Raw genomic sequence first — 72089 nt, 5'->3', positions numbered from 1 at the left:
CCTTAGGTATACACTTCTTTCCCTTATTTCATTGAACGAGGGTCTCGTACTGGCAGACTTGGTGTGTTTAGGTTGTATAAAAGAGACAATTATTCAGCTGCCCGCTCATAATAAGTTCACGTGCTGTGTGACGCCAAACATGCACATAAGAGTGTTTTCACACTCGTCGTTTGGCTTATAGATGGCGCTGACTGTCACTCCTATTTCTAAATCCACATATAAACCCAAAAAAGTGGATGAAGGGAAGGCCGCTGTGGTAGCTCAGTTGTTAGAGCATCGAACGCGTTATTCGAAGGTCGTAGGTTCGATTCCTGCTCACGGCTGGTTATTTTTTCATCCACTTTTCTTTCTTCTTCTTTACATTTCAATGGTTCTAATAACATCCGTACATTCCTTGGCATTACTGTCTGTTAGATCTCATTATTATTGTGTTAAAACACGGAAAAACGAGCCCTTAGGTATACACTTCTTTCCCTTATTTCATTGAACGAGGGTCTCGTACTGGCAGACTTGGTGTGTTTAGGTAGTATAAGAGAGACAATTAATCAGCTGCCCGCTCATAATAGGTTCACGTGCTACTTGACGCCAAACATGCACATAACAGTGTTTTCACACTCGTCGTTTGGCTTATATAAGGCGCTGACTGTCACTCCTATTTCTAAATTCACATATAAACCCAAAAAAGTGAATAGAGGGACGGCCGCTGTGGTAGCTCAATGGTTAGAGCATCCACTGCGTTATTCCAAGGTCGTAGGTTCGACTCCTGCTCACGGCTGGTTACTTTTTCATCCACTTTTCTTTCTTCTTATTTAAATTTCATTGGTTCTAATAACTTCCCTGTACCTTCCTTGGCAATACTGTCTGTTAGATCTCATTATTATTGTGTTAAAACACGGAAAAACGAGCCCTTAGGTATACACTTCTTTCCCTTATTTCATTGAACGAGGGTCTCGTACTGGCAGACATGGTGTGTTTAGGTTGTATAAGAGAGACAATAATTCAGCTGCCCGCTCATAATAAGTTCACGTGCTACTTGACGCCAAACATGCGCATAACAGTGTTTTCACACTCGTCGTTTGGCTTATAGATGGCGCTAACTTTCACTCCTACTTCTAAATTCACATATAAACCAGAAAAAGTGAATGGAGGGACGGCAGCTGTGGTAGCCCAATGATTAGAGCATCGAACGCGTTATTGGAAGGTCGTAGGTTCGATTCTGGCTCACGGCTGGTTATTTTTTCATCCACTTTTCTTTCTTCTTATTTACATTTCATTGGTTCTAATAACATCTGTAAATTCCTTGGCATTACTGTCTGTTAGATCTCATTAATATTGTGTTAAAACACGGAAAAACGAGCCCTTAGGTATACACTTCTTTCCCTTATTTCATTGAACGAGGGTCTCGTACTGGCAGACTTGGTGTGTTTAGGTAGTATGAGAGAGACAATTAATCAGCTGCCCGCTCATAATAGGTTCACGTGCTACTTGACGCCAAACATGCGCATAACAGTGTTTTCACACTCGTCGTTTGGCTTATAGATGGCGCTGACTGTCACTTCTAATTCTAAATTCATATATAAACCCAAAAAATTGGATGGAGGGAAGGTCGCTGTGGTAGCTCAGTGGTTAGAGCATCGAACGCGTTATTTGAAGGTCGTAGGTTCGATTCCTGCTCACGGCTGGTTATTTTTTCATCCACTTTTCTTTCTTCTTTACATTTCATTGGTTCTAATAACTTTCCCTGTACATTCCTTGGCATTACTGTGTGTTAGATCTCATTATATTTTGTTAAAACACGGAAAAACGAGCCCTTAGGTATACACTTCTTTCCCTTATTTCATTGAACGAGGGTCTCGTACTGGCAGACTTGGTGTGTTTAGGTTGTATAAGAGAGACAATTAATCAGCTGCCCGCTCATAATAAGTTCACGTGCTACTTGACGCCGAACATGCGCATAAGAGTGTTTTCCCACTCGTCGTTTGGCTTATATATGGCGCTGACTGTCACTCCTATTTCTAAATTCACATATAAACCCAAAAAAGTGAATGGAGGGACGGCCGCTGTGGTATCTCAATGGTTAGAGCATCCAACGCGTTATTCGAAGGTCGTAGGTTCGATTCCTGCTCACGGCTGGTTATTTTTTTATTTTTCATTTACTTTTCTTTCTTGTTATTTACATGTCATTGGTTCTAATAACTTCCCCTGTACATTCCTTGGCATTACTGTCTGTTAGATTTCATTTAATTGTGTTAAAACACGGAAAAACGAGCCCTTAGGTATACACTTCTTTCCCTTTTTTCATTGAACGAGGGTCTCGTACTGGCAGACTTGGTGTGTTTAGGTTGTATAAGAGAGACAATTATTCAGCTGCCCGCTCATAATAAGTTCACGTGCTACTTGACGCCGAACATGCGCATAAGAGTGTTTTCACACTCGTCGTTTGGCTTATAGATGGCGCTGACTGTCACTCCTATTTCTAAATTCACATATAAACATAAAAAAGTGAATGGAGGGATGGCCGCTGTGGTAGCTCAGTGGTTAGAGCATCGAACGCGTTATTCGAAGGTCGTAGGTTCGATTCTGGCTCACGGCTGGTTATTTTTTCATCCACTTTTCTTTCTTCTTATTTACATTTCATTGGTTCTAATAACTTCCTCTATACATTTCTTGGCATTACTATCTGTTAGATCTCGTTAACATTGTGTTAAAACACGGAAAAACGAGCCCTTAGGTATACACTTCTTTCCCTTATTTCATTGAACGAGGGTCTCGTACTGGCAGACTTGGTGTGCTTAGGTTGTATAAGAGAGACAATTATTCAGGTGCCCGCTCATAATAAGTTCACGTGCTACGTGACGCCAAACATGCGCATTAGAGTGTTCTCACCCTCGTCATTTGGCTTATAGATGGCACCTACTGTCACTCCTACTTCTAAATTCACATATAAATCTAAAAAAGTGGATGGAGGGAAGGCCGCTGTGGTAGCTCATTGGTTAGAGCATCGAACGCGTTATTCGAAAGTCGTAGATTCGATTCTGGCTCACGCCTGGTTATAATTTCATCCACTTTTCTTTCTTCTTATTTACATTTCATTGGTTCTAATAACTTCTGTACATTCCTTGGCATTACTGTCTGTTAGATCTCATTAACATTGTGTTAAAACACGGAAAAACGAGCCCTTAGGTATACACTTCTTTCCCTTATTTCATTGAACGAGGGTCTCGTACTGGCAGACTTGGTGTGTTTAGGTTGTATAAGAGAGACAATTATTCAGCTGCCCACTCATAATAAGTTCACGTGCTACTTGACGCCACACATGCGCATAACAGTGTTTTCACATTCGTCGTTTGGCTTATAGATGGTGCTGACTGTTACTCCTATTTCTAAATCCACATATAAACCCAAAAAAGTGGATGGAGTGAAGGCCGGTGTGGTAGCTCAATGATTAGAGCATCGAACGCGTTATTCGAAGGTCGTAGGTTCGATTCCTGCTCACGGCTGGTTATTTTTTCATCCACTTTTCTTTCTTCTTCTTTACATGTCATTGGTTCTAATAACTTCCCCTGTACATTCCTTGGCAATACTGTCTCTTAGATCTCATTAATATTGTGCTAAAACACGGAAAAACGAGCCCTTAGGTATACACTTCTTTCCCTTATTTCATTGAATGAGGGTCTCGTACTGGCAGACTTGGTGTGTTTAGGTTGTATAAGAGAGACAATAAATCAGCTGCCCGCTCATAATAAGTTCACGTGCTACTTGACGTCAAACATGCGCATAACAGTGTTGTCACACTCGTCGTTTGGCTTATAGATGGCGCTGACTGTCACTCCTACTTCTAAATTCACATATAAACCCAAAAAAGTGGATGGAGTGAAGGCCGCTGTGGTAGCTCAGTGGTTAGAGCATCGAACGCATTATTCGAAAGTCGTAGGTTAGATTCCTGCTCACGGCTGGTTATTTTTTTATCCACTTTTCTTTCTTCTTCTTTACATTTCATTGGTTCTAATAACTTCCCCTGTATATTCCTTGGCATTACTGTCTCTTATATTTCATTAATATTGTGTTAAAACACGGAAAAACGAGCCCTTAGCTATACACTTCTTTCCCCTATTTCATTGAACGAGGGTCTCGTACTGGCACACTTGGTGTGTTTAGGTTGTATAAGAAAGACAATTAATCAGCTGCCCGCTCATAATAAGTTCACGTGCTACTTGACGCCAAACATGCGCATAACAGTGTTTTTACACTCGTCGTTTGGCTTATAGATGGCGCTTACTGTCACTCCTACTTTTAAATTCACATATAAAACCAAAAAAGTGCATGGAGGGAAGGCCGCTGTGGTAGCTCAATGGTTAGAGCATCGAACGCGTTATTCGAAGGTCGTAGGTTCAATTCTGGCTCACGGCTGGTTAATTTTTCATCCACTTTTCTTTCTTCTTATTTACATTTCATTGGCTCTAATAAATTCTCCTGTACATTCCTTGGCATTACTGTCTGTTAGATCTCATTAAAATTGTGTTGAAACATGGAAAAACGAGCCCTTAGGTATACACTTCTTTCCCCTATTTCATTGAACGAGGGTCTCGTACTGGCAGACTTGGTGTGTTAAGGTTGTATGAGAGAGACAATTATTCAGCTGCCCACTCATAATAAGTTCACGTGCTACTTGACGCCACACATGCGCATAACAGTGTTTTCACACTCGTCGTTTGGTTTATAGATGGCACTGACTGTCACTCCTACTTCTAAATTCACATATAAACCCAAAAAAGTGAATAGAGGGAAGGCCGCTGAGGTAGCTCAGTGGTTAAGCATCGAACGCGTTATTCGAAGGTCGTAGGTTCGATTCCTGCTCACGGCTGGTTATTTTTTCATCCACTTTTCTTTCTTCTTTACATTTCATTGGTTCTAATAACTTCCCCTGTACATTCCTTGGCATTACGTTATGTTAGATTTCATTATTATTGTGTTAAAACACGGAAAAACGAGCCCTTAGGTATACACTTCTTTCCCTTATTTCATTGAACGAAGGGTCTCGTACTGGCAGACTTGGTGTGCTTAGGTTGTATAAGAGAGACAATTAATCAGCTGCCCGCTCATAATAAGTTCACGTGCTACGTGACGCCAAATATGCGCATTAGAGTGTTCTCACACTCGTCATTTGGCTTATAGATGGAACCTACTGTCACTCCTACTTCTAAATTCACTAATAAATCCAAAAAAGTGGATGGAGGGAAGGCCGCTGTGGTAGCTCATTGGTTAGAGCATCGAACGCGTTATTCGAAGGTCGTAGGTTCGATTCTGGCTCACGGCTGGTTATATTTTCATCCACTTTTCTTTCTTCTTATTTACATTTCATTGGTTCTAATAACTTCTGTACATTCCTTGGCATTACTGTTTGTTAGATCTCATTATTATTGAGTTAAAACACGGAAAAACGAGCCCTTAGGTATACACTTCTTTTCACTATTTCATTGAACAAGGGTCTCGTACTGGCAGACTTGGTGTGTTTAGGTTGTATAAGAGAGACAATAAATCAGCTGCCCGCTCATAATAAGTTCACGTGCTACTTGACGCCAAACATGCGCATAACAGTGTTTACACACTCGTCGTTTGGCCTATGATGGCGCTGACTGTCACTCCTACTTCTAAATTCACATATAAACCCAAAAAAGTGGATGGAGTGAAGGCCGCTGTGGTAGCTCAGTGGTTAGAGCATCGAACGCGTTATTCGAAGGTCGTAGGTTAGATTCCTGCTCACGGCTGGTTATTTTTTTATCCACTTTTTTTTCTTCTTCTTTACATTTCATTGGTTCTAATAACTTCCCCTGTACATTCCTTGGCATTACTGTCTCTTAGATTTCATTAATATTGTGCTAAAACACGGAAAAACGAGCCCTTAGCTATACACTTCTTTCCCCTATTTCATTGAACGAGGATCTCGTACTGGCAGACTTGGTGTGTTTAGGTTGTATAAGAAAGACAATTAATCAGCTGCCCGCTCATAATAAGTTCACGTGCTACTTGACGCCAAACATGCGCATGACAGTGTTTTCACACTTGTCGTTTGGCTTATAGATGGCGCTTACTGTCACTCCTACTTCTAAATTACATATAAAACCAAAAAAGTGCATGGATGGAAGGCCGCTGTGGTAGCTCAATGGTTAGAGCATCGAACGCGTTATTCGAAGGTCGTAGGTTGAGTTCTGGCTCACGGCTGGTTAATTTTTCATCCACTTTTCTTTCTTCTTATTTACATTTCATTGGCTCTAATAAATTCTCCTGTACATTCCTTGGCATTACTGTCTGTTAGATCTCAATAAAATTGTGTTGAAACATGGAAAAACTAGCCCTTAGGTATACACTTCTTTCCCTTATTTCATTGAACGAGGGTCTCGTACTGGCAGACTTGGTGTGTTTAGGTTGTATAAGAGAGACAATTATTCAGCTGCCCGCTCATAATAAGTTCACGTGCTACGTGACGCCAAACATGCGCATAAGAGTGTTTTCACACTCGTCGTTTGGCTTATAGATGGCGCTGACTGTCACTTCTATTTCTAAATTCACATATAAACCCAAAAAAGTGGATGGAGGGAAGGCCGCTGTGGTATCTCAGTGGTAAGACCATCGAACGCGTTATTCGAAGGTCGTAGGTTCGATTCCTGCTCACGGCTGGTTACTTTTTCATCCACTTTTCTTTCTTCTTATTTATATTTCATTGGTTCTAATAACTTCCCCTGTACATTCCTTGGCATTACTGTCTGTTAGATCTCATTAATATTGTGTTAAAACACGGAAAACGAGCCCTTAGGTATACACTTCTTTCCCTTATTTCATTGAACGAGGGTCTCGTACTGGCAGACTTGGTGTGTTTAGGTTGTATAAAAGAGACAATTAATCAGCTGCCCGCTCATAATAGGTTCACGTGCTATGTGACGCCAAACATGCGCATAAGAGTGTTTTCACACTCGTCGTTTGGCTTATAGATGGCGCTGACTGTGACTCCTTCTTCAAAATTCACATATAAACCAAAAAAGTATATGTAGGGAAGGCCGCTGTGGTAGCTCAGTGGTTAGAGCATCGAACGCGTTATTCGAAGGTCGTAGGTTCGATTCCTGCTCACGGCTGGTTATCTTTTTATTTTTCATCCACTTTTCTTTTTTGTTATTTACATTTAATTGCTTCTAATAACTTCCCCTGTATATTCCCTGGCATTACTGTCTGTTAGATCTCATTATATTGTGTTAAAACACGGAAAAACGAGCCCTTAGGTATACACTTCTTTCCCTTATTTCATTCAACGAGGGTCTCGTACTGGCAGACTTGGTGTGTTTAGGTTGTATAAGAGAGACAATCAATCAGCGGCCCGCTCATAATAAGTTCACATGCTACGTGATGCCAAACATGCACATAAGAGTGTTTTCACACTCGTCGTTTGGCTTATAGATGGCGCTGACTGTCACTCCTATTTCTAAATCCACATATAAACCCAAAAAAGTGGATGAAGGGAAGGCCGCTGTGGTAGCTCAGTTGTTAGAGCATCGAACGCGTTATTCGAAGGTCGTAGGTTCGATTCCTGCTCACGGCTGGTTATTTTTTCATCCACTTTTTTTTCTTCTTCTTTACATTTCAATGGTTCTAATAACTTCCCCTGTACATTCCTTGGCATTACTGTCTCTTAGATCTCATTAATATTGTGTTAAAACACGGAAAAACGAGACATTAGGTATACACTTCTTTCCCTTATTTCATTGAACGAGGGTCTCGTACTGGCAGACTTGGTGTGTTTAGCTTGTATAAGAGAGGCAATTAATCAGCTGCCCGCTCATAATAAGTTGTTCATTTGCTACGTGACGCCAGACATGCGCATAGGAGTGTTTGTTTCACACTCGTCATTTGGCTTATAGATGGCGCTGACTGTCACTCCTTTTTCTAAACTCACATATAAACCCAAAAAAGTGGATGAAGGGAAGGCCGCTGTGGTAGCTCAGTTGTTAGAGCATCGAACGCGTTATTCGAAGGTCGTAGGTTCGATTCCTGCTCACGGCTGGTTACTTTTTCATCCACGTTTCTTTCTTCTTATTCACATTTCATTGGTTCTAATAACTTCCCTGTACATTCCTTGGCATTACTGTCTGTTAGATCTCAATAAAATTGTGTTGAAACATGGAAAAACTAGCCCTTAGGTATACACTTCTTTCCCTTATTTCATTGAACGAGGGTCTCGTACTGGCAGACTTGGTGTGTTTAGGTTGTATAAGAGAGACAATTATTCAGCTGCCCGCTCATAATAAGTTGACGTGCTACGTGACGCCAAACATGCGCATAAGAGTGTTTTCACACTCGTCGTTTGGCTTATAGATGGCGCTGACTGTCACTTCTACTTCTAAATTCACATATAAATCTAAAAAAGTGGATGGAGGGAAGGCCGCTGTGGTAGCTCATTGGTTAGAGCATCGAACGCGTTATTCGAAAGTCGTAGATTCGATTCTGGCTCACGCCTGGTTATAATTTCATCCACTTTTCTTTCTTCTTATTTACATTTCATTGGTTCTAATAACTTCTGTACATTCCTTGGCATTACTGTCTGTTAGATCTCATTAACATTGTGTTAAAACACGGAAAAACGAGCCCTTAGGTATACACTTCTTTCCCTTATTTCATTGAACGAGGGTCTCGTACTGGCAGACTTGGTGTGTTTAGGTTGTATAAGAGAGACAATTATTCAGCTGCCCACTCATAATAAGTTCACGTGCTACTTGACGCCACACATGCGCATAACAGTGTTTTCACATTCGTCGTTTGGCTTATAGATGGTGCTGACTGTTACTCCTATTTCTAAATCCACATATAAACCCAAAAAAGTGGATGGAGTGAAGGCCGGTGTGGTAGCTCAATGATTAGAGCATCGAACGCGTTATTCGAAGGTCGTAGGTTCGATTCCTGCTCACGGCTGGTTATTTTTTCATCCACTTTTCTTTCTTCTTCTTTACATGTCATTGGTTCTAATAACTTCCCCTGTACATTCCTTGGCAATACTGTCTCTTAGATCTCATTAATATTGTGCTAAAACACGGAAAAACGAGCCCTTAGGTATACACTTCTTTCCCTTATTTCATTGAATGAGGGTCTCGTACTGGCAGACTTGGTGTGTTTAGGTTGTATAAGAGAGACAATAAATCAGCTGCCCGCTCATAATAAGTTCACGTGCTACTTGACGTCAAACATGCGCATAACAGTGTTGTCACACTCGTCGTTTGGCTTATAGATGGCGCTGACTGTCACTCCTACTTCTAAATTCACATATAAACCCAAAAAAGTGGATGGAGTGAAGGCCGCTGTGGTAGCTCAGTGGTTAGAGCATCGAACGCATTATTCGAAAGTCGTAGGTTAGATTCCTGCTCACGGCTGGTTATTTTTTTATCCACTTTTCTTTCTTCTTCTTTACATTTCATTGGTTCTAATAACTTCCCCTGTATATTCCTTGGCATTACTGTCTCTTATATTTCATTAATATTGTGTTAAAACACGGAAAAACGAGCCCTTAGCTATACACTTCTTTCCCCTATTTCATTGAACGAGGGTCTCGTACTGGCACACTTGGTGTGTTTAGGTTGTATAAGAAAGACAATTAATCAGCTGCCCGCTCATAATAAGTTCACGTGCTACTTGACGCCAAACATGCGCATAACAGTGTTTTTACACTCGTCGTTTGGCTTATAGATGGCGCTTACTGTCACTCCTACTTTTAAATTCACATATAAAACCAAAAAAGTGCATGGAGGGAAGGCCGCTGTGGTAGCTCAATGGTTAGAGCATCGAACGCGTTATTCGAAGGTCGTAGGTTCAATTCTGGCTCACGGCTGGTTAATTTTTCATCCACTTTTCTTTCTTCTTATTTACATTTCATTGGCTCTAATAAATTCTCCTGTACATTCCTTGGCATTACTGTCTGTTAGATCTCATTAAAATTGTGTTGAAACATGGAAAAACGAGCCCTTAGGTATACACTTCTTTCCCCTATTTCATTGAACGAGGGTCTCGTACTGGCAGACTTGGTGTGTTAAGGTTGTATGAGAGAGACAATTATTCAGCTGCCCACTCATAATAAGTTCACGTGCTACTTGACGCCACACATGCGCATAACAGTGTTTTCACACTCGTCGTTTGGTTTATAGATGGCACTGACTGTCACTCCTACTTCTAAATTCACATATAAACCCAAAAAAGTGAATAGAGGGAAGGCCGCTGAGGTAGCTCAGTGGTTAAGCATCGAACGCGTTATTCGAAGGTCGTAGGTTCGATTCCTGCTCACGGCTGGTTATTTTTTCATCCACTTTTCTTTCTTCTTTACATTTCATTGGTTCTAATAACTTCCCCTGTACATTCCTTGGCATTACGTTATGTTAGATTTCATTATTATTGTGTTAAAACACGGAAAAACGAGCCCTTAGGTATACACTTCTTTCCCTTATTTCATTGAACGAAGGGTCTCGTACTGGCAGACTTGGTGTGCTTAGGTTGTATAAGAGAGACAATTAATCAGCTGCCCGCTCATAATAAGTTCACGTGCTACGTGACGCCAAATATGCGCATTAGAGTGTTCTCACACTCGTCATTTGGCTTATAGATGGAACCTACTGTCACTCCTACTTCTAAATTCACTAATAAATCCAAAAAAGTGGATGGAGGGAAGGCCGCTGTGGTAGCTCATTGGTTAGAGCATCGAACGCGTTATTCGAAGGTCGTAGGTTCGATTCTGGCTCACGGCTGGTTATATTTTCATCCACTTTTCTTTCTTCTTATTTACATTTCATTGGTTCTAATAACTTCTGTACATTCCTTGGCATTACTGTTTGTTAGATCTCATTATTATTGAGTTAAAACACGGAAAAACGAGCCCTTAGGTATACACTTCTTTTCACTATTTCATTGAACAAGGGTCTCGTACTGGCAGACTTGGTGTGTTTAGGTTGTATAAGAGAGACAATAAATCAGCTGCCCGCTCATAATAAGTTCACGTGCTACTTGACGCCAAACATGCGCATAACAGTGTTTACACACTCGTCGTTTGGCCTATGATGGCGCTGACTGTCACTCCTACTTCTAAATTCACATATAAACCCAAAAAAGTGGATGGAGTGAAGGCCGCTGTGGTAGCTCAGTGGTTAGAGCATCGAACGCGTTATTCGAAGGTCGTAGGTTAGATTCCTGCTCACGGCTGGTTATTTTTTTATCCACTTTTCTTTCTTCTTCTTTACATTTCATTGGTTCTAATAACTTCCCCTGTACATTCCTTGGCATTACTGTCTCTTAGATTTCATTAATATTGTGCTAAAACACGGAAAAACGAGCCCTTAGCTATACACTTCTTTCCCCTATTTCATTGAACGAGGATCTCGTACTGGCAGACTTGGTGTGTTTAGGTTGTATAAGAAAGACAATTAATCAGCTGCCCGCTCATAATAAGTTCACGTGCTACTTGACGCCAAACATGCGCATGACAGTGTTTTCACACTTGTCGTTTGGCTTATAGATGGCGCTTACTGTCACTCCTACTTCTAAATTACATATAAAACCAAAAAAGTGCATGGATGGAAGGCCGCTGTGGTAGCTCAATGGTTAGAGCATCGAACGCGTTATTCGAAGGTCGTAGGTTGAGTTCTGGCTCACGGCTGGTTAATTTTTCATCCACTTTTCTTTCTTCTTATTTACATTTCATTGGCTCTAATAAATTCTCCTGTACATTCCTTGGCATTACTGTCTGTTAGATCTCAATAAAATTGTGTTGAAACATGGAAAAACTAGCCCTTAGGTATACACTTCTTTCCCTTATTTCATTGAACGAGGGTCTCGTACTGGCAGACTTGGTGTGTTTAGGTTGTATAAGAGAGACAATTATTCAGCTGCCCGCTCATAATAAGTTCACGTGCTACGTGACGCCAAACATGCGCATAAGAGTGTTTTCACACTCGTCGTTTGGCTTATAGATGGCGCTGACTGTCACTTCTATTTCTAAATTCACATATAAACCCAAAAAAGTGGATGGAGGGAAGGCCGCTGTGGTATCTCAGTGGTAAGAGCATCGAACGCGTTATTCGAAGGTCGTAGGTTCGATTCTTGCTCACGGCTGGTTACTTTTTCATCCACTTTTCTTTCTTCTTATTTATATTTCATTGGTTCTAATAACTTCCCCTGTACATTCCTTGGCATTACTGTCTGTTAGATCTCATTAATATTGTGTTAAAACACGGAAAACGAGCCCTTAGGTATACACTTCTTTCCCTTATTTCATTGAACGAGGGTCTCGTACTGGCAGACTTGGTGTGTTTAGGTTGTATAAAAGAGACAATTAATCAGCTGCCCGCTCATAATAGGTTCACGTGCTATGTGACGCCAAACATGCGCATAAGAGTGTTTTCACACTCGTCGTTTGGCTTATAGATGGCGCTGACTGTCACTCCTTCTTCTAAATTCACATATAAACCAAAAAAGTAGATGTAGGGAAGGCCGCTGTGGTAGCTCAGTGGTTAGAGCATCGAACGCGTTATTCGAAGGTCGTAGGTTCGATTCCTGCTCACGGCTGGTTATCTTTTTATTTTTCATCCACTTTTCTTTTTTGTTATTTACATTTAATTGCTTCTAATAACTTCCCCTGTATATTCCCTGGCATTACTGTCTGTTAGATCTCATTATATTGTGTTAAAACACGGAAAAACGAGCCCTTAGGTATACACTTCTTTCCCTTATTTCATTCAACGAGGGTCTCGTACTGGCAGACTTGGTGTGTTTAGGTTGTATAAGAGAGACAATCAATCAGCGGCCCGCTCATAATAAGTTCACATGCTACGTGATGCCAAACATGCACATAAGAGTGTTTTCACACTCGTCGTTTGGCTTATAGATGGCGCTGACTGTCACTCCTATTTCTAAATCCACATATAAACCCAAAAAAGTGGATGAAGGGAAGGCCGCTGTGGTAGCTCAGTTGTTAGAGCATCGAACGCGTTATTCGAAGGTCGTAGGTTCGATTCCTGCTCACGGCTGGTTATTTTTTCATCCACTTTTTTTTCTTCTTCTTTACATTTCAATGGTTCTAATAACTTCCCCTGTACATTCCTTGGCATTACTGTCTCTTAGATCTCATTAATATTGTGTTAAAACACGGAAAAACGAGACATTAGGTATACACTTCTTTCCCTTATTTCATTGAACGAGGGTCTCGTACTGGCAGACTTGGTGTGTTTAGCTTGTATAAGAGAGGCAATTAATCAGCTGCCCGCTCATAATAAGTTGTTCATTTGCTACGTGACGCCAGACATGCGCATAGGAGTGTTTGTTTCACACTCGTCATTTGGCTTATAGATGGCGCTGACTGTCACTCCTTTTTCTAAACTCACATATAAACCCAAAAAAGTGGATGAAGGGAAGGCCGCTGTGGTAGCTCAGTTGTTAGAGCATCGAACGCGTTATTCGAAGGTCGTAGGTTCGATTCCTGCTCACGGCTGGTTACTTTTTCATCCACGTTTCTTTCTTCTTATTCACATTTCATTGGTTCTAATAACTTCCCTGTACATTCCTTGGCATTACTGTCTGTTAGATCTCAATAAAATTGTGTTGAAACATGGAAAAACTAGCCCTTAGGTATACACTTCTTTCCCTTATTTCATTGAACGAGGGTCTCGTACTGGCAGACTTGGTGTGTTTAGGTTGTATAAGAGAGACAATTATTCAGCTGCCCGCTCATAATAAGTTCACGTGCTACGTGACGCCAAACATGCGCATAAGAGTGTTTTCACACTCGTCGTTTGGCTTATAGATGGCGCTGACTGTCACTTCTATTTCTAAATTCACATATAAACCCAAAAAAGTGGATGGAGGGAAGGCCGCTGTGGTAGCTCAGTGGTAAGAGCATCGAACGCGTTATTCGAAGGTCGTAGGTTCTTTTCGTGCTCACGGCTGGTTATTTTTTCATCCACTTTCTTCTTCTTTACATTTCATTGGTTCTAATAACTTCCCCTGTACATTCCTTGGCATTACTGTCTGTTAGATCTCATTAATATTGTGTTAAAACACGGAAAAACGAGACATTAGGTATACACTTCTTTCCCTTATTTCATTGAACGAGGGTCTCGTACTGGCAGACTTGGTGTGTTTAGCTTGTATAAGAGAGGCAATTAATCAGCTGCCCGCTCATAATAAGTTGTTCATTTGCTACGTGACGCCAGACATGCGCATAAGAGTGTTTGTTTCACACTCGTCATTTGGCTTATAGATGGCGCTGACTGTCACTCCTACTTAAAAATTCACATAAAAACCCAAAAAAGTGGATGGAGGGAAGGCCGCTGTGGTAGCTCAGTTGTTAGAGCATCGAACGCGTTATTCGAAGGTCGTAGGTTCGATTCGTGCTCACGGCTGGTTACTTTTTCATCCACTTTTCGTTCTTCTTATTTACATTTCATTGGTTCTAATAACATTCCTGTACCTTCCTTGGCAATACTGTCTGTTAGATCTCATTATTATTGTGTTAAAACACGGAAAAACGAGCCCTTAGGTATACACTTCTTTCCCTTATTTCATTGAACGAGGGTCTCGTACTGGCAGACATGGTGTGTTTAGGTTGTATAAGAGAGACAATAATTCAGCTGCCCGCTCATAATAAGTTCACGTGCTACTTGACGCCAAACATGCGCATAACAGTGTTTTCACACTCGTCGTTTGGCTTATAGATGGCGCTAACTTTCACTCCTACTTCTAAATTCACATATAAACCAGAAAAAGTGAATGGAGGGACGGCAGCTGTGGTAGCCCAATGATTAGAGCATCGAACGCGTTATTGGAAGGTCGTAGGTTCGATTCTGGCTCACGGCTGGTTATTTTTTCATCCACTTTTCTTTCTTCTTATTTACATTTCATTGGTTCTAATAACATCTGTAAATTCCTTGGCATTACTGTCTGTTAGATCTCATTAATATTGTGTTAAAACACGGAAAAACGAGCCCTTAGGTATACACTTCTTTCCCTTATTTCATTGAACGAGGGTCTCGTACTGGCAGACTTGGTGTGTTTACGTAGTATGAGAGAGACAATTAATCAGCTGCCTGCTCATAATAGGTTCACGTGCTACTTGACGCCAAACATGCGCATAACAGTGTTTTCACACTCGTCGTTTGGCTTATAGATGGCGCTGACTGTCACTTCTAATTCTAAATTCATATATAAACCCAAAAAATTGGATGGAGGGAAGGTCGCTGTGGTAGCTCAGTGGTTAGAGCATCGAACGCGTTATTTGAAGGTCGTAGGTTCGATTCCTGCTCACGGCTGGTTATTTTTTCATCCACTTTTCTTTCTTCTTTACACTTCATTGGTTCTAATAACTTCCCCTGTACATTCCTTGGCATTACTGTGTGTTAGATCTCATATTTTGTTAAAACACGGAAAAACGAGCCCTTAGGTATACACTTCTTTCCCTTATTTCATTGAACGAGGGTCTCGTACTGGCAGACTTGGTGTGTTTAGGTTGTATAAGAGAGACAATTAATCAGCTGCCCGCTCATAATAAGTTCACGTGCTACTTGACGCCGAACATGCGCATAAGAGTGTTTTCCCACTCGTCGTTTGGCTTATATATGGCGCTGACTGTCACTCCTATTTCTAAATTCACATATAAACCCAAAAAAGTGAATGGAGGGACGGCCGCTGTGGTATCTCAATGGTTAGAGCATCCAACGCGTTATTCGAAGGTCGTAGGTTCGATTCCTGCTCACGGCTGGTTATTTTTTTATTTTTATTTACTTTTCTTTCTTGTTATTTACATGTCATTGGTTCTAATAACTTCCCCTGTACATTCCTTGGCATTACTGTCTGTTAGATTTCATTTAATTGTGTTAAAACACGGAAAAACGAGCCCTTAGGTATACACTTCTTTCCCTTTTTTCATTGAACGAGGGTCTCGTACTGGCAGACTTGGTGTGTTTAGGTTGTATAAGAGAGACAATTATTCAGCTGCCCGCTCATAATAAGTTCACGTGCTACTTGACGCCGAACATGCGCATAAGAGTGTTTTCACACTCGTCGTTTGGCTTATAGATGGCGCTGACTGTCACTCCTATTTCTAAATTCACATATAAACATAAAAAAGTGAATGGAGGGATGGCCGCTGTGGTAGCTCAGTGGTTAGAGCATCGAACGCGTTATTCGAAGGTCGTAGGTTCGATTCTGGCTCACGGCTGGTTATTTTTTCATCCACTTTTCTTTCTTCTTATTTACATTTCATTGGTTCTAATAACTTCCCCTGTACATTTCTTGGCATTACTATCTGTTAGATCTCGTTAACATTGTGTTAAAACACGGAAAAACGAGCCCTTAGGTATACACTTCTTTCCCTTATTTCATTGAACGAGGGTCTCGTACTGGCAGACTTGGTGTGCTTAGGTTGTATAAGAGAGACAATTATTCAGGTGCCCGCTCATAATAAGTTCACGTGCTACGTGACGCCAAACATGCGCATTAGAGTGTTCTCACCCTCGTCATTTGGCTTATAGATGGCACCTACTGTCACTCCTACTTCTAAATTCACATATAAATCTAAAAAAGTGGATGGAGGGAAGGCCGCTGTGGTAGCTCATTGGTTAGAGCATCGAACGCGTTATTCGAAAGTCGTAGATTCGATTCTGGCTCACGCCTGGTTATAATTTCATCCACTTTTCTTTCTTCTTATTTACATTTCATTGGTTCTAATAACTTCCCCTGTACATTCCTTGGCAATACTGTCTCTTAGATCTCATTAATATTGTGCTAAAACACGGAAAAACGAGCCCTTAGGTATACACTTCTTTCCCTTATTTCATTGAATGAGGGTCTCGTACTGGCAGACTTGGTGTGTTTAGGTTGTATAAGAGAGACAATAAATCAGCTGCCCGCTCATAATAAGTTCACGTGCTACTTGACGCCAAACATGCGCATAACAGTGTTTTCACACTCGTCGTTTGGCTTATAGATGGCGCTGACTGTCACTCCTACTTCTAAATTCACATATAAACCCAAAAAAGTGGATGGAGTGAAGGCCGCTGTGGTAGCTCAGTGGTTAGAGCATCGAACGCATTATTCGAAAGTCGTAGGTTAGATTCCTGCTCACGGCTGGTTATTTTTTTATCCACTTTTCTTTCTTCTTCTTTACATTTCATTGGTTCCAATAACTTCCCCTGTATATTCCTTGGCATTACTGTCTCTTATATTTCATTAATATTGTGTTAAAACACGGAAAAACGAGCCCTTAGCTATACACTTCTTTCCCCTATTTCATTGAACGAGGGTCTCGTACTGGCACACTTGGTGTGTTTAGGTTGTATAAGAAAGACAATTAATCAGCTGCCCGCTCTTAATAAGTTCACGTGCTACTTGACGCCAAACATGCGCATAACAGTGTTTTCACACTCGTCGTTTGGCTTATAGATGGCGCTTACTGTCACTCCTACTTTTAAATTCACATATAAAACCAAAAAAGTGCATGGAGGGAAGGCCGCTGTGGTAGCTCAATGGTTAGAGCATCGAACGCGTTATTCGAAGGTCGTAGGTTCAATTCTGGCTCACGGCTGGTTAATTTTTCATCCACTTTTCTTTCTTCTTATTTACATTTCATTGGCTCTAATAAATTCTCCTGTACATTCCTTGGCATTACTGTCTGTTAGATCTCATTAAAATTGTGTTGAAACATGGAAAAACGAGCCCTTAGGTATACACTTCTTTCCCCTATTTCATTGAACGAGGGTCTCGTACTGGCAGACTTGGTGTGTTAAGGTTGTATAAGAGAGACAATTATTCAGCTGCCCACTCATAATAAGTTCACGTGCTACTTGACGCCACACATGCGCATAACAGTGTTTTCACACTCGTCATTTGGTTTATAGATGGCACTGACTGTCACTCCTACTTCTAAATTCACATATAAACCCAAAAAAGTGAATAGAGGGAAGGCCGCTGTGGTAGCTCAGTGGTTAAGCATCGAACGCGTTATTCGAAGGTCGTAGGTTCAATTCCTGCTCACGGCTGGTTATTTTTTCATCCACTTTTCTTTCTTCTTTACATTTCATTGGTTCTAATAACTTCCCCTGTACATTCCTTGGCATTACGTTATGTTAGATTTCATTATTATTGTGTTAAAACACGGAAAAACGAGCCCTTAGGTATACACTTCTTTCCCTTATTTCATTGAACGAAGGGTCTCGTACTGGCAGACTTGGTGTGCTTAGGTTGTATAAGAGAGACAATTAATCAGCTGCCCGCTCATAATAAGTTCACGTGCTACGTGACGCCAAACATGCGCATTAGAGTGTTCTCACACTCGTCATTTGGCTTATAGATGGAACCTACTGTCACTCCTACTTCTAAATTCACTAATAAATCCAAAAAAGTGGATGGAGGGAAGGCCGCTGTGGTAGCTCATTGGTTAGAGCATCGAACGCGTTATTCGAAGGTCGTAGGTTCGATTCTGGCTCACGGCTGGTTATATTTTCATCCACTTTTCTTTCTTCTTATTTACATTTCATTGGTTCTAATAACTTCTGTACATTCCTTGGCATTACTGTTTGTTAGATCTCATTATTATTGAGTTAAAACACGGAAAAACGAGCCCTTAGGTATACACTTCTTTTCACTATTTCATTGAACAAGGGTCTCGTACTGGCAGACTTGGTGTGTTTAGGTTGTATAAGAGAGACAATAAATCAGCTGCCCGCTCATAATAAGTTCACGTGCTACTTGACGCCAAACATGCGCATAACAGTGTTTACACACTCGTCGTTTGGCCTATGATGGCGCTGACTGTCACTCCTACTTCTAAATTCACATATAAACCCAAAAAAGTGGATGGAGTGAAGGCCGCTGTGGTAGCTCAGTGGTTAGAGCATCGAACGCGTTATTCGAAGGTCGTAGGTTAGATTCCTGCTCACGGCTGGTTATTTTTTTATCCACTTTTCTTTCTTCTTCTTTACATTTCATTGGTTCTAATAACTTCCCCTGTACATTCCTTGGCATTACTGTCTCTTAGATTTCATTAATATTGTGCTAAAACACGGAAAAACGAGCCCTTAGCTATACACTTCTTTCCCCTATTTCATTGAACGAGGATCTCGTACTGGCAGACTTGGTGTGTTTAGGTTGTATAAGAAAGACAATTAATCAGCTGCCCGCTCATAATAAGTTCACGTGCTACTTGACGCCAAACATGCGCATGACAGTGTTTTCACACTTGTCGTTTGGCTTATAGATGGCGCTTACTGTCACTCCTACTTCTAAATTACATATAAAACCAAAAAAGTGCATGGATGGAAGGCCGCTGTGGTAGCTCAATGGTTAGAGCATCGAACGCGTTATTCGAAGGTCGTAGGTTGAGTTCTGGCTCACGGCTGGTTAATTTTTCATCCACTTTTCTTTCTTCTTATTTACATTTCATTGGCTCTAATAAATTCTCCTGTACATTCCTTGGCATTACTGTCTGTTAGATCTCAATAAAATTGTGTTGAAACATGGAAAAACTAGCCCTTAGGTATACACTTCTTTCCCTTATTTCATTGAACGAGGGTCTCGTACTGGCAGACTTGGTGTGTTTAGGTTGTATAAGAGAGACAATTATTCAGCTGCCCGCTCATAATAAGTTCACGTGCTACGTGACGCCAAACATGCGCATAAGAGTGTTTTCACACTCGTCGTTTGGCTTATAGATGGCGCTGACTGTCACTTCTATTTCTAAATTCACATATAAACCCAAAAAAGTGGATGGAGGGAAGGCCGCTGTGGTATCTCAGTGGTAAGAGCATCGAACGCGTTATTCGAAGGTCGTAGGTTAGATTCCTGCTCACGGCTGGTTATTTTTTTATCCACTTTTCTTTCTTCTTCTTTACATTTCATTGGTTCTAATAACTTCCCCTGTACATTCCTTGGCATTACTGTCTCTTAGATTTCATTAATATTGTGCTAAAACACGGAAAAACGAGCCCTTAGCTATACACTTCTTTCCCCTATTTCATTGAACGAGGATCTCGTACTGGCAGACTTGGTGTGTTTAGGTTGTATAAGAAAGACAATTAATCAGCTGCCCGCTCATAATAAGTTCACGTGCTACTTGACGCCAAACATGCGCATGACAGTGTTTTCACACTTGTCGTTTGGCTTATAGATGGCGCTTACTGTCACTCCTACTTCTAAATTACATATAAAACCAAAAAAGTGCATGGATGGAAGGCCGCTGTGGTAGCTCAATGGTTAGAGCATCGAACGCGTTATTCGAAGGTCGTAGGTTGAGTTCTGGCTCACGGCTGGTTAATTTTTCATCCACTTTTCTTTCTTCTTATTTACATTTCATTGGCTCTAATAAATTCTCCTGTACATTCCTTGGCATTACTGTCTGTTAGATCTCAATAAAATTGTGTTGAAACATGGAAAAACTAGCCCTTAGGTATACACTTCTTTCCCTTATTTCATTGAACGAGGGTCTCGTACTGGCAGACTTGGTGTGTTTAGGTTGTATAAGAGAGACAATTATTCAGCTGCCCGCTCATAATAAGTTCACGTGCTACGTGACGCCAAACATGCGCATAAGAGTGTTTTCACACTCGTCGTTTGGCTTATAGATGGCGCTGACTGTCACTTCTATTTCTAAATTCACATATAAACCCAAAAAAGTGGATGGAGGGAAGGCCGCTGTGGTATCTCAGTGGTAAGAGCATCGAACGCGTTATTCGAAGGTCGTAGGTTCGATTCCTGCTCACGGCTGGTTACTTTTTCATCCACTTTTCTTTCTTCTTATTTATATTTCATTGGTTCTAATAACTTTCCCTGTACATTCCTTGGCATTACTGTCTGTTAGATCTCATTAATATTGTGTTAAAACACGGAAAACGAGCCCTTAGGTATACACTTCTTTCCCTTATTTCATTGAACGAGGGTCTCGTACTGGCAGACTTGGTGTGTTTAGGTTGTATAAAAGAGACAATTAATCAGCTGCCCGCTCATAATAGGTTCACGTGCTATGTGACGCCAAACATGCGCATAAGAGTGTTTTCACACTCGTCGTTTGGCTTATAGATGGCGCTGACTGTCACTCCTTCTTCTAAATTCACATATAAACCAAAAAAGTAGATGTAGGGAAGGCCGCTGTGGTAGCTCAGTGGTTAGAGCATCGAACGCGTTATTCGAAGGGCGTAGGTTCGATTCCTGCTCACGGCTGGTTATCTTTTTATTTTTCATCCACATTTCTTTTTTGTTATTTACATTTAATTGCTTCTAATAACTTCCCCTGTATATTCCCTGGCATTACTGTCTGTTAGATCTCATTATATTGTGTTAAAACACGGAAAAACGAGCCCTTAGGTATACACTTCTTTCCCTTATTTCATTCAACGAGGGTCTCGTACTGGCAGACTTGGTGTGTTTAGGTTGTATAAGAGAGACAATCAATCAGCGGCCCGCTCATAATAAGTTCACATGCTACGTGATGCCAAACATGCACATAAGAGTGTTTTCACACTCGTCGTTTGGCTTATAGATGGCGCTGACTGTCACTCCTATTTCTAAATCCACATATAAACCCAAAAAAGTGGATGAAGGGAAGGCCGCTGTGGTAGCTCAGTTGTTAGAGCATCGAACGCGTTATTCGAAGGTCGTAGGTTCGATTCCTGCTCACGGCTGGTTATTTTTTCATCCACTTTTTTTTCTTCTTCTTTACATTTCAATGGTTCTAATAACTTCCCCTGTACATTCCTTGGCATTACTGTCTCTTAGATCTCATTAATATTGTGTTAAAACACGGAAAAACGAGACATTAGGTATACACTTCTTTCCCTTATTTCATTGAACGAGGGTCTCGTACTGGCAGACTTGGTGTGTTTAGCTTGTATAAGAGAGGCAATTAATCAGCTGCCCGCTCATAATAAGTTGTTCATTTGCTACGTGACGCCAGACATGCGCATAGGAGTGTTTGTTTCACACTCGTCGTTTGGCTTATAGATGGCGCTGACTGTCACTCCTTTTTCTAAACTCACATATAAACCCAAAAAAGTGGATGAAGGGAAGGCCGCTGTGGTAGCTCAGTTGTTAGAGCATCGAACGCGTTATTCGAAGGTCGTAGGTTCGATTCCTGCTCACGGCTGGTTACTTTTTCATCCACGTTTCTTTCTTCTTATTTACATTTCATTGGTTCTAATAACTTCCCTGTACATTCCTTGGCATTACTGTCTGTTAGATCTCAATAAAATTGTGTTGAAACATGGAAAAACTAGCCCTTAGGTATACACTTCTTTCCCTTATTTCATTGAACGAGTGTCTCGTACTGGCAGACTTGGTGTGTTTAGGTTGTATAAGAGAGACAATTATTCAGCTGCCCGCTCATAATAAGTTCACGTGCTACGTGACGCCAAACATGCGCATAAGAGTGTTTTCACACTCGTCGTTTGGCTTATAGATGGCGCTGACTGTCACTTCTATTTCTAAATTCACATATAAACCCAAAAAAGTGGATGGAGGGAAGGCCGCTGTGGTAGCTCAGTGGTAAGAGCATCGAACGCGTTATTCGAAGGTCGTAGGTTCTTTTCGTGCTCACGGATGGTTATTTTTTCATCCACTTTCTTCTTCTTTACATTTCATTGGTTCTAATAACTTCCCCTGTACATTCCTTGGCATTACTGTCTGTTAGATCTCATTAATATTGTGTTAAAACACGGAAAAACGAGACATTAGGTATACACTTCTTTTCCTTATTTCATTGAACGAGGGTCTCGTACTGGCAGACTTGGTGTGTTTAGCTTGTATAAGAGAGGCAATTAATCAGCTGCCCGCTCATAATAAGTTGTTCATTTGCTACGTGACGCCAGACATGCGCATAGGAGTGTTTGTTTCACACTCGTCGTTTGGCTTATAGATGGCGCTGACTGTCACTCCTTTTTCTAAATTCACATATAAACCCAAAAAAGTGGATGAAGGGAAGGCCGCTGTGGTAGCTCAGTTGTTAGAGCATCGAACGCGTTATTCGAAGGTCGTAGGTTCGATTCCTGCTCACGGCTGGTTACTTTTTCATCCACTTTTCTTTCTTCTTATTTACATTTCATTGGTTCTAATAACTTCCCTGTACATTCCTTGGCATTACTGTCTGTTAGATCTCATTATTATGGTGTTAAAACACGGAAAAACGAGCCATTAGGTATACACTTCTTTCCCTTATTTCATTGAACGAGGGTCTCGTACTGGCAGACTTGGTGTGTTTAGGTTGTATAAGAGAGACAATAATTCAGCTGCCCGCTCATAATAAGTTCACGTGCTACTTGACGCCAAACATGCGCATAACAGTGTTTTCACACTCGTCGTTTGGCTTATAGATGGCGCTAACTTTCACTCCTACTTCTAAATTCACATATAAACCAGAAAAAGTGAATGGAGGGACGGCAGCTGTGGTAGCCCAATCATTAGAGCATCGAACGCGTTATTCGAAGGTCGTAGGTTCGATTCTGGCTCACGGCTGGTTATTTTTTCATCCACTTTTCTTTCTTCTTATTTACATTTCATTGGTTCTAATAACATCTGTACATTCCCTGGCATTACTGTCTGTTAGATCTCATTATTATTGTGTTAAAACACGGAAAAACGAGCCCTTAGGTATACACTTCTTTCCCTTATTTCATTGAACGAGGGTCTCGTACTGGCAGACTTGGTGTGTTTAGGTAGTATAAGAGAGACAATTAATCAGCTGCCCGCTCATAATAGGTTCACGTGCTACTTGACGCCTAACATGCGCATAACAGTGTTTTCACACTCGTCGTTTGGCTTATAGATGGCGCTGACTGTCACTTCTATTTCTAAATTCACATATAAACCCAAAAAAGTGGATGGAGGGAAGGCCGCTGTGGTAGCTCAATGGTTAGAGCATCGAACGCGTTATTCGAAGGTCGTAGGTTGAGTTCTGGCTCACGGCTGGTTAATTTTTCATCCACTTTTCTTTCTTCTTATTTACATTTCATTGGCTCTAATAAATTCTCCTGTACATTCCTTGGCATTACTGTCTGTTAGATCTCAATAAAATTGTGTTGAAACATGGAAAAACTAGCCCTTAGGTATACACTTCTTTCCCTTATTTCATTGAACGAGGGTCTCGTACTGGCAGACTTGGTGTGTTTAGGTTGTATAAGAGAGACAATAATTCAGCTGCCCGCTCATAATAAGTTCACGTGCTACTTGACGCCAAACATGCGCATAACAGTGTTTTCACACTCGTCGTTTGGCTTATAGATGGCGCTAACTTTCACTCCTACTTCTAAATTCACATATAAACCAGAAAAAGTGAATGGAGGGACGGCAGCTGTGGTAGCCCAATCATTAGAGCATCGAACGCATTATTCGAAGGTCGTAGGTTAGATTCCTGCTCACGGCTGGTTATTTTTTTATCCACTTTTCTTTCTTCTTCTTTACATTTCATTGGTTCTAATAACTTCCCCTGTACATTCCTTGGCATTACTGTCTCTTAGATTTCATTAATATTGTGCTAAAACACGGAAAAACGAGCCCTTAGCTATACACTTCTTTCCCCTATTTCATTGAACGAGGATCTCGTACTGGCAGACTTGGTGTGTTTAGGTTGTATAAGAAAGACAATTAATCAGCTGCCCGCTCATAATAAGTTCACGTGCTACTTGACGCCAAACATGCGCATGACAGTGTTTTCACACTTGTCGTTTGGCTTATAGATGGCGCTTACTGTCACTCCTACTTCTAAATTACATATAAAACCAAAAAAGTGCATGGATGGAAGGCCGCTGTGGTAGCTCAATGGTTAGAGCATCGAACGCGTTATTCGAAGGTCGTAGGTTGAGTTCTGGCTCACGGCTGGTTAATTTTTCATCCACTTTTCTTTCTTCTTATTTACATTTCATTGGCTCTAATAAATTCTCCTGTACATTCCTTGGCATTACTGTCTGTTAGATCTCAATAAAATTGTGTTGAAACATGGAAAAACTAGCCCTTAGGTATACACTTCTTTCCCTTATTTCATTGAACGAGGGTCTCGTACTGGCAGACTTGGTGTGTTTAGGTTGTATAAGAGAGACAATTATTCAGCTGCCCGCTCATAATAAGTTCACGTGCTACGTGACGCCAAACATGCGCATAAGAGTGTTTTCACACTCGTCGTTTGGCTTATAGATGGCGCTGACTGTCACTTCTATTTCTAAATTCACATATAAACCCAAAAAAGTGGATGGAGGGAAGGCCGCTGTGGTATCTCAGTGGTAAGAGCATCGAACGCGTTATTCGAAGGTCGTAGGTTCGATTCCTGCTCACGGCTGGTTACTTTTTCATCCACTTTTCTTTCTTCTTATTTATATTTCATTGGTTCTAATAACTTTCCCTGTACATTCCTTGGCATTACTGTCTGTTAGATCTCATTAATATTGTGTTAAAACACGGAAAACGAGCCCTTAGGTATACACTTCTTTCCCTTATTTCATTGAACGAGGGTCTCGTACTGGCAGACTTGGTGTGTTTAGGTTGTATAAAAGAGACAATTAATCAGCTGCCCGCTCATAATAGGTTCACGTGCTATGTGACGCCAAACATGCGCATAAGAGTGTTTTCACACTCGTCGTTTGGCTTATAGATGGCGCTGACTGTCACTCCTTTTTCTAAATTCACATATAAACCCAAAAAAGTGGATGGAGGGAAGGCCGCTGTGGTAGCTCAGTTCTTAGAGCATCGAACGCGTTATTCGAAGGTCGTAGGTTCGATTCCTGCTCACGGCTGGTTACTTTTTCATCCACTTTTCTTTCTTCTTATTTACAATTCATTGGTTCTAATAACTTCGCTGTACATTCCTTGGCATTACTGTCTGTTAGATCTCATTATTATTGTGTTAAAACACGGAAAAACGAGCCCTTATATATACACTTCTTTTCCTTATTTCATTGAACGAGGGTCTCGTACTGGCAGACTTGGTGTGTTTAGGTTGTATAAAAAAGACAATTAATCAGCTGCCCGCTCATAATAAGTTCACGTGCTATGTGACGCCAAACATGCGCATAAGAGTGTTTTCACACTCGTCGTTTGGCTTATAGATGGCGCTGGCTGTCACTCCTTTCTTCTAAATTCACATATAAACCAAAAAAGTAGATGTAGGGAAGGCCGCTGTGGTAGCTCAGTGGTTAGAGCATCGAACGCGTTATTCGAAGGTCGTAGGCTCGATTCCTGCTCACGGCTGGTTATCTTTTTATTTTTCATCCACTTTTCTTTTTTGTTATTTACATTTAATTGCTTCTAATAACTTCCCCTGTACATTCCCTGGCATTACTGTCTGTTAGATCTCATTATATTGTGTTAAAACACGGAAAATCGAGCCCTTAGGTATACACTTCTTTCCCTTATTTCATTCAACGAGGGTCTCGTACTGGCAGACTTGGTGTGTTTAGGTTGTATAAGAGAGACAATCAATCAGCGGCCCGCTCATAATAAGTTCACATGCTACGTGATGCCAAACATGCACATAAGAGTGTTTTCACACTCGTCGTTTGGCTTATAGATGGCGCTGACTGTCACTCCTATTTCTAAATCCACATATAAACCCAAAAAAGTGGATGAAGGGAAGGCCGCTGTGGTAGCTCAGTTGTTAGAGCATCGAACGCGTTATTCGAAGGTCGTAGGTTCGATTCCTGCTCACGGCTGGTTATTTTTTCATCCACTTTTCTTTCTTCTTCTTAACATTTCATTGGTTCTAATAACTTCCCCTGTACATTCCTTGGCATTACTGTCTCTTAGATCTCATTAATATTGTGTTAAAACACGGAAAAACAAGACATTAGGTATACACTTCTTTCCCTTATTTCATTGAACGAGGGTCTCGTACTGGCAGACTTGGTGTGTTTAGCTTGTATAAGAGAGGCAATTAATCAGCTGCCCGCTCATAATAAGTTGTTCATTTGCTACGTGACGCCAGACATGCGCATAAGAGTGTTTGTTTCACACTCGTCGTTTGGCTTATAGATGGCGCTGACTGTCACTCCTACTTCAAAATTCACATATAAACCCAAAAAAGTGGATGGAGGGAAGGCCGCTGTGGTAGCTCAGTTGTTAGAGCATCGAACGCGTTATTCGAAGGTCGTATGTTCGATTCCTGCTCACGACTGGTTACTTTTTCATCCACTTTTCTTTCTTCCTATTTACATTTCATTGGTTCTAATAACTTCCCCTGTACATTCCTTGGCATTACTGTCTCTTAGATCTCATTAATATTGTGTTAAAACACGGAAAAACGAGACATTAGGTATACACTTCTTTCCCTTATTTCATTGAACGAGGGTCTCGTACTGGCAGACTTGGTGTATTTAGCTTGTATAAGAGAGACAATTATTCAGCTGCCCGCTCATAATAAGTTCACGTGCTACGTGACGCCAAACATGCGCATAAGAGTGTTTTCACACTCGTCGTTTGGCTTATAGATGGCGCTGACTGTCACTTCTATTTCTAAATTCACATATAAACCCAAAAAAGTGGATGGAGGGAAGGCCGCTGTGGTAGCTCAGTGGTAAGAGCATCGAACGCGTTATTCGAAGGTCGTAGGTTCTTTTCGTGCTCACGGCTGGTTATTTTTTCATCCACTTTCTTCTTCTTTACATTTCATTGGTTCTAATAACTTCCCCTGTACATTCCTTGGCATTACTGTCTGTTAGATCTCATTAATATTGTGTTAAAACACGGAAAAACGAGACATTAGGTATACACTTCTTTCCCTTATTTCATTGAACGAGGGTCTCGTACTGGCAGACTTGGTGTGTTTAGCTTGTATAAGAGAGGCAATTAATCAGCTGCCCGCTCATAATAAGTTGTTCATTTGCTACGTGACGCCAGACATGCGCATAAGAGTGTTTGTTTCACACTCGTCGTTTGGCTTATAGATGGCGCTGACTGTCACTCCTACTTAAAAATTCACATAAAAACCCAAAAAAGTGGATGGATGGAAGGCCGCTGTGGTAGCTCAGTTGCTAGAGCATCGAACGCGTTATTCGAAGGTCGTAATTTCGATTCGTGCTCACGGCTGGTTACTTTTTCTTCCACTTTTCTTTCTTCTTATTTACATTTCATTGGTTCTAATAACTTCCCCTTTACATTTCTTGGCATTACTGTCTCTTAGATCTCATTATTATTGTGTTAAAACACGGAAAAACGAGACTTTAAGTATACACTTCTTTCCCTTATTTCATTGAACGAGGGTCTCGTACTGGCAGACTTGGTGTGTTTAGGTTGTATAAAAGAGACAATTAATCAGCTGCCCGCTCATAATAGGTTCACGTGCTATGTGACGCCAAACATGCGCATAAGAGTGTTTTCACACTCGTCGTTTGGCTTATAGATGGCGCTGACTGTCACTCCTTTTTCTAAATTCACATATAAACCCAAAAAAGTGGATGGAGGGAAGGCCGCTGTGGTAGCTCAGTTCTTAGAGCATCGAACGCGTTATTCGAAGGTCGTAGGTTCGATTCCTGCTCACGGCTGGTTACTTTTTCATCCACTTTTCTTTCTTCTTATTTACAATTCATTGGTTCTAATAACTTCGCTGTACATTCCTTGGCATTACTGTCTGTTAGATCTCATTATTATTGTGTTAAAACACGGAAAAACGAGCCCTTATATATACACTTCTTTTCCTTATTTCATTGAACGAGGGTCTCGTACTGGCAGACTTGGTGTGTTTAGGTTGTATAAAAAAGACAATTAATCAGCTGCCCGCTCATAATAAGTTCACGTGCTATGTGACGCCAAACATGCGCATAAGAGTGTTTTCACACTCGTCGTTTGGCTTATAGATGGCGCTGGCTGTCACTCCTTTCTTCTAAATTCACATATAAACCAAAAAAGTAGATGTAGGGAAGGCCGCTGTGGTAGCTCAGTTGTTAGAGCATCGAACGCGTTATTCGAAGGTCGTAGGTTCGATTCCTGCTCACGGCTGGTTATTTTTTCATCCACTTTTCTTTCTTCCTATTTACATTTCATTGGTTCTAATAACTTCCCCTGTACATTCCTTGGCATTACTGTCTCTTAGATCTCATTAATATTGTGTTAAAACACGGAAAAACGAGACATTAGGTATACACTTCTTTCCCTTATTTCATTGAACGAGGGTCTCGTACTGGCAGACTTGGTGTATTTAGCTTGTATAAGAGAGACAATTATTCAGCTGCCCGCTCATAATAAGTTCACGTGCTACGTGACGCCAAACATGCGCATAAGAGTGTTTTCACACTCGTCGTTTGGCTTATAGATGGCGCTGACTGTCACTTCTATTTCTAAATTCACATATAAACCCAAAAAAGTGGATGGAGGGAAGGCCGCTGTGGTAGCTCAGTGGTAAGAGCATCGAACGCGTTATTCGAAGGTCGTAGGTTCTTTTCGTGCTCACGGCTGGTTATTTTTTCATCCACTTTCTTCTTCTTTACATTTCATTGGTTCTAATAACTTCCCCTGTACATTCCTTGGCATTACTGTCTGTTAGATCTCATTAATATTGTGTTAAAACACGGAAAAACGAGACATTAGGTATACACTTCTTTCCCTTATTTCATTGAACGAGGGTCTCGTACTGGCAGACTTGGTGTGTTTAGCTTGTATAAGAGAGGCAATTAATCAGCTGCCCGCTCATAATAAGTTGTTCATTTGCTACGTGACGCCAGACATGCGCATAAGAGTGTTTGTTTCACACTCGTCGTTTGGCTTATAGATGGCGCTGACTGTCACTCCTACTTAAAAATTCACATAAAAACCCAAAAAAGTGGATGGATGGAAGGCCGCTGTGGTAGCTCAGTTGCTAGAGCATCGAACGCGTTATTCGAAGGTCGTAATTTCGATTCGTGCTCACGGCTGGTTACTTTTTCATCCACTTTTCTTTCTTCTTATTTACATTTCATTGGTTCTAATAACTTCCCCTTTACATTTCTTGGCATTACTGTCTCTTAGATCTCATTATTATTGTGTTAAAACACGGAAAAACGAGACTTTAAGTATACACTTCTTTCCCTTATTTCATTGAACGAGAGTCTCGTACTGGCAGACTTGGTGTGTTTAGCTTGTATAAGAGAGGCAAATAATCAGCTGCCCGCTCATAATAAGTTGTTCATTTGCTACGTGACGCCAGACATGCGCATAGGAGTGTTTGTTTCACACTCGTCGTTTGGCTTATAGATGGCGCTGACTGTCACTCCTTTTTCTAAATTCACATATAAACCCAAAAAAGTGGATGGAGGGAAGGCCGCTGTGGTAGCTCAGTTGTTAGAGCATCGAACGCGTTATTCGAAGGTCGTAGGTTCGATTCCTGCTCACGGCTGGTTACTTTTTCATCCACTTTTCTTTCTTCTTATTTATATTTCATTGGTTCTAATAACTTCCCCTGTACATTCCTTGGCATTACTGTCTGTTAGATCTCATTAATATTGTGTTAAAACACGGAAAACGAGCCCTTAGGTATACACTTCTTTCCCTTATTTCATTGAACGAGGGTCTCGTACTGGCCGACTTGGTGTGTTTAGGTTGTATAAAAGAGACAATTAATCAGCTGCCCGCTCATAATAAGTTCACGTGCTATGTGACGCCAAACATGCGCATAAGAGTGTTTTCACACTCGTCGTTTGGCTTATAAATGGCGCTGACTGTCACTCCTTTCTTCTAAATTCACATATAAACCAAAAAAGTAGATGTAGGGAAGGCCGCTGTGGTAGCTCAGTGGTTAGAGCATCGAACGCGTTATTCGAAGGTCGTAGGCTCGATTCCTGCTCACGGCTGGTTATCTTTTTATTTTTCATCCACTTTTCTTTTTTGTTATTTACATTTAATTGCTTCTAATAACTTCCCCTGTACATTCCCTGGCATTACTGTCTGTTAGATCTCATTATATTGTGTTAAAACACGGAAAATCGAGCCCTTAGGTATACACTTCTTTCCCTTATTTCATTCAACGAGGGTCTCGTACTGGCAGACTTGGTGTGTTTAGGTTGTATAAGAGAGACAATCAATCAGCGGCCCGCTCATAATAAGTTCACATGCTACGTGATGCCAAACATGCACATAAGAGTGTTTTCACACTCGTCGTTTGGCTTATAGATGGCGCTGACTGTCACTCCTATTTCTAAATCCACATATAAACCCAAAATGTGGATGAAGGGAAGGCCGCTGTGGTAGCTCAGTTGTTAGAGCATCGAACGCGTTATTCGAAGGTCGTAGGTTCGATTCCTGCTCACGGCCGGTTATTTTTTCATCCACTTTTCTTTCTTCTTCTTTACATTTCATTGGTTCTAATAACTTCCCCTGTACATTCCTTGGAATTACTGTCTCTTAGATCTCATTAATATTGTGTTAAAACACGGAAAAACAAGACATTAGGTATACACTTCTTTCCCTTATTTCATTGAACGAGGGTCTCGTACTGGCAGACCTGGTGTTTAGCTTGTATAAGAGAGGCAATTAATCAGCTGCCCGCTCATAATAAGTTGTTCATTTGCTACGTGACGCCAGACATGCGCATAAGAGTGTTTGTTTCACACTCGTCGTTTGGCTTATAGATGGCGCTGACTGTCACTCCTACTTCAAAATTCACATATAAACCCAAAAAAGTGGATGGAGTGAAGGCCGCTGTGGTAGCTCAGTTGTTAGAGCATCGAACGCGTTATTCGAAGGTCGTAGGTTCGATTCCTGCTCACGGCTGGTTACTTTTTCATCCACTTTTCTTTCTTCTTATTTACATTTCATTGCTTCTAATAACTTCCCTGTACATTCCTTGGCATTACTGTCTGTCAGATCTCATTATTATTGTGTTAAAACACGGAAAAACGAGCCATTAGGTATACACTTCTTTCCCTTATTTCATTGAACGAGGGTCTCGTACTGGCAGACTTGGTGTGTTTAGGTTGTATAAGAGAGACAATAATTCAGCTGCCCGCTCATAATAAGTTCACGTGCTACTTGACGCCAGACATGCGCATAACAGTGTTTTCACACTCGTCGTTTGGCTTATAGATGGCGCTAACTTTCACTCCTACTTCTAAATTCACATATAAACCAGAAAAAGTGAATGGAGGGACGGCAGCTGTGGTAGCCCAATGATTAGAGCATCGAACGCGTTATTCGAAGGTCGTAGGTTCGATTCTGGCTCACGGCTGGTTATTTTTTCATCCACTTTTCTTTCTTCTTATTTATATTTCATTGGTTCTAATAACATCTGTACATTCCCTGGCATTACTGTCTGTTAGATCTCATTAATATTGTGTTAAAACACGGAAAAACGAGCCCTTAGGTATACACTTCTTTCCCTTATTTCATTGAACGAGGGTCTCGTACTGGCAGACTTGGTGTGTTTAGGTAGTATAAGAGAGACAATTAATCAGCTGCCCGCTCATAATAGGTTCACGTGCTACTTGACGCCAAACATGCGCATAACAGTGTTTTCACAGTCGTCGTTTGGCTTATAGATGGCGCTAACTTTCACTCCTACTTCTAAATTCACATATAAACCAGAAAAAGTGAATGGAGGGACGGCAGCTGTGGTAGCCCAATGATTAGAGCATCGAACGCGTTATTGGAAGGTCGTAGGTTCGATTCTGGCTCACGGCTGGTTATTTTTTCATCCACTTTTCTTTCTTCGTATTTACATTTCATTGGTTCTAATAACTTCTGTACATTCCTTGGCATTACTGTTTGTTAGATCTCATTAATAGTGTGTTAAAACACGGAAAAACGAGCCCTTAGGTATACACTTCTTTCCATTATTTCATTGAACGAGGGTCTCGTACTGGCAGACTTGGTGTGTATAGGTTGTATAAGAGAGACACATAATCAGCTGCCCGCTCATAATAAGTTCACGTGCTAAGTGACGTCAAACATGCGCATGAGAGTGTTTTCACACTCGTCGTTTGGCTTATAGATGGCGCTGACTGTCACTCTTATTTATAAATTCACATATAAACCCAAAAAAGTGGATGGAGGGAAGGCCGCTGTGGTAGCTCAGTGGTAAGAGCATTGAACACGTTATTCGAAGGTCGTAGGTTCAATTCGTGCTCACGGCTGGTTATTTTTTCATCCACTTTTCTTTCTTCTTCTTTACATTTCATTGGTTCTAATAACTTCACTGTACATTCCTTGGCATTACTGTGTGTTAGATCTCATTAATATTGTGTTAAAACACGGAAAAACGAGCCCTTAGGTATACACTTCTTTCCCTTATTTCATTGAACGAAGGGTCTCGTACTGGCAGACTTGGTGTGTTTAGGTTGTATAAGAGAGACAATCAGCTGCCCGCTCATAAGTTCACGTGCTACTTGACGCCAAACATGCGCATAACAGTGTTTTCACACTCGTCGTTTGGCTTATAGATGGCGCTAACTTTCACTCCTACTTCTAAATTTACATATAAACCAGAAAAAGTGGATGGAGGGAAGGCCGCTGTGGTAGCTCAGTGGATAGAGCATCGAACGCGTTATTCGAAGGTCATAGGTTCGATTCTGGCTCACGGCTGGTTATTTTTTCATCCACTTTTCTTTCTTCGTATTTACATTTCATTGGTTCTAATAACTTCTGTACATTCCTTGGCATTACTGTTTGTTAGATCTCATTAATAGTGTGTTAAAACACGGAAAAACGAGCCCTTAGGTATAAACTTCTTTCCATTATTTCATTGAACGAGGGTCTCGTACTGGCAGACTTGGTGTGTATAGGTTGTATAAGAGAGACACATAATCAGCTGCCCGCTCATAATAAGTTCACGTGCTAAGTGACGTCAAACATGCGCATGAGAGTGTTTTCACACTCGTCGTTTGGCTTATAGATGGCGCTGACTGTCACTCCTATTTATAAATTCACATATAAACCCAAAAAAGTGGATGGAGGGAAGGCCGCTGTGGTAGCTCAGTGGTAAGAGCATTGAACACGTTATTCGAAGGTCGTAGGTTCAATTCGTGCTCACGGCTGGTTATTTTTTCATCCACTTTTCTTTCTTCTTCTTTACATTTCATTGGTTCTAATAACTTCCTCTGTACATTCCTTGGCATTACTGTCTCTTAGATCTCATTAATATTGTGTTAAAACACGGAAAAACGAGACATTAGGTATACACTTCTTTTCCTTATTTTAATTGAACGAGGGTCTCGTACTGGCAGACTTGGTGTGTTTAGCTTGTATAAGAGAGGCAATTAATCATTTGCCCGCTCATAATAAGTTGTTCATTTGCTACGTGACGCCAGACATGCGCATAAGAATGTTTGTTTCACATTCGTCGTTTGGCTTATAGATGGCGCTGACTGTTACTCCTACTTAAAAATTCACATAAAAACCCAAAAAAGTGGATGGAGGGAAGGCCGCTGTGGTAGCTCAGTTGTTAGAGCATCGAACGCGTTATTCGAAGGTCGTAGGTTCGATTCGTGCTCACGGCTGGTTACTTTTTCATCCACTTTTCTTTCTTCTTATTTACATTTCATTGCTTCTAATAACTTCCCCTGTACATTCCTTGGCATTACTGTCTGTTAGATCTCATTATTATTGTGTTAAAACACGGAAAACGAGCCCTTAGGTATACACTTCTTTCCCTTATTTCATTGAACGAGGGTCTCGTACTGGCAGACTTGGTGTGTTTAGGTTGTATAAAAGAGACAATTAATCAGCTGCCCGCTCATAATAAGTTCACGTGCTATGTGACGCCAAACATGCACATAACAGTGTTTTCACACTCGTCGTTTGGCTTATAGATGGCGCTGACTGTCACTCCTATTTCTAAATCCACATATAAACCCAAAAAAGTGGATGAAGGGAAGGCCGCTGTGGTAGCTCAGTTGTTAGAGCATCGAACGCGTTATTCGAAGGTCGTAGGTTCGATTCCTGCTCACGGCTGGTTATTTTTTCATCCACTTTTCTTTCTTCTTCTTTACATTTCATTGGTTCTAATAACTTCCCCTGTACATTCCTTGGCATTACTGTCTCTTAGATCTCATTAATATTGTGTTAAAACACGGAAAAACGAGACATTAGGTATACACTTCTTTCTCTTATTTCATTGAACGAGGGTCTCATACTGGCAGACTTGGTGTGTTTAGCTTGTATAAGAGAGGCAATTATTCAGCTGCCCGCTCATAATAAGTTGTTCATTTGCTACGTGACGCCAAACATGCACATAAGAGTGTTTTCACACTCGTCGTTTGGCTTATAGATGGCGCTGACTGTCACTCCTATTTCTAAATCCACATATAAACCCAAAAAAGTGGATGAAGGGAAGGCCGCTGTGGTAGCTCAGTTGTTAGAGCATCGAACGCGTTATTCGAAGGTCGTAGGTTCGATTCCTGCTCACGGCTGGTTATTTTTTCATCCACTTTTCTTTCTTCTTCTTTACATTTCATTGGTTCTAATAACTTCCCCTGTACATTCCTTGGCATTACTGTCTCTTAGATCTCATTAATATTGTGTTAAAACACGGAAAAACGAGACATTAGGTATACACTTCTTTCTCTTATTTCATTGAACGAGGGTCTCGTACTGGCAGACTTGGTGTGTTTAGCTTGTATAAGAGAGGCAATTAATCAGCTGCCCACTCATAATAAGTTGTTCATTTGCTACGTGACACCAGACATGCGCATAGGAGTGTTTCTTTCACACTCGTCGTTTGGCTTATAGATGGCGCTGACTGTCACTCCTTTTTCTAAATTCACATATAAACCCAAAAAAGTGGATGGAGGGAAGGCCGCTGTGGTAGCTCAGTTGTTAGAGCATCGAACCCGTTATTCGAAGGTCATAGGTTCAATTCCTGCTCACGGCTGGTTACTTTTTCATCCACTTTTCTTTCTTCTTATTTACATTTCATCGGTTCTAATAACTTCCCTGTACATTCCTTGGCATTACTGTCTGTTAGATCTCATTATTATTGTGTTAAAACACGGAAAAACGAGCCCTTAGGTATACACTTCTTTCCCTTATTTCATTGAACGAGGGTCTCGTACTGGCAGACATGGTGTGTTTAGGTTGTATAAGAGAGACAATAATTCAGCTGCCCGCTCATAATAAGTTCACGCGCTACTTGACGCCAAACATGCCCATAACAGTGTTTTCACACTCGTCGTTTGGCTTATAGATGGCGCTAACTTTCACTCCTACTTCTAAATTCACATATAAACCAGAAAAGTGAATGGAGGGACGGCAGCTGTGGTAGCTCGATGATTAGAGCATCGAACGCGTTATTCGAAGGTCGTAGGTTTGATTCTGGCTCACGGCTGGTTATTTTTTCATCCACTTTTCTTTCATCTTATTTACATTTCATTGGTTCTAATAACATCTGTACATTCCTTGGCATTACTGTCTGTTAGATCTCATTATTATTGTGTTAAAACACGGAAAAACGAGCCCTTAGGTATACACTTCTTTCCCTTATTTCATTGAACGAGGGTCTCGTACTGGCAGACTTGGTGTGTTTAGGTAGTATAAGAGAGACAATTAATCAGCTGCCCGCTCTTAATAGGTTCACGTGCTACTTGACGCCAAACATGCACATAACAGTGTTTTCACACTCGTCGTTTGGCTTATATAAGGCGCTGACTGTCACTCCTATTTTTAAATTCACATATAAACCCAAAAAAGTGAATAGAGGGACGGCCGCTGTGGTAGCTCAATGGTTAGAGCATCCACTGCGTTATTCGAAGGTCGTAGGTTCGATTCCTGCTCACGGCTGGTTATTTTTTTATTTTTCATTTACTTTCCTTTCTTGTTATTTACATTTCATTGGTTCTAATAACTTCCTCTGTACATTCCTTGGCATTACTGTCTGTTAGGTTTCAATATATTGTTTTAAAACACGGAAAAACGAGCCTTTAGGTATACACTTCTTTCCCTTATTTCATTGAACGAGGGTCTAGTACTGGCAGATTTGGTGTGTTTAGGTTGTATAAGAGAGACAATTAATCAGCTGCCCGCTCATAATAAGTTCACGTGCTACTTGACGCCGAACATGCGCATAAGAGTGTTTTCACACTCGTCGTTTGGCTTATAGATGGCGCTGACTGTCACTCCTATTTGTAAATTCACATATAAACCCAAAAAAGTGGATGAAGGGATGGCCGCTGTGGTAGCTCAGTGGTTAGAGCATCGAACGCGTTATTCGAAGGTCGTAGGTTCGATTCTGGCTCACGGCTGGTTATTTTTTCATTCACTTTTCTTTCTTCTTATTTACATTTCATTGGTTCTAATAACTTCCCCTGTACATTCCTTGGCATTAATGTCTGTTAGATCTCATTAACATTGTGTTAAAACACGGAAAACGAGCCCTTAGGTATACACTTCTTTCCCTTATTTCATTGAACGAGGGTCTCGTACTGGCAGACTTGGTGTGTTTAGGTTGTATAAAAGAGACAATTAATCAGCTGCCCGCTCATAATAAGTTCACGTGCTATGTGACGCCAAACATGCGCATAAGAGTGTTTTCACACTCGTCGTTTGGCTTATAATTGGCGCTGACTGTCACTCCTATTTCTAAATCCATATATAAACACAAAAAAGTGGATGAAGGGAAGGCCGCTGTGGTAGCTCAGTTGTTAGAGCATCGAACGCGTTATTCGAAGGTCGTAGGTTCGATTCCTGCTCACGGCTGGTTATTTTTTCATCCACTTTTCTTTCTTCTTCTTTACATTTCATTGGTTCTAATAACTTCCCCTGTACATTCCTTGACATTACTTTCTCTTAGATCTCATTAATATTGTGTTAAAACACGGAAAAACGAGACATTAGGTATACACTTCTTTCTCTTATTTCATTGAACGAGGGTCTCGTACTGGCAGACTTGGTGTGTTTAGCTTGTATAAGAGAGGCAATTATTCAGCTGCCCGCTCATAATAAGTTGTTCATTTGCTACGTGACGCCAGACATGCACATAAGAGTGTTTGTTTCACACTCGTCGTTTGGCTTATAGATGGCGCTGACTGTCACTCCTTTTTCTAAATTCACATATAAACCCAAAAAAGTGGATGGAGGGAAGGCCGCTGTGGTAGCTCAGTTGTTAGAGCATCGAACGCGTTATTCGAAGGTCGTAGGTTCTATTCCTGCTCACGGCTGGTTACTTTTTCATCCACTTTTCTTTCTTCTTATTTACATTTCATTGGTTCTAATAACTTCCCCTGTACATTCCTTGGCATTACTGTCTCTTAGATCTCATTATTATTGTGTGAAAACATGGAAAAACGAGACATTAGGTATACACTTCTTTCCGTTATTTCATTGAACGAGGGTCTCGTACTGGCAGACCTGGTGTGTTTGGGTTGTATAAGAGAGACAATTAGTCAGCTGCCCGCTCATAATAAGTTCACGTGCTACGTGACGCCAGCCATGCGCATAAGAGTGTTTTCACACTCTTCGTTTGGCTTATAGATGGCGCTGACTGTCACTCCTATTTCTAAATCCACATATAAACCCAAAAAGCGGATGGAGAAAAGGCCGCTGTGGTAGCTCAGTGGTTAGAGCATTGAACGCGTTATTCGAAGGTCGTAGGTTCGATTCCTGCTCACGGCTGGTTATTTTTTCATCCACTTTTCTTTCTTCTTATTTATATTTCATTGGTTCTAATAACTTCTCCTGTACATTCCTTGGCATTACCCTCTCTTAGATCTCATTATTATTGTGTTAAAATACAGAAAAACGAGCCCTTAGGTATACACTTCTTTCCCTTATTTCATTGAACGAAGGGTCTCGTGCTGGCAGACTTGGTGTGCTTAGGTTGTATAAGAGAGACAATTATTCAGCTGCCCACTCATAATAGGTTCACGTGCTATGTGACGCCAAACATGCGCATTAAAGTGTTCTCACACTCGTCATTTGGCTTATAGATGGCACCGACTGTCACTCCTACTTCTAAATTAACATATAAATCCAAAAAAGTGGATGGAGGTAAGGCCGCTGTGGTAGCTCATTGGTTAGAGCATCGAACGCGTTATTCGAAGGTCGTAGGTTCGATTCCTGCTCACGGCTGGTTACTTTTTCATCCACTTTTCTTTCTTCTTCTTTACATTTCATTGGTTCTAATAACTTCCCTGTACATTCCTTGGCATTACTGTCTCTTAGATCTCATTACTATTGTGTTAAAACACGGAAAAACGAGACATTAGGTATACACTTCTTTCTCTTATTTCATTGAACGAGGGTCTCGTACTGGCAGACTTGGTGTGTTTAGCTTGTATAAGAGAGGCAATTATTCAGCTGCCCGCTCATAATAAGTTGTTCATTTGCTACGTTACGCCAAACATACACATAAGAGTGTTTTCACACTCGTCGTTTGGCTTATAGATGGCGCTGACTGTCACTCCTACTTCAAAATTCACATATAAACCCAAAAAAGTGGATGGAGGGAAGGCCGCTGTGGTAGCTCAGTTGTTAGAGCATCGAACGCGTTATTCGAAGGTCGTAGGTTCGATTCCTGCTCACGACTGGTTACTTTTTCATCCACTTTTCTTTCTTCCTATTTACATTTCATTGGTTCTAATAACTTCCCCTGTACATTCCTTGGCATTACTGTCTCTTAGATCTCATTAATATTGTGTTAAAACACGGAAAAACGAGACATTAGGTATACACTTCTTTCCCTTATTTCATTGAACGAGGGTCTCGTACTGGCAGACTTGGTGTGTTTAGCTTGTATAAGAGAGGCAATTAATCAGCTGCCCGCTCTTAATAAGTTGTTCATTTGCTACGTGACGCCAGACATGCGCATAGGAGTGTTTGTTTCACACTCGTCGTTTGGCTTATAGATGGCGCTGACTGTCACTCCTTTTTCTAAATTCACATATAAACCCAAAAAAGTGGATGAAGGGAAGGCCGCTGTGGTAGCTCAGTTGTTAGAGCATCGAACGCGTTATTCGAAGGTCGTAGGTTCGATTCCTGCTCACGGCTGGTTACTTTTTCATCCACTTTTCTTTCTTCTTATTTACATTTCATTGGTTCTAATAACATCTGTACATTCCCTGGCATTACTGTCTGTTAGATCTCATTAATATTGTGTTAAAACACGGAAAAACGAGCCCTTAGGTATACACTTCTTTCCCTTATTTCATTGAACGAGGGTCTCGTACTGGCAGACTTGGTGTGTTTAGGTAGTATAAGAGAGACAATTAATCAGCTGCCCGCTCATAATAGGTTCACGTGCTACTTGACGCCAAACATGCGCATAACAGTGTTTTCACACTCGTCGTTTGGCTTATAGATGGCGCTGACTGTCACTTCTATTTCTAAATTCACATATAAACCCAAAAAAGTGGATGGAGGGAAGGTCGCTGTGGTAGCTCAGTGGTTAGAGCATCGAACGCGTTATTTGAAGGTCGTAGGTTCGATTCCTGCTCACGGCTGGTTATTTTTTCATCCACTTTTCTTTCTTCTTTACATTTCATTCGTTCTAATAACTTCACTGTACATTCCTTGGCATTACTGTGTGTTAGATCTCATTAATATTGTGTTAAAACACGGAAAAACGAGCCCTTAGGTATACACTTTTTTCCCTTATTTCATTGAACGAAGGGTCTCGTACTGGCAGACTTGGTGTGTTTAGGTTGTATAAGAGAGACAATCAGCTGCCCGCTCATAAGTTCACGTGCTACTTGACGCCAAACATGCGCATAACAGTGTTTTCACACTCGTCGTTTGGCTTATAGATGGCGCTAACTTTCACTCCTACTTCTAAATTTACATATAAACCAGAAAAAGTGGATGGAGGGAAGGCCGCTGTGGTAGCTCAGTGGATAGAGCATCGAACGCGTTATTCGAAGGTCATAGGTTCGATTCTGGCTCACGGCTGGTTATTTTTTCATCCACTTTTCTTTCTTCGTATTTACATTTCATTGGTTCTAATAACTTCTGTACATTCCTTGGCATTACTGTTTGTTAGATCTCATTAATAGTGTGTTAAAACACGGAAAAACGAGCCCTTAGGTATACACTTCTTTCCATTATTTCATTGAACGAGGGTCTCGTACTGGCAGACTTGGTGTGTATAGGTTGTATAAGAGAGACACATAATCAGCTGCCCGCTCATAATAAGTTCACGTGCTAAGTGACGTCAAACATGCGCATGAGAGTGTTTTCACACTCGTCGTTTGGCTTATAGATGGCGCTGACTGTCACTCCTATTTATAAATTCACATATAAACCCAAAAAAGTGGATGGAGGGAAGGCCGCTGTGGTAGCTCAGTGGTAAGAGCATTGAACACGTTATTCGAAGGTCGTAGGTTCAATTCGTGCTCACGGCTGGTTATTTTTTCATCCACTTTTCTTTCTTCTTCTTTACATTTCATTGGTTCTAATAACTTCCTCTGTACATTCCTTGGCATTACTGTCTCTTAGATCTCATTAATATTGTGTTAAAACACGGAAAAACGAGACATTAGGTATACACTTCTTTTCCTTATTTTAATTGAACGAGGGTCTCGTACTGGCAGACTTGGCGTGTTTAGCTTGTATAAGAGAGGCAATTAATCAGCTGCCCGCTCATAATAAGTTGTTCATTTGCTACGTGACGCCAGACATGCGCATAAGAGTGTTTGTTTCACATTCGTCGTTTGGCTTATAGATGGCGCTGACTGTCACTCCTACTTAAAAATTCACATAAAAACCCAAAAAAGTGGATGGAGGGAAGGCCGCTGTGGTAGCTCAGTTGTTAGAGCATCGAACGCGTTATTCGAAGGTCGTAGGTTCGATTCGTGCTCACGGCTGGTTACTTTTTCATCCACTTTTCTTTCTTCTTATTTACATTTCATTGGTTCTAATAACTTCCCCTGTACATTCCTTGGCATTACTGTCTCTTAGATCTCATTATTATTGTGTTAAAACATGGAAAAACGAGACATTAGGTATACACTTCTTTCCGTTATTTCATTGAACGAGGGTCTCGTACTGGCAGACCTGGTGTGTTTGGGTTGTATAAGAGAGACAATTAGTCAGCTGCCCGCTCATAATAAGTTCACGTGCTACGTGACGCCAGCCATGCGCATAAGAGTGTTTTCACACTCTTCGTTTGGCTTATAGATGGCGCTGACTGTCACTCCTATTTCTAAATCCACATATAAACCCAAAAAGCGGATGGAGAAAAGGCCGCTGTGGTAGCTCAGTGGTTAGAGCATTGAACGCGTTATTCGAAGGTCGTAGGTTCGATTCCTGCTCACGGCTGGTTATTTTTTCATCCACTTTTCTTTCTTCCTATTTATATTTCATTGGTTCTAATAACTTCTCCTGTACATTCCTTGGCATTACTCTCTCTTAGATCTCATTATTATTGTGTTAAAAAACAGAAAAACGAGCCCTTAGGTATACACTTCTTTCCCTTATTTCATTGAACGAAGGGTCTCGTACTGGCAGACTTGGTGTGCTTAGGTTGTATAAGAGAGACAATTAATCAGCTGCCCACTCATAATAGGTTCACGTGCTATGTGACGCCAAACATGCGCATTAAAGTGTTCTCACACTCGTCATTTGGCTTATAGATGGCACCGACTGTCACTCCTACTTCTAAATTAACATATAAATCCAAAAAAGTGGATGGAGGTCGTAGGTTCGATTCTGGCTCACGGCTGGTTATATTTTCATCCACTTTTCTTTCTTCTTATTTTCATTTCATTGGTTCTAATAACTTCTGTACATTCCTTGGCATTACTGTTTGTTAGATCTCATTATGATTGAGTTAAAACACGGAAAAACGAGCCCTTAGGTATACACTTCTTCCCTATATTTCATTGAACAAGGGTCTCGTACTGGCAGACTTGGTGTGTATAGGTTGTATAAGAGAGACAAATAATCAGCCTCCCGCTCATAATAAGTTCACGCGCTACGTGACGTCAAACATGCGCATAAGAGTGTTTTCACACTCGTCGTTTGGCTTATAGATGGCGCTGACTGTCACTCCTATTTATAAATTCACTATAAACCTAAAAAAGTGGATGGAGGGAAGGCCACTGTGGTAGCTCAGTGATTAGAGCATCGAACGCGTTATTCGAAGGTCGTAGGTTCGATTCCTGCTCACGGCTGGTTACTTTTTCATCCACTTTTCTTTCTTCTTATTTACATTTCATTGCTTCTAATAACTTCCCCTGTACATTCCTTGGCATTACTGTCTGTTAGATCTCATTATTATTGTGTTAAAACACGGAAAACGAGCCCTTAGGTATACACTTCTTTCCCTTATTTCATTGAACGAGGGTCTCGTACTGGCAGACTTGGTGTGTTTAGGTTGTATAAAAGAGACAATTAATCAGCTGCCCGCTCATAATAAGTTCACGTGCTATGTGACGCCAAACATGCACATAACAGTGTTTTCACACTCGTCGTTTGGCTTATAGATGGCGCTGACTGTCACTCCTATTTCTAAATCCACATATAAACCCAAAAAAGTGGATGAAGGGAAGGCCGCTGTGGTAGCTCAGTTGTTAGAGCATCGAACGCGTTATTCGAAGGTCGTAGGTTCGATTCCTGCTCACGGCTGGTTATTTTTTCATCCACTTTTCTTTCTTCTTCTTTACATTTCATTGGTTCTAATAACTTCCCCTGTACATTCCTTGGCATTACTGTCTCTTAGATCTCATTAATATTGTGTTAAAACACGGAAAAACGAGACATTAGGTATACACTTCTTTCTCTTATTTCATTGAACGAGGGTCTCATACTGGCAGACTTGGTGTGTTTAGCTTGTATAAGAGAGGCAATTATTCAGCTGCCCGCTCATAATAAGTTGTTCATTTGCTACGTGACGCCAAACATGCACATAAGAGTGTTTTCACACTCGTCGTTTGGCTTATAGATGGCGCTGACTGTCACTCCTATTTCTAAATCCACATATAAACCCAAAAAAGTGGATGAAGGGAAGGCCGCTGTGGTAGCTCAGTTGTTAGAGCATCGAACGCGTTATTCGAAGGTCGTAGGTTCGATTCCTGCTCACGGCTGGTTATTTTTTCATCCACTTTTCTTTCTTCTTCTTTACATTTCATTGGTTCTAATAACTTCCCCTGTACATTCCTTGACATTACTGTCTCTTAGATCTCATTAATATTGTGTTAAAACACGGAAAAACGAGACATTAGGTATACACTTCTTTCTCTTATTTCATTGAACGAGGGTCTCGTACTGGCAGACTTGGTGTGTTTAGCTTGTATAAGAGAGGCAATTAATCAGCTGCCCACTCATAATAAGTTGTTCATTTGCTACGTGACGCCAGACATGCGCATAGGAGTGTTTCTTTCACACTCGTCGTTTGGCTTATAGATGGCGCTGACTGTCACTCCTTTTTCTAAATTCACATATAAACCCAAAAAAGTGGATGGAGGGAAGGCCGCTGTGGTAGCTCAGTTGTTAGAGCATCGAACGCGTTATTCGAAGGTCATAGGTTCAATTCCTGCTCACGGCTGGTTACTTTTTCATCCACTTTTCTTTCTTCTTATTTACATTTCATCGGTTCTAATAACTTCCCTGTACATTCCTTGGCATTACTGTCTGTTAGATCTCATTATTATTGTGTTAAAACACGGAAAAACGAGCCCTTAGGTATACACTTCTTTCCCTTATTTCATTGAACGAGGGTCTCGTACTGGCAGACATGGTGTGTTTAGGTTGTATAAGAGAGACAATAATTCAGCTGCCCGCTCATAATAAGTTCACGCGCTACTTGACGCCAAACATGCCCATAACAGTGTTTTCACACTCGTCGTTTGGCTTATAGATGGCGCTAACTTTCACTCCTACTTCTAAATTCACATATAAACCAGAAAAGTGAATGGAGGGACGGCAGCTGTGGTAGCTCGATGATTAGAGCATCGAACGCGTTATTCGAAGGTCGTAGGTTCGATTCTGGCTCACGGCTGGTTATTTTTTCATCCACTTTTCTTTCTTCTTATTTACATTTCATTGGTTCTAATAACATCTGTACATTCCTTGGCATTACTATCTGTTAGATCTCATTATTATTGTGTTAAAACACGGAAAAACGAGCCCTTAGGTATACACTTCTTTCCCTTATTTCATTGAACGAGGGTCTCGTACTGGCAGACTTGGTGTGTTTAGGTAGTATAAGAGAGACAATTAATCAGCTGCCCGCTCTTAATAGGTTCACGTGCTACTTGACGCCAAACATGCACATAACAGTGTTTTCACACTCGTCGTTTGGCTTATATAAGGCGCTGACTGTCACTCCTATTTTTAAATTCACATATAAACCCAAAAAAGTGAATAGAGGGACGGCCGCTGTGGTAGCTCAATGGTTAGAGCATCCACTGCGTTATTCGAAGGTCGTAGGTTCGATTCCTGCTCACGGCTGGTTATTTTTTTATTTTTCATTTACTTTCCTTTCTTGTTATTTACATTTCATTGGTTCTAATAACTTCCCCTGTACATTCCTTGGCATTACTGTCTGTTAGGTTTCAATATTTTGTTTTAAAACACGGAAAAACGAGCCTTTAGGTATACACTTCTTTCCCTTATTTCATTGAACGAGGGTCTAGTACTGGCAGACTTGGTGTGTTTAGGTTGTATAAGAGAGACAATTAATCAGCTGCCCGCTCATAATAAGTTCACGTGCTACTTGACGCCGAACATGCGCATAAGAGTGTTTTCACACTCGTCGTTTGGCTTATAGATGGCGCTGACTGTCACTCCTATTTGTAAATTCACATATAAACCCAAAAAAGTGGATGAAGGGATGGCCGCTGTGGTAGCTCAGTGGTTAGAGCATCGAACGCGTTATTCGAAGGTCGTAGGTTCGATTCTGGCTCACGGCTGGTTATTTTTTCATTCACTTTTCTTTCTTCTTATTTACATTTCATTGGTTCTAATAACTTCCCCTGTACATTCCTTGGCATTACTGTCTGTTAGATCTCATTAACATTGTGTTAAAACACGGAAAACGAGCCCTTAGGTATACACTTCTTTCCCTTATTTCATTGAACGAGGGTCTCGTACTGGCAGACTTGGTGTGTTTAGCTTGTATAAGAGAGGCAATTATTCAGCTGCCCGCTCATAATAAGTTGTTCATTTGCTACGTGACGCCAGACATGCACATAAGAGTGTTTATTTCACACTCGTCGTTTGGCTTATAGATGGCGCTGACTGTCACTCCTTTTTCTAAATTCACATATAAACCCAAAAAAGTGGATGGAGGGAAGGCCGCTGTGGTAGCTCAGTTGTTAGAGCATCGAACGCGTTATTCGAAGGTCGTAGGTTCGATTCCTGCTCACGGCTGGTTACTTTTTCATCCACTTTTCTTTCTTCTTATTTACATTTCATTGGTTCTAATGACTTCCCCTGTACATTCCTTGGCATTACTGTCTCTTAGATCTCATTATTATTGTGTGAAAACATGGAAAAACGAGACATTAGGTATACACTTCTTTCCGTTATTTCATTGAACGAGGGTCTCGTACTGGCAGACCTGGTGTGTTTGGGTTGTATAAGAGAGACAATTAGTCAGCTGCCCGCTCATAATAAGTTCACGTGCTACGTGACGCCAGCCATGCGCATAAGAGTGTTTTCACACTCTTCGTTTGGCTTATAGATGGCGCTGACTGTCACTCCTATTTCTAAATCCACATATAAACCCAAAAAGCGGATGGAGAAAAGGCCGCTGTGGTAGCTCAGTGGTTAGAGCATTGAACGCGTTATTCGAAGGTCGTAGGTTCGATTCCTGCTCACGGCTGGTTATTTTTTCATCCACTTTTCTTTCTTCTTATTTATATTTCATTGGTTCTAATAACTTCTCCTGTACATTCCTTGGCATTACCCTCTCTTAGATCTCATTATTATTGTGTTAAAATACAGAAAAACGAGCCCTTAGATATACACTTCTTTCCCTTATTTCATTGAACGAAGGGTCTCGTACTGGCAGACTTGGTGTGCTTAGGTTGTATAAGAGAGACAATTAATCAGCTGCCCACTCATAATAGGTTCACGTGCTATGTGACGCCAAACATGCGCATTAAAGTGTTCTCACACTCGTCATTTGGCTTATAGATGGCACCGACTGTCACTCCTACTTCTAAATTAACATATAAATCCAAAAAAGTGGATGGAGGTAAGGCCGCTGTGGTAGCTCATTGGTTAGAGCATCGAACGCGTTATTCGAAGGTCGTAGGTTCGATTCCTGCTCACGGCTGGTTACTTTTTCATCCACTTTTCTTTCTTCTTCTTTACATTTCATTGGTTCTAATAACTTCCCCTGTACATTCCTTGGCATTACTGTCTCTTAGATCTCATTAATATTGTGTTAAAACACGGAAAAACGAGACATTATGTATACACTTCTTTCTCTTATTTCATTGAACGAGGGTCTCATACTGGCAGACTTGGTGTGTTTAGCTTGTATAAGAGAGGCAATTATTCAGCTGCCCGCTCATAATAAGTTGTTCATTTGCTACGTTACGCCAAACATACACATAAGAGTGTTTTCACACTCGTCGTTTGGCTTATAGATGGCGCTGACTGTCACTCCTATTTCTAAATCCACATATAAACCCAAAAAAGTGGATGAAGGGAAGGCCGCTGTGGTAGCTCAGTTGTTAGAGCATCGAACGCGTTATTCGAAGGTCGTAGGTTCGATTCCTGCTCACGGCTGGTTATTTTTTCATCCACTTTTCTTTCTTCTTCTTTACATTTCATTGGTTCTAATAACTTCCCCTGTACATTCCTTGACATTACTGTCTCTTAGATCTCATTAATATTGTGTTAAAACACGGAAAAACGAGACATTAGGTATACACTTCTTTCTCTTATTTCATTGAACGAGGGTCTCGTACTGGCAGACTTGGTGTGTTTAGCTTGTATAAGAGAGGCAATTAATCAGCTGCCCACTCATAATAAGTTGTTCATTTGCTACGTGACGCCAGACATGCGCATAGGAGTGTTTCTTTCACACTCGTCGTTTGGCTTATAGATGGCGCTGACTGTCACTCCTTTTTCTAAATTCACATATAAACCCAAAAAAGTGGATGGAGGGAAGGCCGCTGTGGTAGCTCAGTTGTTAGAGCATCGAACGCGTTATTCGAAGGTCATAGGTTCAATTCCTGCTCACGGCTGGTTACTTTTTCATCCACTTTTCTTTCTTGTATTTACATTTCATTGGTTCTAATAACTTCCCTGTACATTCCTTGGCATTACTGTCTGTTAGATCTCATTATTATTGTGTTAAAACACGGAAAAACGAGCCCTTAGGTATACACTTCTTTCCCTTATTTCATTGAACGAGGGTCTCGTACTGGCAGACATGGTGTGTTTAGGTTGTATAAGAGAGACAATAATTCAGCTGCCCGCTCATAATAAGTTCACGCACTACTTGACGCCAAACATGCCCATAACAGTGTTTTCACACTCGTCGTTTGGCTTATAGATGGCGCTAACTTTCACTCCTACTTCTAAATTCACATATAAACCAGAAAAAGTGAATGGAGGGACGGCAGCTGTGGTAGCTCGATGATTAGAGCATCGAACGCGTTATTCGAAGGTCGTAGGTTCGATTCTGGCTCACGGCTGGTTATTTTTTCATCCACTTTTCTTTCTTCTTATTTACATTTCATTGGTTCTAATAACATCTGTACATTCCTTGGCATTACTGTCTGTTAGATCTCATTATTATTGTGTTAAAACACAGAAAAACGAGCCCTTAGGTATACACTTCTTTCCCTTATTTCATTGAACGAGGGTCTCGTACTGGCAGACTTGGTGTGTTTAGGTAGTATAAGAGAGACAATTAATCAGCTGCCCGCTCATAATACGTTCACGTGCTACTTGACGCCAAACATGCACATAACAGTGTTTTCACACTCGTCGTTTGGCCTATATAAGGCGCTGACTGTCACTCCTATTTTTAAATTCACATATAAACCCAAAAAAGTGAATAGAGGGACGGCCGCTGTGGTAGCTCAATGGTTAGAGCATCCACTGCGTTATTCGAAGGTCGTAGGTTCGATTCCTGCTCACGGCTGGTTATTTTTTTATTTTTCATTTACTTTCCTTTCTTGTTATTTACATTTCATTGGTTCTACTAACTTGCCCTGTACATTCTTTTGCATTACTGTCTGTTAGGTTTCATTATATTGTGTTAAAACACGGAAAAACGAGCCCTTAGGTATACACTTCTTTCCCTTATTTCATTGAACGAGGGTCTAGTACTGGCAGACTTGGTGTGTTTAGGTTGTATAAGAGAGACAATTAATCAGCTGCCCGCTCATAATAAGTTCACGTACTACTTGACGCCGAACATGCGCATAAGAGTGTTTTCACACTCGTCGTTTGGCTTATAGATGGCGCTGACTGTCACTCCTATTTCTAAATTCACATATAAACCCAAAAAAGTGGATGAAGGGATGGCCGCTGTGGTAGCTCAGTGGTTAGAGCATCGAACGCGTTATTCGAAGGTCGTAGGTTCGATTCTGGCTCACGGCTGGTTACTTTTTCATCCACTTTTCTTTCTTCTTATTTACATTTCATTGGTTCTAATAACTTCCCCTGTACATTCCTTGGCATTACTGTCTGTTAGATCTCATTAACATTGTGTTAAAACACGGAAAACGAGCCCTTAGGTATACACTTCTTTCCCTTATTTCATTGAACGAGGGTCTCGTACTGGCAGACTTGGTGTGTTTAGGTTGTATAAAAGAGACAATTAATCAGCTGCCCGCTCATAATAAGTTCACGTGCTATGTGACGCCAAACATGCGCATAAGAGTGTTTTCACACTCGTCGTTTGGCTTATAAATGGCGCTGACTGTCACTCCTTCTTTTAAATTCACATATAAACAAAAAAGTAGATGTAGGGAAGGCCGCTGTGGTAGCTCAGTGGTTAAAGCATTGAACGCGTTATTCGAAGGTCGTAGGTTCGATTCCTGCTCACGGCTGGTTATCTTTTTATTTTTCATCCACTTTTCTTTTTTGTTATTTACATTTCATTGCTTCTAATAACTTCCCCTGTACATTCCTTGGCATTACTGTCTGTTAGATCTCATTAACATTGTGTTAAAACACGGAAAAACGAGCCCTTAGGTATACACTTCTTTCCCTTATTTCATTGAACGAGGGTCTCGTACTGGCAGACTGTGTGTTTAGGTTGTATAAGAGAGACAATTAATCAGCTGCCCGCTCATAATAAGTTCACGTGCTACTTGACGCCAAACATGCACATAAGAGTGTTTTCACACTCGTCGTTTGGCTTATAGATGGCGCTGACTGTCACTCCTATTTCGAAATCCACATATAAACCCAAAAAACTGGATGAAGGGAAGGCCGCTGTGGTAGCTCAGTTGTTAGAGCATCGAACGCGTTATTCGAAGGTCGTAGGTTCGATTCCTGCTCACGGCTGGTTATTTTTTCATCCACTTTTCTTTCTTCTTCTTTACATTTCATTGGTTTTAATAACTTCCCCTGTACATTCCTTGGCATTACTGTCTCTTAGATCTCATTAATATTGTGTTAAAACACGGAAAAACGAGACATTAGGTATACACTTCTTTCTCTTATTTCATTGAACGAGGGTCTCATACTGGCAGACTTGGTGTGTTTAGCTTGTATAAGAGAGGCAATTATTCAGCTGCCCGCTCATAATAAGTTGTTCATTTGCTACGTGACGCCAGACATGCACATAAGAGTGTTTGTTTCACACTCGTCGTTTGGCTTATAGATGGCGCTGACTGTCACTCCTACTTCAAAATTCACATATAAACCCAAAAAAGTGGATGGAGGGAAGGCCGCTGTGGTAGCTCAGTTGTTAGAGCATCGAACGCGTTATTCGAAGGTCGTAGGTTCGATTCCTGCTCACGGCTGGTTACTTTTTCATCCACTTTTCTTTCTTCTTATTTACATTTCATTGGTTCTAATAACTTCCCCTGTGCATTCCTTGGCATTACTGTCTCTTAGATCTCATTATTATTGTGTTAAAACACGGAAAAACGAGACATTAGGTATACACTTCTTTCCCTTATTTCATTGAACGAGGGTCTCGTACTGGCAGACTTGGTGTGTTTAGCTTGTATAAGAGAGGCAATTAATCAGCTGCCCGCTCATAATAAGTTGTTCATTTGCTACGTGACGCCAGACATGCGCATAGGAGTGTTTCTTTCACACTCGTCGTTTGGCTTATAGATGGCGCTGACTGTCACTCCTCTTTCTAAATTCACATATAAACCCAAAAATGTGGACGGAGGGAAGGCCGCTGTGGTAGCTCAGTTGTTAGAGCATCGAACGCGTTATTCGAAGGTCATAGGTTCGATTCCTGCTCACGGCTGGTTACTTTTTCATCCACTTTTCTTTCTTCTTATTTACATTTCATTGGTTCTAATAACTTCCCTGTACATTCCTTGGCATTACTGTCTGTTAGATCTCATTATTATTGTGTTAAAACACGGAAAAAGGAGCCCTTAGGTATACACTTCTTTCCCTTATTTCATTGAACGAGGGTCTCGTACTGGCAGACATGGTGTGTTTAGGTTGTATAAGAGAGACAATAATTCAGCTGCCCGCTCATAATAGGTTCACGTGCTACTTGACGCCAAACATGCACATAACAGTGTTTTCACACTCTTCGTTTGGCTTATATAAGGCGCTGACTGTCACTCCTATTTCTAAATTCACATATAAACCCAAAAAAGTGAATAGAGGGACGGCCGCTGTGGTAGCTCAATGGTTAGAGCATCCACTGCGTTATTCGAAGGTCGTAGGTTCGATTCCTGCTCACGGCTGGTTATTTTTTTATTTTTCATTTACTTTCCTTTCTTGTTATTTACATTTCATTGGTTCTAATAACTTCCCCTGTACATTCCTTGGCATTACTGTCTGTTAGGTTTCATTATATTGTGTTAAAACACGGAAAACGAGCCCTTAGGTATACACTTCTTTCCCTTATTTCATTGAACGAGGGTCTCGTACTGGCAGACTTGGTGTGTTTAGGTTGTATAAAAGAGACAATCAATCAGCTGCCCGCTCATAATAAGTTCACGTGCTGTGTGACGCCAAACATGCACATAAGAGTGTTTTCACACTCGTCGTTTGGCTTATAGATGGCGCTGACTGTCACTCCTATTTGTAAATCCACATATAAACCCAAAAAAGTGGATGAAGGGAAGGCCGCTGTGGTAGCTCAGTTGTTAGAGCGTCGAACGCGTTATTCGAAGGTCGTAGGTTCGATTCCTGCTCACGGCTGGTTATTTTTTCATCCACTTTTCTTTCTTCTTCTTTACATTTCATTGGTTCTAATAACATCTGTACATTCCTTGGCATTACTGTCTGTTAGATCTCATTATTATTGTGTTAAAACACGGAAAAACGAGCCCTTAGGTATACACTTCTTTCCCTTATTTCATTGAACGAGGGTCTCGTACTGGCAGACTTCGTGTGTTTAGGTAGTATAAGAGAGACAATTAATCAGCTGCCCGCTCATAATAGGTTCACGTGCTACTTGACGCCAAACATGCACATAACAGTGTTTTCACACTCGTCGTTTGGCTTATATAAGGCGCTGACTGTCACTCCTATTTCTAAATTCACATATAAACCCAAAAAAGTGAATAGAGGGACGGCCGCTGTGGTAGCTCAATGGTTAGAGCATCCACTGCATTATTCCAAGGTCGTAGGTTCGATTCCTGCTCACGGCTGGTTACTTTTTCATTCACTTTTCTTTCTTCTTATTTAAATTTCATTGGTTCTAATAACTTCCCTGTACATTCCTTGGCAATACTGTCTGTTAGATCTCATTATTATTGTGTTAAAACACGGAAAAACGAGCCCTTAGGTATACACTTCTTTCCCTTATTTCATTGAACGAGGGTCTCGTACTGGCAGACATGGTGTGTTTAGGTTGTATAAGAGAGACAATAATTCAGCTGCCCGCTCATAATAAGTTCACGTGCTACTTGACGCCAAACATGTGCATAACAGTGTTTTCACACTCGTCGTTTGGCTTATAGATGGCGCTAACTTTCACTCCTACTTCTAAATTCACATATAAACCAGAAAAAGTGAATGGAGGGACGGCAGCTGTGGTAGCCCAATGATTAGAGCATCGAACGCGTTATTGGAAGGTCGTAGGTTCGATTCTGGCTCACGGCTGGTTATTTTTTCATCCACTTTTCTTTCTTCTTATTTACATTTCATTGGTTCTAATAACATCTGTACATTCCTTGGCATTACTGTCTGTTAGATCTCATTAATATTGTGTTAAAACACGGAAAAACGAGCCCTTAGGTATACACTTCTTTCCCTTATTTCATTGAACGAGGGTCTCGTACTGGCAGACTTGGTGTGTTTAGGTAGTATAAGAGAGACAATTAATCAGCTGCCCGCTCATAATAGGTTCACGTGCTACTTGACGCCAAACATACGCATAACAGTGTTTTCACACTCGTCGTTTGGCTTATAGATGGCGCTGACTGTCACTTCTAATTCTAAATTCATATATAAACCCAAAAAAGTGGATGGAGGGAAGGTCGCTGTGGTAGCTCAGTGGTTAGAACATCGAACGCGTTATTTGAAGGTCGTAGGTTCGATTCCTGCTCACGGCTGGTTATTTTTTCATCCACTTTTCTTTCTTCTTTACATTTCATTGGTTCTAATAACTTCCCCTGCACATTCCTTGGCATTACTGTGTGTTAGATCTCATTATATTGTGTTAAAACACGGAAAAACGAGCCCTTAGGTATACACTTCTTTCCCTTATTTCATTGAACGAGGGTCTCGTACTGGCAGACTTGGTGTGTTTAGGTTGTATAAGAGAGACAATTAATCAGCTGCCCGCTCATAATAAGTTCACGTGCTACTTGACGCCGAACATGCGCATAAGAGTGTTTTCCCACTCGTCGTTTGGCTTATATATGGCGCTGACTGTCACTCCTATTTCTAAATTCACATATAAACCCAAAAAAGTGAATGGAGGGACGGCCGCTGTGGTATCTCAATGGTTAGAGCATCCAACGCGTTATTCGAAGGTCGTAGGTTCGATTCCTGCTCACGGCTGGTTATTTTTTTATTTTTCATTTACTTTTCTTTCTTGTTATTTACATGTCATTGGTTCTAATAACTTCCCCTGTACATTCCTTGGCATTACTGTCTGTTAGATTTCATTTATTTGTGTTAAAACACGGAAAAACGAGCCCTTAGGTATACACTTCTTTCCCTTTTTTCATTGAACGAGGGTCTCGTACTGGCAGACTTGGTGTGTTTAGGTTGTATAAGAGAGACAATTATTCAGCTGCCCGCTCATAATAAGTTCACGTGCTACTTGACGCCGAACATGCGCATAAGAGTGTTTTCACACTCGTCGTTTGGCTTATAGATGGCGCTGACTGTCACTCCTATTTCTAAATTCACATATAAACATAAAAAAGTGAATGGAGGGATGGCCGCTGTGGTAGCTCAGTGGTTAGAGCATCGAACGCGTTATTCGAAGGTCGTAGGTTCGATTCTGGCTCACGGCTGGTTATTTTTTCATCCACTTTTCTTTCTTCTTATTTACATGTCATTGGTTCTAATAACTTCCCCTGTACATTCCTTGGCAATACTGTCTCTTAGATCTCATTAATATTGTGCTAAAACACGGAAAAACGAGCCCTTAGGTATACACTTCTTTCCCTTATTTCATTGAATGAGGGTCTCGTACTGGCAGACTTGGTGTGTTTAGGTTGTATAAGAGAGACAATAAATCAGCTGCCCGCTCATAATAAGTTCACGTGCTACTTGACGCCAAACATGCGCATAACAGTGTTTTCACACTCGTCGTTTGGCTTATAGATGGCGCTGACTGTCACTCCTACTTCTAAATTCACATATAAACCCAAAAAAGTGGATGGAGTGAAGGCCGCTGTGGTAGCTCAGTGGTTAGAGCATCGAACGCATTATTCGAAAGTCGTAGGTTAGATTCCTGCTCACGGCTGGTTATTTTTTTATCCACTTTTCTTTCTTCTTCTTTACATTTCATTGGTTCTAATAACTTCCCCTGTACATTCCTTGGCATACTGTCTCTTATATTTCATTAATATTGTGTTAAAACACGGAAAAACGAGCCCTTAGCTATACACTTCTTTCCCCTATTTCATTGAACGAGGGTCTCGTACTGGCACACTTGGTGTGTTTAGGTTGTATAAGAAAGACAATTAATCAGCTGCCCGCTCATAATAAGTTCACGTGCTACTTGACGCCAAACATGCGCATAACAGTGTTTTCACACTCGTCGTTTGGCTCATAGATGGCGCTTACTGTCACTCCTACTTCTAAATTCACATATAAAACCAAAAAAGTGCATGGAGGGAAGGCCGCTGTGGTAGCTCAATGGTTAGAGCATCGAACGCGTTATTCGAAGGTCGTAGGTTCAATTCTGGCTCACGGCTGGTTAATTTTTCATCCACTTTTCTTTCTTCTTATTTACATTTCATTGGCTCTAATAAATTCTCCTGTACATTCCTTGGCATTACTGTCTGTTAGATCTCATTAAAATTGTGTTGAAACATGGAAAAACGAGCCCTTAGGTATACACTTCTTTCCCCTATTTCATTGAACGAGGGTCTCGTACTGGCAGACTTGGTGTGTTAAGGTTGTATAAGAGAGACAATTATTCAGCTGCCCACTCATAATAAGTTCACGTGCTACTTGACGCCACACATGCGCATAACAGTGTTTTCACACTCGTCGTTTGGTTTATAGATGGCACTGACTGTCACTCCTACTTCTAAATTCACATATAAACCCAAAAAAGTGAATAGAGGGAAGGCCGCTGTGGTAGCTCAGTGGTTAAGCATCGAACGCGTTATTCGAAGGTCGTAGGTTCGATTCCTGCTCACGGCTGGTTATTTTTTCATCCACTTTTCTTTCTTCTTTACATTTCATTGGTTCTAATAACTTCCCCTGTACATTCCTTGGCATTACGTTATGTTACATTTCATTATTATTGTGTTAAAACACGGAAAAACGAGCCCTTAGGTATACACTTCTTTCCCTTATTTCATTGAACGAAGGGTCTCGTACTGGCAGACTTGGTGTGCTTAGGTTGTATAAGAGAGACAATTAATCAGCTGCCCGCTCATAATAAGTTCACGTGCTACGTGACGCCAAACATGCGCATTAGAGTGTTCTCACACTCGTCATTTGGCTTATAGATGGAACCTACTGTCACTCCTACTTCTAAATTCACTAATAAATCCAAAAAAGTGGATGGAGGGAAGGCCGCTGTGGTAGCTCATTGGTTAGAGCATCGAACGCGTTATTCGAAGGTCGTAGGTTCGATTCTGGCTCACGGCTGGTTATATTTTCATCCACTTTTCTTTCTTCTTATTTACATTTCATTGGTTCTAATAACTTCTGTACATTCCTTGGCATTACTGTTTGTTAGATCTCATTATTATTGAGTTAAAACACGGAAAGACGAGCCCTTAGGTATACACTTCTTTTCACTATTTCATTGAACAAGGGTCTCGTACTGGCAGACTTGGTGTGTTTAGGTTGTATAAGAGAGACAATAAATCAGCTGTCCGCTCATAATAAGTTCACGTGCTACTTGACGCCAAACATGCGCATAACAGTGTTTACACACTCGTCGTTTGGCCTATGATGGCGCTGACTGTCACTACTACTTCTAAATTCACATATAAAACCAAAAAAGTGCATGGATGGAAGGCCGCTGTGGTAGCTCAATTGTTAGAGCATCGAACGCGTTATTCGAAGGTCGTACGTTGAATTCTGGCTCACGGCTGGTTAATTTTTCATCCACTTTTCTTTCTTCTTATTTACATTTCATTGGCTCTAATAAATTCTCCTGTACATTCCTTGGCATTACTGTCTGTTAGATCTCAATAAAATTGTGTTGAAACATGGAAAAACTAGCCCTTAGGTATACACTTCTTTCCCTTATTTCATTGAACGAGGGTCTCGTACTGGCAGACTTGGTGTGTTTAGGTTGTATAAGAGAGACAATTATTCAGCTGCCCGCTCATAATAAGTTCACGTGCTACGTGACGCCAAACATGCGCATAAGAGTGTTTTCACACTCGTCGTTTGGCTTATAGATGGCGCTGACTGTCACTTCTATTTCTAAATTCACATATAAACCCAAAAAAGTGGATGGAGGGAAGGCCGCTGTGGTATCTCAGTGGTAAGAGCATCGAACGCGTTATTCGAAGGTCGTAGGTTCGATTCCTGCTCACGGCTGGTTACTTTTTCATCCACTTTTCTTTCTTCTTATTTATATTTCATTGGTTCTAATAACTTCCCCTGTACATTCCTTGGCATTACTGTCTGTTAGATCTCATTAATATTGTGTTAAAACACGGAAAACGAGCCCTTAGGTATACACTTCTTTCCCTTATTTCATTGAACGAGGGTCTCGTACTGGCAGATTTGGTGTGTTTAGGTTGTATAAGAGAGACAATCAATCAGCGGCCCGCTCATAATAAGTTCACATGCTACGTGATGCCAAACATGCACATAAGAGTGTTTTCACACTCGTCGTTTGGCTTATAGATGGCGCTGACTGTCACTCCTATTTCTAAATCCACATATAAACCCAAAAAAGTGGATGAAGGGAAGGCCGCTGTGGTAGCTCAGTCGTTAGAGCATCGAACGCGTTATTCGAAGGTCGTAGGTTCGATTCCTGCTCACGGCTGGTTATTTTTTATCCACTTTTCTTTCTTCTTCTTTACATTTCAATGGTTCTAATAACTTCCCCTGTACATTCCTTGGCATTACTGTCTCTTAGATCTCATTATATTGTGTTAAAACACGGAAAAACGAGACATTAGGTATACACTTCTTTCCCTTATTTCATTGAACGAGGGTCTCGTACTGGCAGACTTGGTGTGTTTAGGTTGTATAAGAGAGACAATTATTCAGCTGCCCGCTCATAATAAGTTCACGTGCTACTTGACGCCGAACATGCGCATAAGAGTGTTTTCACACTCGTCGTTTGGCTTATAGATGGCGCTGACTGTCACTCCTATTTCTAAATTCACATATAAACATAAAAAAGTGAATGGAGGGATGGCCGCTGTGGTAGCTCAGTGGTTAGAGCATCGAACGCGTTATTCGAAGGTCGTAGGTTCGATTCTGGCTCACGGCTGGTTATTTTTTCATCCACTTTTCTTTCTTCTTATTTACATGTCATTGGTTCTAATAACTTCCCCTGTACATTCCTTGGCAATACTGTCTCTTAGATCTCATTAATATTGTGCTAAAACACGGAAAAACGAGCCCTTAGGTATACACTTCTTTCCCTTATTTCATTGAATGAGGGTCTCGTACTGGCAGACTTGGTGTGTTTAGGTTGTATAAGAGAGACAATAAATCAGCTGCCCGCTCATAATAAGTTCACGTGCTACTTGACGCCAAACATGCGCATAACAGTGTTTTCACACTCGTCGTTTGGCTTATAGATGGCGCTGACTGTCACTCCTACTTCTAAATTCACATATAAACCCAAAAAAGTGGATGGAGTGAAGGCCGCTGTGGTAGCTCAGTGGTTAGAGCATCGAACGCATTATTCGAAAGTCGTAGGTTAGATTCCTGCTCACGGCTGGTTATTTTTTTATCCACTTTTCTTTCTTCTTCTTTACATTTCATTGGTTCTAATAACTTCCCCTGTACATTCCTTGGCATTACTGTCTCTTATATTTCATTATTATTGTGTTAAAACACGGAAAAACGAGCCCTTAGCTATACACTTCTTTCCCCTATTTCATTGAACGAGGGTCTCGTACTGGCACACTTGGTGTGTTTAGGTTGTATAAGAAAGACAATTAATCAGCTGCCCGCTCATAATAAGTTCACGTGCTACTTGACGCCAAACATGCGCATAACAGTGTTTTCACACTCGTCGTTTGGCTCATAGATGGCGCTTACTGTCACTCCTACTTCTAAATTCACATATAAAACCAAAAAAGTGCATGGAGGGAAGGCCGCTGTGGTAGCTCAATGGTTAGAGCATCGAACGCGTTATTCGAAGGTCGTAGGTTCAATTCTGGCTCACGGCTGGTTAATTTTTCATCCACTTTTCTTTCTTCTTATTTACATTTCATTGGCTCTAATAAATTCTCCTGTACATTCCTTGGCATTACTGTCTGTTAGATCTCATTAAAATTGTGTTGAAACATGGAAAAACGAGCCCTTAGGTATACACTTCTTTCCCCTATTTCATTGAACGAGGGTCTCGTACTGGCAGACTTGGTGTGTTAAGGTTGTATAAGAGAGACAATTATTCAGCTGCCCACTCATAATAAGTTCACGTGCTACTTGACGCCACACATGCGCATAACAGTGTTTTCACACTCGTCGTTTGGTTTATAGATGGCACTGACTGTCACTCCTACTTCTAAATTCACATATAAACCCAAAAAAGTGAATAGAGGGAAGGCCGCTGTGGTAGCTCAGTGGTTAAGCATCGAACGCGTTATTCGAAGGTCGTAGGTTCGATTCCTGCTCACGGCTGGTTATTTTTTCATCCACTTTTCTTTCTTCTTTACATTTCATTGGTTCTAATAACTTCCCCTGTACATTCCTTGGCATTACGTTATGTTACATTTCATTATTATTGTGTTAAAACACGGAAAAACGAGCCCTTAGGTATACACTTCTTTCCCTTATTTCATTGAACGAAGGGTCTCGTACTGGCAGACTTGGTGTGCTTAGGTTGTATAAGAGAGACAATTAATCAGCTGCCCGCTCATAATAAGTTCACGTGCTACGTGACGCCAAACATGCGCATTAGAGTGTTCTCACACTCGTCATTTGGCTTATAGATGGAACCTACTGTCACTCCTACTTCTAAATTCACTAATAAATCCAAAAAAGTGGATGGAGGGAAGGCCGCTGTGGTAGCTCATTGGTTAGAGCATCGAACGCGTTATTCGAAGGTCGTAGGTTCGATTCTGGCTCACGGCTGGTTATATTTTCATCCACTTTTCTTTCTTCTTATTTACATTTCATTGGTTCTAATAACTTCTGTACATTCCTTGGCATTACTGTTTGTTAGATCTCATTATTATTGAGTTAAAACACGGAAAAACGAGCCCTTAGGTATACACTTCTTTTCACTATTTCATTGAACAAGGGTCTCGTACTGGCAGACTTGGTGTGTTTAGGTTGTATAAGAGAGACAATAAATCAGCTGCCCGCTCATAATAAGTTCACGTGCTACTTGACGCCAAACATGCGCATAACAGTGTTTACACACTCGTCGTTTGGCCTATGATGGCGCTGACTGTCACTACTACTTCTAAATTCACATATAAAACCAAAAAAGTGCATGGATGGAAGGCCGCTGTGGTAGCTCAATTGTTAGAGCATCGAACGCGTTATTCGAAGGTCGTACGTTGAATTCTGGCTCACGGCTGGTTAATTTTTCATCCACTTTTCTTTCTTCTTATTTACATTTCATTGGCTCTAATAAATTCTCCTGTACATTCCTTGGCATTACTGTCTGTTAGATCTCAATAAAACTGTGTTGAAACATGGAAAAACTAGCCCTTAGGTATACACTTCTTTCCCTTATTTCATTGAACGAGGGTCTCGTACTGGCAGACTTGGTGTGTTTAGGTTGTATAAGAGAGACAATTATTCAGCTGCCCGCTCATAATAAGTTCACGTGCTACGTGACGCCAAACATGCGCATAAGAGTGTTTTCACACTCGTCGTTTGGCTTATAGATGGCGCTGACTGTCACTTCTATTTCTAAATTCACATATAAACCCAAAAAAGTGGATGGAGGGAAGGCCGCTGTGGTATCTCAGTGGTAAGAGCATCGAACGCGTTATTCGAAGGTCGTAGGTTCGATTCCTGCTCACGGCTGGTTACTTTTTCATCCACTTTTCTTTCTTCTTATTTATATTTCATTGGTTCTAATAACTTCCCCTGTACATTCCTTGGCATTACTGTCTGTTAGATCTCATTAATATTGTGTTAAAACACGGAAAACGAGCCCTTAGGTATACACTTCTTTCCCTTATTTCATTGAACGAGGGTCTCGTACTGGCAGACTTGGTGTGTTTAGGTTGTATAAGAGAGACAATCAATCAGCGGCCCGCTCATAATAAGTTCACATGCTACGTGATGCCAAACATGCACATAAGAGTGTTTTCACACTCGTCGTTTGGCTTATAGATGGCGCTGACTGTCACTCCTATTTCTAAATCCACATATAAACCCAAAAAAGTGGATGAAGGGAAGGCCGCTGTGGTAGCTCAGTCGTTAGAGCATCGAACGCGTTATTCGAAGGTCGTAGGTTCGATTCCTGCTCACGGCTGGTTATTTTTTCATCCACTTTTCTTTCTTCTTCTTTACATTTCAATGGTTCTAATAACTTCCCCTGTACATTCCTTGGCATTACTGTCTCTTAGATCTCATTAATATTGTGTTAAAACACGGAAAAACGAGACATTAGGTATACACTTCTTTCCCTTATTTCATTGAACGAGGGTCTCGTACTGGCAGACTTGGTGTGTTTAGCTTGTATAAGAGAGGCAATTAATCAGCTGCCCGCTCATAATAAGTTGTTCATTTGCTACGTGACGCCAGACATGCGCATAGGAGTGTTTGTTTCACACTCGTCGTTTGGCTTATAGATGGCGCTGACTGTCACTCCTTTTTCTAAATTCACATATAAACCCAAAAAAGTGGATGAAGGGAAGGCCGCTGTGGTAGCTCAGTTGTTAGAGCATCGAACGCGTTATTCGAAGGTCGTAGGTTCGATTCCTGCTCACGGCTGGTTACTTTTTCATCCACGTTTCTTTCTTCTTATTTACATTTCATTGGTTCTAATAACTTCCCTGTACATTCCTTGGCATTACTGTCTGTTAGATCTCAATAAAATTGTGTTGAAACATGGAAAAACTAGCCCTTAGGTATACACTTCTTTCCCTTATTTCATTGAACGAGGGTCTCGTACTGGCAGACTTGGTGTGTTTAGGTTGTATAAGAGAGACAATTATTCAGCTGCCCGCTCATAATAAGTTCACGTGCTACGTGACGCCAAACATGCGCATAAGAGTGTTTTCACACTCGTCGTTTGGCTTATAGATGGCGCTGACTGTCACTTCTATTTCTAAATTCACATATAAACCCAAAAAAGTGGATGGAGGAAAGGCCGCTGTGGTAGCTCAGTGGTAAGAGCATCGAACGCGTTATTCGAAGGTCGTAGGTTCTTTTCGTGCTCACGGCTGGTTATTTTTTCATCCACTTTCTTCTTCTTTACATTTCATTGGTTCTAATAACTTCCCCTGTACATTCCTTGGCATTACTGTCTGTTAGATCTCATTAATATTGTGTTAAAACACGGAAAAACGAGACATTAGGTATACACTTCTTTCCCTTATTTCATTGAACGAGGGTCTCGTACTGGCAGACTTGGTGTGTTTAGCTTGTATAAGAGAGGCAATTAATCAGCTGCCCGCTCATAATAAGTTGTTCATTTGCTACGTGACGCCAGACATGCGCATAAGAGTGTTTGTTTCACACTCGTCGTTTGGCTTATAGATGGCGCTGACTGTCACTCCTACTTAAAAATTCACATAAAAACCCAAAAAAGTGGATGGAGGGAAGGCCGCTGTGGTAGCTCAGTTGTTAGAGCATCGAACGCGTTATTCGAAGGTCGTAGGTTCGATTCGTGCTCACGGCTGGTTACTTTTTCATCCACTTTTCTTTCTTCTTATTTACATTTCATTGGTTCTAATAACTTCCCCTTTACATTTCTTGGCATTACTGTCTCTTAGATCTCATTATTATTGTGTTAAAACACGGAAAAACGAGACTTTAAGTATACACTTCTTTCCCTTATTTCATTGAACGAGAGTCTCGTACTGGCAGACTTGGTGTGTTTAGCTTGTATAAGAGAGGCAATTAATCAGCTGCCCGCTCATAATAAGTTGTTCATTTGCTACGTGACGCCAGACATGCGCATAGGAGTGTTTGTTTCACACTCATTGTTTGGCTTATAGATGGCGCTGACTGTCACTCCTTTTTCTAAATTCACATATAAACCCAAAAAAGTGGATGGAGGGAATGCCGCTGTGGTAGCTCAGTTGTTAGAGCATCGAACGCGTTATTCGAAGGTCGTAGGTTCGATTCCTGCTCACGGCTGGTTACTTTTTCATCCACTTTTCTTTCTTCTTATTTATATTTCATTGGTTCTAATAACTTCCCCTGTACAATCCTTGGCATTACTGTCTGTTAGATCTCATTAATATTGTGTTAAAACACGGAAAACGAGCCCTTAGGTATACACTTCTTTACCTTATTTCATTGAACGAGGGTCTCGTACTGGCAGACTTGGTGTGTTTAGGTTGTATAAAAGAGACAATTAATCAGCTGCCCGCTCATAATAAGTTCACGTGCTATGTGACGCCAAACATGCGCATAAGAGTGTTTTCACACTCGTCGTTTGGCTTATAGATGGCGCTGACTGTCACTCCTTTCTTCTAAATTCACATATAAACCAAAAATGTAGATGTAGGGAAGGCCGCTGTGGTAACTCAGTGGTTAGAGCATCGAACGCGTTATTCGAATGTCGTAGGCTCGATTCCTGCTCACGGCTGGTTATCTTTTTATTTTTCATCCACTTTTCTTTTTTGTTATTTACATTTAATTGCTTCTAATAACTTCCCCTGTACATTCCCTGGCATTACTGTCTGTTAGATCTCATTATATTGTGTTAAAACACGGAAAATCGAGCCCTTAGGTATACACTTCTTTCCCTTATTTCATTCAACGAGGGTCTCGTACTGGCAGACTTGGTGTGTTTAGGTTGTATAAGAGAGACAATCAATCAGCTGCCCGCTCATAATAAGTTGCTCATTTGCTACGTGACGCCAGACATGCGCATAAGAGTGTTTGTTTCACACTCGTCGTTTGGCTTATAGATGGCGCTGACTGTCACTCCTACTTCAAAATTCACATATAAACCCAAAAAAGTGGATGGAGGGAATGCCGCTGTGGTAGCTCAGTTGTTAGAGCATCGAACGCGTTATTCGAAGGTCGTAGGTTCGATTCTTGCTCACGACTGGTTACTTTTTCATCCACTTTTCTTTCTTCTTATTTACATTTCATTGGTTCTAATAACTTCCCCTGTACATTCCTTGGCATTACTGTCTCTTAGATCTCATTAATATTGTGTTAAAACACGGAAAAACGAGACATTAGGTATACACTTCTTTCCCTTATTTCATTGAACGAGGGTCTCGTACTGGCAGACTTGGTGTGTTTAGCTTGTATAAGAGAGGCAATTAATCAGCTGCCCGCTCATAATAAGTTGTTCATTTGCTACGTGACGCCAGACATGCGCATAGGAGTGTTTGTTTCACACTCGTCGTTTGGCTTATAGATGGCGCTGACTGTCACTCCTTTTTCTAAATTCACATATAAACCCAAAAAAGTGGATGAAGGGAAGGCCGCTGTGGTAGCTCAGTTGTTAGAGCATCGAACGCGTTATTCGAAGGTCGTAGGTTCGATTCCTGCTCACGGCTGGTTACTTTTTCATCCACTTTTCTTTCTTCTTATTTACATTTCATTGGTTCTAATAACTTCCCTGTACATTCCTTGGCATTACTGTCTGTTAGATCTCATTATTATTGTGTTAAAACACGGAAAAACGAGCCATTAGGTATACACTTCTTTCCCTTATTTCATTGAACGAGGGTCTCGTACTGGCAGACTTGGTGTGTTTAGGTTGTATAAGAGAGACAATAATTCAGCTGCCCGCTCATAATAAGTTCACGTGCTACTTGACGCCAAACATGCGCATAACAGTGTTTTCACACTCGTCGTTTGGCTTATAGATGGCGCTAACTTTCACTCCTACTTCTAAATTCACATATAAACCAGAAAAAGTGAATGGAGGGACGGCAGCTGTGGTAGCCCAATCATTAGAGCATCGAACGCGTTATTCGAAGGTCGTAGGTTCGATTCTGGCTCACGGCTGGTTATTTTTTCATCCACTTTTCTTTCTTCTTATTTACATTTCATTGGTTCTAATAACATCTGTACATTCCCTGGCATTACTGTCTGTTAGATCTCATTAATATTGTGTTAAAACACGGAAAAACGAGCCCTTAGGTATACACTTCTTTCCCTTATTTCATTGAACGAGGGTCTCGTACTGGCAGACTTGGTGTGTTTAGGTAGTATAAGAGAGACAATTAATCAGCTGCCCGCTCATAAGTTCACGGGCTACTTGACGCCAAACATGCGCATAACAGTGTTTTCACACTCGTCGTTTGGCTTATAGATGGCGCTAACTTTCATTCCTACTTCTAAATTTACATATAAACCAGAAAAAGTGGATGGAGGGAAGGCCGCTGTGGTAGCTCAGTGGATAGAGCACCGAACGCGTTATTCGAAGGTCGTAGGTTCGATTCTGGCTCACGGCTGGTTATTTTTTCATCCACTTTTCTTTCTTCTTATTTACATTTCATTGGTTTTAATAACTTCTGTACATTCCTTGGCATTACTGTTTGTTAGATCTCATTACTAGTGTGTTAAAACACGGAAAAACGAGCCCTTAGGTATACACTTCTTTCCATTATTTCATTGAACGAGGGTCTCGTACTGGCAGACTTGGTGTGTATAGGTTGTATAAGAGAGACACATAATCAGCTGCCCGCTATAATAGGTTCACGTGCTACGTGACGTCAAACATGCGCATGAGAGTGTTTTCACACTCGTCGTTTGGCTTATAGATGGCGCTGACTGTCACTCCTATTTATAAATTCACATATAAACCCAAAAAAGTGGATGGAGGGAAGGCCGCTGTGGTAGCTCAGTGGTAAGAGCATTGAACGCGTTATTCGAAGGTCGTAGGTTCAATTCGTGCTCACGGCTGGTTATTTTTTCATCCACTTTTCTTTCTTCTTCTTTACATTTCATTGGTTCTAATAACTTCCCCTGTACATTCCTTGGCATTACTGTCTCTTAGATCTCATTAATATTGTGTTAAAACACGGAAAAACGAGACATTAGGTATACACTTCTTTCCCTTATTTCATTGAACGAGGGTCTCGTACTGGCAGACTTGGTGTGTTTAGCTTGTATAAGAGAGGCAATTAATCAGCTGCCCGCTCATAATAAGTTGTTCATTTGCTACGTGACGCCAGACATGCGCATAGGAGTGTTTGTTTCACACTCGTCGTTTGGCTTATAGATGGCGCTGACTGTCACTCCTACTTCAAAATTCACATATAAACCCAAAAAAGTGGATGGAGGGAAGGCCGCTGTGGTAGTTCAGTTGTTAGAGCATCGAACGCGTTATTCGAAGGTCGTAGGTTCGATTCCTGCTCACGGCTGGTTACTTTTTCATCCACTTTTCTTTCTTCTTATTGACATTTCATTGGTTCTAATAACTTCCCCTGTACATTCCTTGGCATTACTGTCTCTTAGATCTCATTAATATTGTGTTAAAACACGGAAAAACGAGACATTAGGTATACACTTCTTTCCCTTAATTCATTGAACGAGGGTCTCGTACTGGCAGACTTGGTGTATTTAGCTTGTATAAGAGAGGCAATTAATCAGCTGCCCGCTCATAATAAGTTGTTCATTTGCTACGTGACGCCAGACATGCGCATAGGAGTGTTTGTTTCATACTCGTCGTTTGGCTTATCGATGGCGCTGACTGTCACTCCTTTTTCTAAATTCACATATAAACCCATAAAAGTGGATGGAGGGAAGGCCGCTGTTGTAGCTCAGTTGTTAGAGCATCGAACGCGTTATTCGAAGGTCGTAGGTTCGATTCCTGCTCACGGCTGGTTACTTTTTCATCCACTTTTCTTTCTTCTTATTTACAATTCATTGGTTCTAATAACTTCGCTGTACATTCCTTGGCATTACTGTCTGTTAGATCTCATTATTATTGTGTTAAAACACGGAAAAACGAGCCCTTAGATATACACTTCTTTCCCTTATTTCATTGAACGAGGGTCTCGTACTGGCAGACTTGGTGTGTTTAGGTTGTATAAAAGAGACAATTAATCAGCTGCCCGCTCATAATAGGTTCACGTGCTATGTGACGCCAAACATGCGCATAAGAGTGTTTTCACACTCGTCGTTTGGCTTATAGATGGCGCTGGCTGTCACTCCTTTCTTATAAATTCACATATAAACCAAAAAAGTAGATGTAGGGAAGGCCGCTCTGGTAGCTCAGTGGTTAGAGCATCGAACGCGTTATTCGAAGGTCGTAGGCTCGATTCCTGCTCACGGCTGGTTATCTTTTTATTTTTCATCCACTTTTCTTTTTTGTTATTTACATTTAATTGCTTCTAATAACTTCCCCTGTACATTCCCTGGCATTACTGTCTGTTAGATCTCATTATATTGTGTTAAAACACGGAAAATCGAGCCCTTAGGTATACACTTCTTTCCCTTATTTCATTCAACGAGGGTCTCGTACTGGCAGACTTGGTGTGTTTAGGTTGTATAAGAGAGACAATCAATCAGCGGCCCGCTCATAATAAGTTCACATGCTACGTGATGCCAAACATGCACATAAGAGTGTTTTCACACTCGTCGTTTGGCTTATAGATGGCGCTGACTGTCACTCCTATTTCTAAATCCACATATAAACCCAAAAAAGTGGATGAAGGGAAGGCCGTTGTGGTAGCTCAGTTGTTAGAGCATCGAACGCGTTATTCGAAGGTCGTAGGTTCGATTCCTGCTCACGGCTGGTTATTTTTTCATCCACTTTTCTTTCTTCTTCTTTACATTTCATTGGTTCTAATAACTTCCCCTGTACATTCCTTGGCATTACTGTCTCTTAGATCTCATTAATATTGTGTTAAAACACGGAAAAACAAGACATTAGGTATACACTTCTTTCCCTTATTTCATTGAACGAGGGTCTCGTACTGGCAGACTTGGTGTGTTTAGCTTGTATAAGAGAGGCAATTAATCAGCTGCCCGCTCATAATAAGTTGTTCATTTGCTACGTGACGCCAGACATGCGCATAAGAGTGTTTGTTTCACACTCGTCGTTTGGCTTATAGATGGCGCTGACTGTCACTCCTACTTCAAAATTCACATATAAACCCAAAAAAGTGGATGGAGGGAAGGCCGCTGTGGTAGCTCAGTTGTTAGAGCATCGAACGCGTTATTCGAAGGTCGTATGTTCGATTCCTGCTCACGACTGGTTACTTTTTCATCCACTTTTCTTTCTTCCTATTTACATTTCATTGGTTCTAATAACTTCCCCTGTACATTCCTTGGCATTACTGTCTCTTAGATCTCATTATTATTGTGTTAAAACACGGAAAAACGAGACATTAGGTATACACTTCTTTCCCTTATTTCATTGAACGAGGGTCTCGTACTGGCAGACTTGGTGTATTTAGCTTGTATAAGAGAGGCAATTAATCAGCTGCCCGCTCATAATAAGTTGTTCATTTGCTACGTGACGCCAGACATGCGCATAGGAGTGTTTGTTTCACACTCGTCGTTTGGCTTATAGATGGCGCTGACTGTCACTCCTACTTCAAAATTCACATATAAACCCAAAAAAGTGGATGGAGGGAAGGCCGCTGTGGTAGTTCAGTTGTTAGAGCATCGAACGCGTTATTCGAAGGTCGTAGGTTCGATTCCTGCTCACGGCTGGTTACTTTTTCATCCACTTTTCTTTCTTCTTATTGACATTTCATTGGTTCTAATAACTTCCCCTGTACATTCCTTGGCATTACTGTCTCTAAGATCTCATTAATATTGTGTTAAAACACGGAAAAACGAGACATTAGGTATACACTTCTTTCCCTTATTTCATTGAACGAGGGTCTCGTACTGGCAGACTTGGTGTATTTAGCTTGTATAAGAGAGGCAATTAATCAGCTGCCCGCTCATAATAAGTTGTTCATTTGCTACGTGACGCCAGACATGCGCATAGGAGTGTTTGTTTCATACTCGTCGTTTGGCTTATAGATGGCGCTGACTGTCACTCCTTTTTCTAAATTCACATATAAACCCAAAAAAGTGGATGGAGGGAAGGCCGCTGTTGTAGCTCAGTTGTTAGAGCATCGAACGCGTTATTCGAAGGTCGTAGGTTCGATTCCTGCTCACGGCTGGTTACTTTTTCATCCACTTTTCTTTCTTCTTATTTACAATTCATTGGTTCTAATACCTTCCCTGTACATTCCTTGGCATTACTGTCTGTTAGATCTCATTATTATTGTGTTAAAACACGGAAAAACGAGCCCTTAGATATACACTTCTTTCCCTTATTTCATTGAACGAGGGTCTCGTACTGGCAGACTTGGTGTGTTTAGGTTGTATAAGAGAGACAATTATTCAGCTGCCCGCTCATAATAAGTTCACGTGCTACGTGACGCCAAACATGCGCATAAGAGTGTTCTCACACTCGTCGTTTGGCTTATAGATGGCGCTGACTGTCACTTCTATTTCTAAATTCACATATAAACCCAAAAAAGTGGATGGAGGGAAGGCCGCTGTGGTAGCTCAGTGGTAAGAGCATCGAACGCGTTATTCGAAGGTCGTAGGTTCTTTTCGTGCTCACGGCTGGTTATTTTTTCATCCACTTTCTTCTTCTTTACATTTCATTGGTTCTAATAACTTCCCCTGTACATTCCTTGGCATTACTGTCTGTTAGATCTCATTAATATTGTGTTAAAACACGGAAAAACGAGACATTAGGTATACACTTCTTTCCCTTATTTCATTGAACGAGGGTCTCGTACTGGCAGACTTGGTGTGTTTAGCTTGTATAAGAGAGGCAATTAATCAGCTGCCCGCTCATAATAAGTTGTTCATTTGCTACGTGACGCCAGACATGCGCATAAGAGTGTTTGTTTCACACTCGTCGTTTGGCTTATAGATGGCGCTGACTGTCACTCCTACTTAAAAATTCACATAAAAACCCAAAAAAGTGGATGGATGGAAGGCCGCTGTGGTAGCTCAGTTGTTAGAGCATCGAACGCGTTATTCGAAGGTCGTAGGTTCGATTCGTGCTCACGGCTGGTTACTTTTTCATCCACTTTTCTTTCTTCTTATTTACATTTCATTGGTTCTAATAACTTCCCCTTTACATTTCTTGGCATTACTGTCTCTTAGATCTCATTATTATTGTGTTAAAACACGGAAAAACGAGACTTTAAGTATACACTTCTTTCCCTTATTTCATTGAACGAGAGTCTCGTACTGGCAGACTTGGTGTGTTTAGCTTGTATAAGAGAGGCAATTAATCAGCTGCCCGCTCATAATAAGTTGTTCATTTGCTACGTGACGCCAGACATGCGCATAGGAGTGTTTGTTTCACACTCGTCGTTTGGCTTATAGATGGCGCTGACTGTCACTCCTTTTTCTAAATTCACATATAAACCCAAAAAAGTGGATGGAGGGAAGGCCGCTGTGGTAGCTCAGTTGTTAGAGCATCGAACGCGTTATTCGAAGGTCGTAGGTTCGATTCCTGCTCACGGCTGGTTACTTTTTCATCCACTTTTCTTTCTTCTTATTTATATTTCATTGGTTCTAATAACTTCCCCTGTACATTCCTTGGCATTACTGTCTGTTAGATCTCATTAATATTGTGTTAAAACACGGAAAACGAGCCCTTAGGTATACACTTCTTTCCCTTATTTCATTGAACGAGGGTCTCGTACTGGCAGACTTGGTGTGTTTAGGTTGTATAAAAGAGACAATTAATCAGCTGCCCGCTCATAATAAGTTCACGTGCTATGTGACGCCAAACATGCGCATAAGAGTGTTTTCACACTCGTCGTTTGGCTTATAGATGGCGCTGACTGTCACTCCTTTCTTCTAAATTCACATATAAACCAAAAAAGTAGATGTAGGGAAGGCCGCTGTGGTAGCTCAGTGGTTAGAGCATCGAACGCGTTATTCGAAGGTCGTAGGCTCGATTCCTGCTCACGGCTGGTTATCTTTTTATTTTTCATCCACTTTTCTTTTTTGTTATTTACATTTAATTGCTTCTAATAACTTCCCCTGTACATTCCCTGGCATTACTGTCTGTTAGATCTCATTATATTGTGTTAAAACACGGAAAATCGAGCCCTTAGGTATACACTTCTTTCCCTTATTTCATTCAACGAGGGTCTCGTACTGGCAGACTTGGTGTGTTTAGGTTGTATAAGAGAGACAATCAATCAGCGGCTTCGCTCATAATAAGTTCACATGCTACGTGATGCCAAACATGCACATAAGAGTGTTTTCACACTCGTCGTTTGGCTTATAGATGGCGCTGACTGTCACTCCTATTTCTAAATCCACATATAAACCCAAAAAAGTGGATGAAGGGAAGGCCGCTGTGGTAGCTCAGTTGTTAGAGCATCGAACGCGTTATTCGAACGTCGTAGGTTCGATTCCTGCTCACGGCTGGTTATTTTTTCATCCACTTTTCTTTCTTCTTCTTTACATTTCATTGGTTCTAATACCTTCCCCTGTACATTCCTTGGCATTACTGTCTCTTAGATCTCATTAATATTGTGTTAAAACACGGAAAAACAAGACATTAGGTATACACTTCTTTCCCTTATTTCATTGAACGAGGGTCTCGTACTGGCAGACTTGGTGTGTTTAGCTTGTATAAGAGAGGCAATTAATCAGCTGCCCGCTCATAATAAGTTGTTCATTTGCTACGTGACGCCAGACATGCGCATAAGAGTGTTTGTTTCACACTCGTCGTTTGGCTTATAGATGGCGCTGACTGTCACTCCTACTTCAAAATTCACATATAAACCCAAAAAAGTGGATGGAGGGAAGGCCGCTGTGGTAGCTCAGTTGTTAGAGCATCGAACGCGTTATTCGAAGGTCGTATGTTCGATTCCTGCTCACGACTGGTTACTTTTTCATCCACTTTTCTTTCTTCCTATTTACATTTCATTGGTTCTAATAACTTCCCCTGTACAATCCTTGGCATTACTGTCTCTTAGATCTCATTAATATTGTGTTAAAACACGGAAAAACGAGACATTAGGTATACACTTCTTTCCCTTATTTCATTGAACGAGGGTCTCGTACTGGCAGACTTGGTGTATTTAGCTTGTATAGGAGAGGCAATTAATCAGCTGCCCGCTCATAATAAGTTGTTCATTTGCTACGTGACGCCAGACATGCGCATAGGAGTG

Source organism: Rhipicephalus microplus, chromosome 2 (genome assembly GCF_043290135.1).
Source record: "Rhipicephalus microplus isolate Deutch F79 chromosome 2, USDA_Rmic, whole genome shotgun sequence".
Lineage (NCBI taxonomy): Eukaryota > Metazoa > Arthropoda > Arachnida > Ixodida > Ixodidae > Rhipicephalus > Rhipicephalus microplus.
The sequence above is the reverse complement of the archived record's forward strand: the minus strand, read 5'-3'. Positions refer to the sequence as shown.